Genomic DNA, 72,089 nt, shown 5'->3' with positions numbered 1-72,089 from the left:
CACTTCAGGATAGCCATACAGTAGTGAATTGTGTAGTACTTATTACTAATAATAAACTAAGACGTTTTTTAAATGACATGTTGTTTTACGTATTGGAATAGGTCACACATAAAATAATAATACTTTTTAAAAAAAATTCAGTATACTCTCTTTAGTAGGAGAAAGTTTTTCCTTGCATATAACCCAAACTTGTGTCTTAATTTCAGCAAAAGGACTCTATTAAATATGAAGATTTTACTGGTCATGTTCAGTATGTACAAGCAAAAAATATATTTCCCTATTTCTATCTATTTATTTATCTATCTATCTATCATCTATCACTTATCCATCTGTCTGTCCATCTATATAAAAAGATACATATAACCACCACACTCAAAAGAAAAAGTTTGAACAATTCAATCCTACATAAAATTACACCAATACATATACATAGAATTCCCTCATTATATTCAGATTCATTTGTGTATTCTGAATTTGAGAATTTCTTCAAATCCTGGCTACAACCATAAATGGAAGGATAAAAGAAAATTATAAGATGACAGTCAGTACTAATTCTTAGAACTTCATCGAGTACTTATAATGAGGGAAGCATTTTACACACAATGGTTCTCAAAGTGTGGTCTGTAGACCAGCTGCACCTGATCACCTGGGAACTTATTAGAAATGCAAAATTTGGGAGCCCCACTTTAAACCTAATGAATCAGAAGCTCTGAGGGTAAGGCCTTGAAATCAGCTCCATAACAAGCTGTTTAGGTGATTCTGGGGCAACCTGAATCTTGAGAACAACTGCATTAATAATTCTCAAAATTAGTCTGTAGGTTCCTTATTATTATTAATTTAATAGATGGGGACATGAAGCAGTGGTATGTAGCTATAACTGTCAGGGTCCAATGAGGGAAATAGGAATCTCTCCATGTATTTAAAAAGAGGGGATTTAATAAAGGAAATTGATTATGTAAATAATGGGAGAAGAAGCTACCTCCAACTCCAGAGTGATGCAGAGAGATGGTACCTTTATCTGGATCTGGGGCTGCCTTGCAGAACAAAAATAGGTCTGCACCTATGGGTGCCCAGTGAGTGACTGGCTGTCCAAATGGAGCCTTGAGGCATAAAATCTACCAGAGTCCACAAGAAGCAGAGAAATATCGGGCTCTTTCCTCTCAATTTGTCCTCTAGTCATCCATAGTTCCTCCCACTGGCTGCACTTGCCCAGAAATCAGAAAGTAGAGGAGCCTAGGAAAGGTAGTTTCCTGCTATAGAAAAGCAGAATAAGAGCAGAGCAGGAAATAGATCTGAGGGCCAATAGGCAAATGGCTCACACAAACGGTTATTTAATTCAGTTTTCCAAAGTGAGTTAGTAGATGGCCGAGCTGGAACTTGAAGCAGGGAGCCTACTCACCAGATTCTGGCTCTCTACCACGCTAAGTGAAAGCAGAAACTACTACCAATTCAGCAATAATGGAAAATACTCCAGAAGAATTCGTGGAAAGAACATGTTACACAGTTCAAATATTGAGATCCCTGTGGCATCGAGAAATACATAAATAGTTTTTACTAGTTAAAGCCTGTATTTTAGATTTCCTTTATGTTTGGTCCAGTCATTGTGGTGTGTTTACAAAGAGGCAAGTAAGACAGAACTCCTGTGGTGGCCATAACTAACAGGAAATGATGTGATCCTATGACACTGGATGGTATGTGAAGATAAATAGGGCATAGTTACCAAGATCTATATTTCTTCCACTTTGATTGATGCAATGTCTAGAGAAACATTTGTGGGTGTTAATTCTGATGAATGTGTGTGTGTGTGTGTGTGTGTGTGTGTGTTGCACTGTTAGCACACCTTTTAATTGTTAAGCTAAGTGTCCTTGCTCTTCCTGAATTACTTTGTAAGTGTGATTATCTGAGACCATGTTGAAACAGTTTGGGCCTGCAAGAGAATTGTTTTCTTGTACCACTTAAAATAAACCTGGCTTGTTGAGGTATTGTTTTACCTATCCCTCTTGCTCTTTTCAATTTAGAGAGAACTCTCAGAGGTAAACCACAGGAAGGCTCACACATGAAAATTCCCTGAGGTCAAAGCTAGTAGTTGTGCCAACTTGAAGACTCTAGACATATGACAGCTCTTTGGTAGTTAGTTTTCACATTGCCTGCCAAATGGGAATTTGAGATAAGCAAGGCAAACATTGGGCTTCTTGCAGCTTTACTTGTGAAGGTGAAAAATGAAGATGCTTCTAATTAGCAACAAATGGTTTGTAACAACAGTTTGAATTCCAAGTCCTGTGGTTGGTAAAGCATACATATGGAAATATAGTTAGGCTCAGTTGCCAACGTTTACAATCCATTTCCTTTCGGCAATATTGGAATCCATATGAGTATTAGGGAGATAAAATTATTGTCAAAGTGTCTTCCATATTTATAGGACAAGATAGTTAAGCTTGGGCACCTTTTTAAGATGTATTCAGGCTTAGTTTCAAAGTCCATAATCCACTTAGTTAAGGTAGAATATTAATAGGTGAATGCCTTGAGGTGATTTATTTTCTCTCTTAAAATATGATAAAATTTACATGTTAAAATATCATAAAGCAACTCAAGAATAAAAATTTTTGGTGTTCAAGGGAAGCAAATTTTAACATTAAAATAAAATTTGGGTAACAGTTTGACCAAAGGGAAAGAAATAATCCAGAGAAATGGAGACTTGCCTTTACGTCTCTATTACAATAAACACAGCACATGGATTTAAGTTAGCACATAGCAACAGTAATTAAATTTATGAGTGTCCTTAGAGGTGAAGGTTTAAACTGTGAAATTCAGTTCTAAAAATTATTATAATTATATATATATATATATATATATATATATATATATATATATATATATATATATATATAAAGTATGGGATGAACAGTAGTAACATTTTTGAAAAAAGCACTATAAACAGGCCTTAATTTTTTTAGGGTTTTTTGGTGATATATATTTTTTAAAATTTGTACTGTTTCATTACCCACTATAATTTTCAATACAACATATTATTTTCAAAAAGGCAAGATATTTCAAAATAGGTGGATATTATTGAAATAATCTATATGGTTCTGCATTCATATTAGTAAACGTAACAAATGAACATACCTGTATTTATTTATCTTTGCTTTTCAAAAATTTCAATCAGTACGAGTTTACAGTAGCCTCCATAATATGAATAGGCAAAAAAGTACATTTAGTGGTTTGCACATGTTTTACAATTCAATTAAAATTTTTAAGTTTAAATTATTGTATTTGCAGAGATTTGGATTTTCTAATACTACTCAACTGCTAATAATTGAGAACAAAGGAAGACATCATAAACAATTATAACTTTAGGGTTTTATTTGTTAAAATCTCATTTACTACTTTTGGTATATTACAATGACCATGAGCTATGTTATCCTCATCTCTGCAGTTAAATTTGGGGTAGAATATATAAAGACAACCTTTGATAACTATGACACTTTTATAATTGCTTCTTCTAGCCCATTGGGAATCATATTCTTTTGAGCCAATTCAGAGTTTTGTGAATTCATTGCCATATTTAAAGTATATATTGAAATTTTGAATGGTAAACTCACAATTGATAATTAAGGGAAAAAATGATGTGCCTATACCACAGGTAAGTTTCTCTGGGAAGTGTATTCTGAGTTAAATATTGATGTGCAGGAGGTTTATTAAGATATGTTCTTGGAGTCCCCATCTATGGAAGGAAAGGGAAGGAAGCAGGATTAGGCAGTAAGGAAGCTGGGTTGCAGTCTCAACAAAGGCCTCAGCTGAACCTATGCTGAGCTCTGAGATTAAGATAGTTGGGGGAGGGACTGAGCCTTCATCTCCTCATATTGATTAGTCACTGGATATGGGCTGCCTAGGAAAGAGGGCATCATCTTCTGTGAGGCAACTTTCTTTAGACAAGGCAATAACAAAATGTCTACAGTTGAGGGCTGTCTGCTCAAAGCACTACATACAACTCGGGGGAACCAGCTATCAGTCTTGAAGGGGAATTTGCCTGATGTATCATGCCGTCCACCACAGGCTTCTGTAAACTTTCTGTAGAGAAATTAAGGAAACAAGACCATTTACCATCACATCAAAAATAATAAAATAAGTAGGAATAAACCTACCTAAGGAAGCAAAAGACTTGTACTCCAAAAACTGTAAGATGCTGATGAAAGAAATTGAAGATGGCACAAACAGATGGAAAGATATACCATGTTCTTGGATCAGAAGAATCAACACTGTTAAAATGACCATACTATCCAAGGCAATCTACAGGTTCAATGCAATCCTTATCAAATTAACAATAGCATTTTTCACAGAACTAGACCAATTTTTTTTTTTAATTTGGTGGAAACACAAAAGATCCTGAATAGGCAAAACAATATTGAGAAAGAACAGAGCTGGAGGAATCACTCCCTAACTTCAGACTATACTACAAAGCTACAGTAATCAAAAGAGTATGGTACTGGCACAAAAACAGACATATAGATCAATGCATCAGGATAGAAATCCCACAAATCAACCTATGTACTTTTGGTCAATTAATCTATGACAAAGGAGGCAAGAATATATAATAAAGAAATTCTCTTCAACAAGTAGTGCTGGGAAAAATGGGAAGCTACATGTAAAATAATGAACTTAGAGCATTTTCTCATACCATATACAAAAATAAACTCAAAATGGATTACAGACTTAAATATAAGACTGTATACTATAAAATTCTTAGAGGAAAACATAGGCAGAACATGTTTTGACATAAATCACAGCAATATTTTTTTGAATACATCTCCTAGAGTAATGAAAATAAAAACAAAAATAAACAAATGGGACCTAATTAGACTTAAACGTTTTTGCACAACAAAGGAAACCATAACAAAACAAAAGACAGCTTACAGTCTTGGAGAAAATATTTACAACCAATGTTTCCAACAAGAGATTAATTTCCAAATTATAAAAATAGCTCATACAGCTTAATAAAAAAAAACTTATCAAAAAATCGGCAGAAGACTTAAACAGACATTTCTTCAAAGAAGACATGCAGATGACAAAGAGGCACATGAAAAGATGCTCAATTTCACTAATTATTAGAGGTTCCTTAAAAAATCAAAAATAGAGTTACTGTATGATCCTGCAATTGCATTCCTGGGCATATATCCAGAGAAAACTCTAATTTGAAAAGAAGCATGCACCTAGTATTCATAAAAGCATTACTTAGTATAATAGCCAAGACATGGAAGCAACCTAAATGTACATTGACAGATGAATGGATAAAGAAGGTGTGGTGCATATATACAATGGAATATTACTCAGCCACAAAAAAGAATGAAATAATACCATTTGCAGCAACATGGATGGAACTAGAGATTGTCATACTAAGTGAAGTGAATCAGACAGAGAAAGGCAAATGTAATATGATATCACTTATATGTGGAATCTAAAAAAATGATATGTATGAACTTATTTACAAAACAGAGATATACTCACAGACATAGAAAACAAACTTATGGTTATCAAAGGGGGTAGCAGGAGGGCAGGGGGGAGAGAGAATTTAGGAGTTTGGGATTAACATATACATACTACTATATATAAAGTAGATAAACAGCAAGGACCTACTGTACAGCACAGGGAAATATACTTAATACCTTGTAATAACCTATAATGGAAAATAATCTGAAAAAGAATATATATATATATATATATATATATATATATATATATAACTGAATCACTTTGCTGTACACTTGAATCTAATATAACACTGTAAATTAGCTATACTTCAATAAAAAAAACTTTCTGTAAGATTCATAAACGAAATGTAAAAGTATTGAAAGTCAACCTACAATTTTTTCACTACTATTTTTCATTCACCAAAAATTTATTGCTATATTTGCCAGTCCTTAACTCAATACTTGGCACAGTAATAACTCAATAAATATTTATTGACTGAATGCATGAATACGTAATGGTCACTTTGAAGGAGAGGAAGCACTTGTGCTGAGACTTGCTCAAAGAGGTATTAAGTGCTGTTTTCACTGCAACTAAAGTTTGTTTAAGAATTTATCTCGGGCTTCCCTGGTGGCGCAGTGGTTGAGAGTCTGCCTGCCAATGCAGGGGACACGGGTTTGAGTCCTGGTCCGGGAAGATCCCACATGCCGCGGAAAACTGGGCCCGTGAGCCACGGATACTGAGCCTGCGCGTCTGGAGCCTGTGCTCTGCAACAAGACAGGCCGCGACAGTGAGAGGCCCGCGCACCGCGATGAAGAGTGCCCCCCGCTTGCCACAACTAGAGAAAGCCCTCGTACAGAAGCGAAGACCCAACACAGCCATAAACAAATAAATAAATAAAAAAAAGCAAAACTGTCAAAAAAAAAAAAAGAAAATAAAAAAAAAAGAATTTATCTCAACCAATTTGCTTATTTCTACTCCTGTCTCCTCATTTGACTGTGTACTTTAAGAAGGAAATAACTGTCTTTCCATGTTCATAATCATAGAATTTAGCAAAATTTCTTGCTTACAGAAAACATGGAATAATATTTTTTGTATCAATGGAAGGTTTAGGATGGTCCATGAATGTTGTGGCAAGTGATGTGAATTTTCTGTTAAAGACAGTGAAGGTATTGCCATTTAAAAAATAAATAACATGAAGAGTTTGAAGTTTGAGGAAATAGTATGGAAAAAGACTGGAAAGAGCACTTGATTAAAAAATTTCTGTGTTCATTACTTGGAACTGAAATTGTTGTAACTTCTTGCCCCACTCTGCTCATCCACCACTTCTTCTCCAAACATAATTCGATAGGACACTTGCGGTCAAGCATTCTATTAGGCCAGAGTTTAAGAGCATTTTCAGTAAAGTTTAATGATCTAGCATTTTTGTTACTTTTTGATGAGAAGTAATTAACATTTATTTAATTATTCTTTTCTAAAATGTTAAAATACAAGAATCACCACTTTAATGCCTCTGCTTTATAAAGCAGGTTATTTCAGAGAATGATGTGATCAGCTTCCTACACAAACAAAATTGGGTTATTTTGCTCTTCTCCTACCCTCCCTGCCACCCTCTTTCATTCTCTCTTTCTTCTAACCCTTATTTCCTTCTATTCCTACTTTTCTACTCCTTTCACCAAACAAGGAATTTGGGATTTGATATTTTTCTTTCCCTTCTCATTTGATATACAAATAGCATCATATTTTAGAGTAGATAAGAAATGATGGTCCAGCAAGCAATGCTTGACAATGTATGTTCACTTAGACATAATATGAGAAAACAGTGTATGATAACCAATACTAATAATGAGGAAGAGGAGGAGAAATCAAAATTTAACTTTCCATTTAAATCAAGCCTACATTTATGTTATCCTAATTATTTGGTGCATTGCTATATATCCCCATTTTGGGTGTACTTTTTTTTTAAGACTTTCTTTCTACTAGTAAATATAAATATACTCATGGAAAATGGGTTTAGGGTAAATTCAATGTTCCCTGCTTTTGGCCCACTAATTCCTATATGAAAATATGGTTGTAAATAAAATATCTCACATTATATTAATTTGTATGTAACAAATGTATGTAAGTATGATGTTTCTGTGGTACAAATCATTGAGCTAAAAATGACCCCTCTCAAATATTCATGAACTATTAAGCTGGGACTGAAATTTTGGCTCACAGGACATTCCAGATGTGATGAAGTAGTCATGTAGTGGAGTAAAAAATTTAAAAAAAAATACAAAGTGGTATGTCAGGCTGGTTTGCTTGTTTGTTTAACCATCAAACTTTGAATACCCTTGAGTTGTTAAAATTATTTCACATGTCCTAAAAATAAGACTTTAAATTCCCTCACTGTGTGTGTGTGTGTGTGTGTGTGTGTGTGTGTGTGATACCAAGGGTATGCAACAGCTCAGTGGTCTCAGTTACAGGCACTGAATGGCACTGGGGTAGCCCAGAGGAGATAGCAAATGGACGCCGAATTGAAATTACATGTTATCTGGATCTGAAATACAGTTTCACACTCACTGCTATAAATGCTAAAAATATGTTCTTTTTTTAAACTAAGCGACTTTTTAGTTTGTTTCTTCACCCATGGTTATATGGCTATACTTGAGCAAGGTATGACAAGCTGTAGACCTTCTTATTTTTATTTTGTTTATTTTAAGCAAGATATTTTCTGAAGTAACAGTTTGTAGAAAACAAAATGTTATTTGCATGTACTTCTCATCTCTTTAAAGTCAAGTTATCAGAAGGCATTTCATGAAAGGGAAAGTTATACCATATTCAATCTGTCCATTTTCATATATGTCTTCTCTCTGATTTAGGATCAAAGAATCAGAAGCATAAGAATTCACACCACTGCAATCAATCATCTCTACCCACTTTAATTTAAAAAGTGAAAGAATTCTAAAACTTACCTATATTTGGTGTTTTAAATATAAATTTGATACATCCTGCCTACCATTTAATTTTAAATATTGTTCAAATTATAAAAGTTAATATGAAAAATTAAACTATTATTCAAATGTTCTTATAACAGTCATCTATAAATGGCTTGGCACACCTTTTGATTTTTATTATTACAGAAATGTTTTAGTAATAGTTTTCTAAAATAACATTTTAGCCAATAAGTGTAATATTCAATATACTTATTGAATATTTTTATTAAACTAAACTTTTTGTAAATTCAGACATCGACAATCCTGATATCCATCTCTAAGAGTATTTAAAGGCAGGATAGCAATCTATATGTACATATACCCTGAACATTTCAATATTTGTTTTTTTAAATTTTATTGAAGTAGAGTTGATTTACAATGTTGTGTTAATTGCTGCTGTACTGCAAAGTGATTCAGTTATACATATGTATATACTTTTTCATATTCTTTTCCATTATGGTTTATCACAGGATATTAAATATAGTTCCCTGTGCTATAGAGTAGGACCTTCTTGTTTATCCATACTATATATAATAGTCTGCATCTGCTAATCCCAAACTCCCAATCCTTCCCTCCCCCCACTCCCTTGGCAACCACAAATCTGTTCTCTATGTCTGTGACTCTGTTTCTGTTTTGTAGATATGTGCATTTGTGTAGTGTTTTAGATTCCACATATAAGTGATAACATATGGTATTTGTCTTTTTTGTTCTGATTTACATCACTTGGTATGATAATCTCTAGGTCCATCCATGTTACTGCAAATGGCATTATTTCATTCTTTTTTATGGCTGATATTCCATAGTGTGTATATACCACATTTTCTTTACCATTTCAACTGTTGATGGACATTTAGATTGTTTCCATGTCTTAGCTATTGTATATAGTGCTGCTATGAGCATAGGGGTGCATGTATCTTTTTGATTTGTAGTTTTGTCTGGATATATGCCCAGGAGGGGGATTGCTGGATCATATGGCAACTCTATTTAGTTCTTTGAGGAACCTCCATACTGTTTTCCATAGTGGCTATACCAATTTACAATCCTGTCAACAGTGTGGGAGGGCTCCCTTTTCTCCACACCCCCTCCAGCATTTGTTATTTGTCGACGTTTTAATAATGGTCATTCTGAGTGGTGTGAGGTGGTACCTCACTGTAGTTTTGATTTGCGTTTCTCTAATAATTAGCGATGATAAACCTATTTTCATGTGCCTATTGGCCATCTATATGTTTTCTTTGGAGAAATATGTATTTAGGTCTTCTGCCCATTTTATGATTGGGTTGTTTGTTTTTTTGTTATTGAGTTGTATGAGCTGTTTGTATATTTTGGACGTTAATCTGTTGTTGATCACATCATTTGCAAATATTTTCTCCCAGATCATAGGTTGTCTTTTTGTTTTGTTTTTGGCTTCCTTTGCTGTGCAAAACTTATAAGTTTGATTAGGTTCCTTTTTTTTTTTTTTTTTTGCTCTTATTTCTATTGCCTTGGGAGACTGACCTAAGAAAACATTGCTACAATTTACCTCAGAGAATGTTTTGCCTATGTTTTCTTCTAGGAGTTTTGTGGCGTTGTGACTTATATTTCAGTCTTTAAGCCATTTTGAGTTTATTTTTGTGTATGGTGTGAACGTGTACTCTTACTTCATTGATTTGGGTGAATATTTGTTTCTTTGTTCAAGTTGCTCCACTTATTCTCCTAACAGCTCATATTTACTTCCGATTTAAAATCTACTCTGTTCTCGCTGCTCCACTTTTCCATCCAAACACTACCAATAATTTAAAAGTCAGCTCAAGTGTCACCTGAGCTTCCTTCCCCATTGTTTAAGGTTACATTTTATTTCCCATATCTAATTTTCAATGCAGTTAGTATGCATAACTTATTTTGGTGCTTAAAATTTATTACCTTAAGGTGCAATGATAATAATAATAGCTATAGCATACTCAGGTGCTACTATGGGTCACGAATTGAACTAATTGCTCTCAAAAATTAATTCTAACAGCCCTGCAAAAGTAAGAATTATTATTCTCTGTTTTACGGATGAGAAAACTGAGTTTCAGAGAGTTAAGTGATTTGCCAAAACTCACATAATTAGTGAGTGTTAGAGCTGGTACTCACCACTGGCTCCAAAACCCATGTTCTTTCTATTAAAAGCCTAAAAAATAACACATTTATCAACTTAAATAGACTGTAAGATACTGAGTCCAGAAATCAGATTTTAATTTAAAAAGTCTTTTAACTTATGGGTACACAGCTATATTTATTTACTTTACACCTAGAAAGAGTTGACTTTAAAAGAACACAGTTAATTCTACCATTTTGCACAATTCAATTCATTATTAGTAGAAGAGTACTCAGAATGAAGTAGATGTAGTTTTATGGTTTCCCTTCATTAGCCCAATGATAACAATTTGGTGGTAGATTTTAAGATTCATGTTTCAAATTTTCCTTTGTGCTTTCAAGTGCTTTTTGATGTCTAATGAATTCTTAATTATCTGCACCTATGGGGAAAAGTTCAGGTGAAAATAGTGGTGGACACATAAAATAATTTATACTTATACTCTATTTTAATGGTATACATATGAATAAATACATTTAATATTCTGGTGATTTGCACTAGAACATAAGGCTGAATAAAACAACAAAATTAAAATGATAGGAAGCCTTCTTAGTTTTCTGTTTTTGATCTCAGGCTATGATGAAAATTAAAGATTCTCTTTGTTATATGCCTGCAGCACCAGTGTGGAGGCTCCATCTCAGTTCTTCTTGTAGCAGAGAATGGTTACATGTTTGGGAAAGACTTGCCCCCCAGTATCTGTGTCTACCTCTTCTTCCTTGGCACTTTGCTCAATTACACTTCATGCAGGTGAGGCCAAAGGCTTACTTTTGGCCACTTCTAGTTCTGGTTTTTAAAACCTCCTACAAATTCTCACACTTTCTTTTCCTTGTCTTTAGGACTTAATAAATGGCCAATACACTAGATAGAAAAGAATAGACCCCTGAATGACTGTGTGAAGCAGAACACTCCCCAGCCCTCCAACCTGCATTCACTGTCCACTAACAAGTGAGCAACTCAAAACTCAAAACCAAAACCCTTGTTATTAAGGGTTAGTTAGTCTTGTTATTAAGACTAATAACTATTAAGACTAATAACCCTTGTTATTAAGTCTTAGGTTAATGAAACTTAAGGGATATTTGTTATTATAGTTAGTATACCTTGACTAATGAAAACTGAATGCAAAGTCACAGTAAGCTGCATCTATGGATTAACAACAAATGTGTAAATAACATAGTTTAGATACTAATTTTCAGTGAACAAAACATGATATTTATTACAAGTAGGTCAATGTTTACTGTCTGGAAATAATTATTATAGATTTTACTAGCTAAGGGAAACTAAATAAAACATTTGATTTTTACTTAATCCAAAAAGAAATTGGACTAAGTACTAATGTAGGTACTGTCCAGTTTATCATTTCCATTTATCTATTTAAGAAATATTTCTTGAGAATCTACTATGTGCTACACACAGTTCTAAACTACAGAGGGATGTCAGTGAGCCACATGGGTGACCATCCTTATCCTCATGGTGTTTACCTTTTACTGGAGAGAGACAGGCCATAAACAACATAAAAACCAGTCAGTTCCTATTATAAGTGATTAAGTGCTATAGGGAAAAATGGATCCTTCTATAGGATTAAGAGTGTGGAGTGTGGTGGTGTGGAGGGGATGCACTTTTAATGGAGGTGGTTAGGGGCAGCTACAGTGAGAAGAAAACATTTTGAGTAAGACTTCAAGGAACTAAGGGAGTGAGCACAGAACATTTAAGGAAACAATCAGAGCAAAGAACCTAAGGGGGGAACATGTCTATTTGTTCAAGGCAAGCAAAAGAGTGTTACTTTTTAGAAGATAAATTTAAGGAGTGCTTTAGTTTGCTCGGGCTGCCATAACAAAATGCCACAGGCTGGGTGGCTTTAAAAGCACACATTTATTTTCTCATATTTTGGACTCCAGAAGTCCAAAATCAAGGTGTGGGCTGGTTTAGATTCTTCTGAGAACTCTCTCCTTGGCTTGCACATGGCCCCCTTCTCACTGTGCCCTCCTGTGGTCATCTCTCAGTCTGAATTGTCTGTGTGCTAATCTCCTCTTCTTACAAGGATACCAGTCATATTGGATTAGGGCCACCCTATGAACCCCCGTTTAAGTTAATTACCTCTTTAAAGGTCCTATCTCCAAATGCAGTCACATTCTGAAGATACAGGAGTTAGGGCTTCAACATATGAATTTGAGGGGGACACAGTTCAGACCATAACAGAAGTATTGTGTCCTGACTCATGTAGGTCTCTAAAAAGTTGGGCTTTTACTCACTGGAGTAAAATGAAGAGGCATTGGAGGCTTTGAGCAGAGGAGTGACATAACCTGATTTATGTCTTAACTCTCGCATGTGTTCAGGGTAGGGATAGAGAGAGGGACATGACTTAGGAAGCTATGGATGTAGTCTGAGCAAGAGATTAAGCAGTTTTGACTCACCTATAAACTGCTCAGTATTGGTATATCTGAGCTAGGTACTAGGAAATAATTTTTTCAAATTAAAAATCTTAATATTTGGCAAAAAAACAGAAAATATATTTTACAAATGGGGAAACTGAGGCCTAGATTAAAATAGTTTTCTAAGTTTTCACAACTTCTTAATGGTAAAGTGACTCTTAGGTCAGTGATCTTTTCATTATCCTTCATATCAGTCTCAAATTCAAACTTTTTACAGAAAATTTTATATTCAAGAATATTTGTCTCTTCTCCCAGATTCATGCGTGACTCATTCATTCCCTTCAGGTATCAATTCAAAGGCACCTTTAGAGAAAAATTACCCGACCACTCCACATAAAACAGTAAACAATTCCCTCATCCCTGCCGGTCCTCATCCCCTTACCCTGCTATATTTTTCTCTGTACTACTGAGATCATACATAATTTTAATTTTATTTACTTGTTTATTGCCTGAATATCTCCCCTAGCATATAAGCTCTACAAAGTCAAGGACATTTTTAGGGATATATATGTGTGTATGCATATATATAACAGTATATATGTGTATATACATATATATATATATATGTAAACATGCAATATACACATTTATACCTACATACATACATATTTTGTATATAATATATATTTATATATATGTATGTGTATATATAAATGTATATATATATATACTATGTATATAAAATAATAACCAACATAAATATTTTATTTCAGTAGTACCCTCCAAGTTTAATTGTTCTCTTATTGAAGATGTAGATTTTTAGAGATAAAGTGCAGTATACTTGAGTTTTGGAATAGTGTTTTAACTTTCAAGTAATGTTTCGAGTGAAATTTTTAACACAATTATTTGACCAGCAGCTCTTTCTCTTCTTTTGGAAACAGACTCTTCTCATCCTTTTCTCCTTCCTACCCCAACTCCTCTGGGGAACTGCTATCACTCCCACCCTCCAGTCTAACCATTTTGTTCAAGGGTATCAGCCATATTCATACAATTTCCTCATCCCCTAGCTTCTTGTTTAAGAGACGACAGATCCAAGTTGGACTAATCAGAGTCTTTCCAGTTTTTAAAACTGGAAATGAGAATTATTTCTTTTCCTAGGATGAAAATAAAGGACACTACTTGGAAGAAGTTGGTTTGCAGTAAGAAAAATGAGGCAGACCCTTAAAGATTCTGATATGAGAGTATCCTGGTGAGATTCAACTCCGTGACTCCAGTTGTATCCATATCTATGTCTTTTCTGCAGTTTGGTTGTTCTGTCCTTGTATTCTGGAGCTAATAAAGTTTCCTCTTGCACTTTAGTTTGCTTTAGGTTTTTATTATTAGCAAATACATGATTTCAGATTAATACACTATGGTAAATATCTATCAAAGTCCTAACAAAGTTGTTATAATTCCTTGTTAATACAATCTGTAACATTTCCCATCATATCTAGTAAGGAGATGTGGAAATACACATGAAAAAAATCATCCACAGTTTTACTTTTTTTTCTTACTCTTAACACTTCTAGAAACAACGTTGCTAATACCTTCTTCAAAGGACAGGGAAACAACTTATCCTTTTGGCATGAACCATCACACCTGTGTGCTCCTGGTAAGGATCAGGCATTTGTCACCATGGCTCACAACACATATTTGAACGAGAGTCCTAAAGAAGGGCTCAATTGGTAGAGATAGAACCTTTTCATGAATCTGACCTTTAAACTAGTGTAGTGGGCAATAACCATTAACAGATCAAATATGAGAAATGTCAGGTGTGGAATAAGCCCTGACAGAAAATATTTCATCAACCTAACCCCTTGAATAATCACGGACAGACCTCGGAGGCCATTCTGTAGACACCCTTCTCCTTACACACTGTGATAAGGATGATGGGTTGCTTCTTTTACCACCGCCCTCTTTAGCTCAATGTTCAGCCAAAAGGAGATGAAGTTGACTCAAGTGTACCATAATTCTGAGAAAATTACCGTTGCGAGGTGACCCAGTTTCTTCATTATTGCTGTAGAGAAGGAGTCCTGATAGAGAAATAAACTTAATATCTTTAAGTACTCAGTCCTATATCTTTCTAGGCTCTGTGTAGTGCTGTAATGGCATTGCATATTCTTTTAGCCAGAGGCATCTTCAGCCAGGTTCCCCAAACCTATTTTTCCACTTGTTAAGTACATCTCATAGCTTCATGTTTAAGGTCACTGTAGAGCTGGCAACCGGAAGGCAGATAAAAATAGTTATTGGTGTGGTATGCACAGTTACTATTTTAATCCTATTCACTGACCACTTTTTGACTTACAACTCTGTGGCTTTCTTTTGATGCAGCTGCCAATTAACCAGTCTGGTTATGAAAGAATAGTAGTATGCCTACTAATATAACTTAACAAATGACACACTACATATGCAAAGACCCTTACTATTGGCAAAGTAATTCCTCCAAATGCGTTTATTTCCTGACTCGTGACTGTAGCAGCTATAGATCTAGTTGTTGCTGAAATTAGAGATCCCATTATTGACACGTTCGGGAATGCCTTTAATATGGACCTTGTTTCTGAATTGTGGGAGGAAAATCATTGGATATTGCTCTGGCAATGATCCCTGAGCTCTTTTAGTGAACAACCCATCAGCATCCATGGTTCGGAGAGAAACATAAATTGCGTGCATCATCTAGCACCCAATAAACGCTAACAAGTAATGATAAGAAACGTTGAAGTGCAGGTTTGTAACTACAGGGAAATAAGGCTGGGTACTAAAAGTGAAGAAAACATTTGAGTTTTCTTCGTAACAACTACTTCTGTCTTCTTACTTGAGAAGTTTTATTTCCTTTGCACTCTTGTACTTTCATCCTGATGACATGGCTATTATTTTATAGCAGTTTCAAGCAGTTAATTAATGAACTGCACACAAGTGACATGACACCACCTTGCCCAATTATCTCTAGCATCTATTTTTACAGTACAAAGCACTGCAGCTTTGTGAATTGTCTCCATTAATAAGTTGGCTCAGGAGGCAGTTACTTTAATAGCCAAAACAATGCAACAGTAGCGCCACACTGGTGACATAGAGTACTTGTAAATCACTATGTGAGCTCTCATAAAGCTCACCAGAAAAGCCTGGTGATATCATGTAATAAAAGGGCTCTTTTCTACTTAGTTACGCAGCTATTGCTCAATTTACTGTGTAATCTCAGGGGCCCCAGGCTCATTAGCTCATCTCATCTAGGATGGGATGTGGCATGAGGGTATGATGACCACCTAGAACCAATGAATCACCAAGGATTGCTTTTTTAAATTTCCTTGGTGTGCTTGATTTAAAAAAAAAGAAAAAAAAAAGAAAAAAAAAAGAAAAAATATGTTGCCAGGTTGTTTTATTTCAAACTCGTTCAATCAGCTTTATCTTCACACTGTTTTTTCTCTCTAATTCACCCTCTTCATTCTGGTCACCAGTGTTCTTGGACTTCTAACACACTCACACCCACCATCCGTCTGTTAAATTTGAATGTCCACGTGACTACTTTGGTTTTCTTTGAGTTTGTCACAGTGGTCTTTGTTTAATTAAAACTCATCTTAAGTGTAAAATACTACCAATCTTGTGCCCAGAAGCAAAAATGTTAGTTTTGAGAAAACCACGGGTAAATTTTACAATTTATTTTTTGCATAAGCAAAACTCACCATGGTGACAATATACTTTCCTGACATAAATAATGAAAAAGAACAGGTATGCTCTGTCGTTGATATATTTAATAGAATAGGTTAGAGTGTTCTTCAGGATGCTCATTCTGTCATTGGTAGTGCTAAGATTCCCAAATTTTGTCACCAAAAAGTATACAACCAGTAGTATTTAGTACATTCTTTGTCATTTTTAACACAATTTTCAACTGCATTTATATTTCTCCAACAAAGTCATTTGTATAGGACTAAAATATTTCATATAAATCATTAAGATTATTCTCTATGAAGCAAAATTGCTTACAAAATAGGAAGTCTGGGATAAAATTTCCTGTTATCTACCAGACTACTGATAAAAAAAAAAAAATGCTACACATGTCCCATTGAGTTCAAAATGTGTATGCTCTCTATTATTTACTCTTTTCTTATCATTTGTGAATATTTCTGCCTATTCTCCAGTAAGATCCTTTGAAGCCCTTTATTTACTTTTTTGAACTCTACCTATCTACCATACTCTATCACAGTTTTAAAAAATTTTGTTTATAATAGTTATTTGATGGATACTTATTAAGTGAGGGTCTTTTTCAAGAAAAAGTACCAACATTTGCTTTTTTAAATACTATTTGCATTTACAAGCAGTCACTTTAGGAAACCATATATTCCAAAAATATTGCTGTGAATTTTTGAAACTCCTCTCTTGAACTTATCTTTAGAACAATTTATAAGACATGTAGGAAAGCCATGCCTCACTTTTATTTTAATTTTAAATCAAAACAAATATTAACACTTAAATCCTTCAGATATTCATTAACTCCCAAGGGATTCTGGCTAATTCTAAAATCTAATCTATGGGCAAAAAACATCTGAAGATATATGTGTAATGAGCCAAGGATTCTGATGGTCAATAAAAAATGACATTAAAATGACAACCACATTGGGATCAACTGATGGCTTTGTAAGATAAGGTCTTTGAGGGATATAACAATTTTCTATTTCACTTATAATACTTCAGTTAAAGTTACTCAAAACCATTACTTTATGGCAATATCTTTAATAATGATTCCACCATGATCACTGTTATATTTAAATTACTTGATTAAAGGAAACAAGTAAATGTGATACTACATTTGTATACATTATATGCAAAATACCAAATACACCAGATATAAAAAATATTCACACTTAAAATGTTATGGAATGTGTTTCATTTTCTGATATGACTTTAGGAACAAAAAGGCAAAACATGCACTACATGCTACATAATTTAACACATAATTCTGAATTGATTGTATAGCACAAAAATATGATATTTTCTTACATACTAAATATGAAGTACCAAAAATTTGTTCTTATGGTATGTTATTTAATTATAACATAAGTGGATATAGATGTGTGTATTTTAACTTGGTTGACCTTTAGTATCTAAACTTTTACATTAGATATACTAGAATGAACTGCTAGTGTTTTATGTGTTTCCCAGGAAATTTCTGGTGGCAGCAGATTCTAGCTTAAATTGCAATAATTTGCCAATTTATTATGCCAAAGCCACATTTAGTATTAATCTACTTGGCCAATACAAATGTCAGGAAAGATAAACACCTAATTTGATTAAACAAGTTGACAACTGACTATTTATTGAAGGAGGATAGAATGAAGAAATAGGATCCATAAACACAGACATCATGTTCTGAATCTGATATAGATAAAATTCTGTGCCATGGTGCAGTTTTATATTGCTCTTGGAAAATATATTACAATGATTTGGCCATGGAACGTTGAGTGGAAGTCTTATAACTATCAAGGATGGTGCAAATTATCTGTGATTTACACACTACTTGAGTCAGGAGTAATAGATTTGCTACTATCAGTCATACAAACAAAAGTGGGGTCACAAAGTAGGTCCTTATATCAGAATATCCATGTGAGTATGTAGTTGTCAGAGTCTGAGACATTATTGGAGGTTTCAGCATATAGTGGGTGATGAGCCCAGGCAGATTACAATTTTTAACACATGTAGTCGAGATCTCCCATTTGCAGCAACATGGTTGGACCTAGAGATTATCATACTAAGTGAAGTAAGTCAGACAGAGAAAGACAAATATATGATATCACTTATATGTGGAATCTTAAAAAATGGTACAAATGAACTTATTTACAAAACAGAAATAGACTCACAGACATAGAAAATAAACTTATAGTTACCATAGGGGAACAGGCAGGAGGGATAAATTAGGAATTTGGGATTAACAGATACACACTACTATATATAAAATAGATAAACAACAAAGATCTACTGTATAGCACAGGGAACTATATGTAATATCTTATAATAATCTATAACGGAAAAAAATCTGAAAACGAATATATATATACTTTTTTATATATATACACACTATATATATATACATACTATATATATATATATATATATATATATATATATATATATATATATATATATTACTGAATCACTTTGCTGTACACCTCAAACTAAAACAACATTGTAAATCAACTATACTTCAGTTAAAAAAAAAAAGACATCTCCACTAAGAATGCAGGATGAGAATACAGTAGAGGGAGCAAACTCACACTTATACAGCCCTGCTAGGTGGTTTATGTGCCTATCCTGTTGACTCCTCTCAATAGCCCTCTGATTAGGTTCATTCAACAGATATTTTCAAGAGGCTACTTTATGCCAGGCAATGTTCTAGCTCTTGGGGATTTAACAAGAACTTAAGCAGTCATTGTTCTCATGAGTTTATGTAAGAGTTTCTCAATCTTGGCAGTATTGACATTTTGGGCCCAATAATTCTTTGTTACAGGAGCTATCTTATGCATCTGTAGGTTATTGAACAGCATCATTGACCTCTACCCACTAGATGAAAGTAACGCCCCTGCAAGTTGGGACAACCAAAAGTGCCTTTGGATATCACCAAACGTCTCCTAGGAGACCAGATTGCCCCCAAATTGAGAACCACTGATTTACATAATAGTGGAAGGAAGACAAGCAGTGAATCGTTCAACAAATAAGTAATGCACTTTCAAATAGTGAGAAACACAAAATGGGACAGAGAGTCGCTGAGGATAGTGGTGGAGAGGATAAGAGGATTTGTACAGAATATGCAAGTTACTGGAAAGGTCTCTCAACGTGGGAAGTCTTAAGAAAATACTGAATGATGTAAATATCTAAGAAAAGAAGTTAGAGCAAAAGAACTGCAAATGCAACAGCATATGCAAAACATTGGCCTAGAGACGTTTCTTCATTTGCCCAAGGTCATGTAAAACCAGGATATAAGGCAGATATGTCTGTCTCCTGACCCTGTGCTCTTTGCATGACCTTCTATCACCTCACTTAAAATCAAGACAACTGCAATTCAAATATCCTAGAGTAGAAATGTGGTGAGTTCTTCAGGTGGAGGAATGATCTGAATGCATAGCCAAAACACACTACTGGCTGCGTATGGTTAGAGGGTCTGGGGATGGGAAAACGTCGTTGATATTAACAGAGGAATACAGTCAGAAAACATAACTTTTTCACAATAATAATAAGAACATTAATAGGCAAAATATTAATATGATTATCCATGTCCCTCCCGCCCCTTCCTTCCTTCCTTCCACAAAATGTAAGCTATCAGAGACATAGTTTTTCCAAAGAATACGTTTTACAAGAAACCACATTGGGTGGCATACCAATGCAAAATTAGAAAGAACGTCTTTTTATCTGATAATAATTCATCCTAAAATATAGTGTATCTCTGATACCATGAATTATAATATATGTTGCCAAAGAGACATTGCCTTTTATATTAGGTAATACTTGTTATGGATTTATGGTTTGTACATAATATTAAGTGGCCCGGACAGAGAGATTTCACTGAACTCTTGGGAAAGTCTGTAACTTATATTTCCTGCTGACTTCTGTTTTCCATGGTTCCTTATTAAGATTTATGGAATATTTAGTCTTTGATTTTTTAATTATAATTGGCAGGTGTCCCTGAAGTTGTAAAGCAATTAGGAAGCCTGTAGTTATTTTCTTATAACAGCAGTGCTGGTGAACCTGATTTTTCTAGGGGTTTATCATGCCCTATCTCTTCTTATTTATCATTCCAGATTGAATCCCTCAAGGATAGCATCCTAGCTGTGACCAATACCTCAGGGCACAGATGAAGATAAGGAGACTGAAGAATATACAGATAAGTTTATTGCACCTGAAATTTGACCATCAGTGGTAATGTCTAACACCTTACAATATGAGCTTGTCTACATATTGTCACTAAAAGTAGAGGCCCCCTTGTTTTTAAAAGCATGACAAATTTCAACTCTGTTAATACTTGAGGCCTTTATTTACAGAGACCATAAAATGTTCCACAATTTAAAAGACTTTAAATTGTTTTTCCCAATTTATAGAGTAGAAATTTTCCTAATTTATAGAAGTTTTAGACATCTGAAAGACAAAAAAAAAAATGTATTTCCATAACTAACTTTACAAAGTCCCTTTAAATCTTATTTTAATTCAGGAAGGACTTTTATATTTCTCAGGAAGATTATGTACTTTTCTTTCTAGGAGGGAAAAAGAGCTCAATTCGTCTTTTACAGTATTTGTTATTTATATCAATATTTTAAACTGGGTAATAATATAATACATGCTAAGTATTCTTAATGATGCATTCATTTATTTTGTAAAAATATTTACTTCTCTGCTTCTGTATACCAGATACTGGATATATACTGGTGAAAAAAAAAAAAAAAAAAAAAAGGTCCCTTCTCTCATTCAGTTTATAGTCTAGGAGGGAACACTTTATTTATTTATTTATTGAATACATATTTGTTGTATCAGGCTAGCTTCTGTGTACAATGATAAAGAAGACAGTCAAAGTCCTGAATTCAAAAAGTATATATTTAGTTGAGAGGCATTAAAAAGTAAACAAATATATATGTAATATAATGAAGACAGATAAATCAAAGTAAGCAGATTACGGCATGTGTCTTGAATTCTTGACTTCTACAGTTAGTATCTTTTTGTAAGCTTAAATATTATAGAATAACTTTCATTCTAAAGAATAAAAGGGAAGTATGGGAGTTAAAATAATTAGTCATGAATATTTTTTACTGCTAGACTGTGAAGAAATCAAAGTGATAGAGAAAATACAGGAGGCAGATATATGGGGTGAGGTGAAACATTTTAAAGATGGAAGCTTCTCAAACATGTTTGAATATGAATGAGACAGGAGGGAGAGGAAAGCTGAAAATAAAACAGACAGAGGGTATTCCTAGAGGAGTCAGCCCTTGAGAACGCAAGAACTGACAGAGAGCTCACACATGGGAAATTTTTTTCATCTATTTATTCATTCATTTATTCATTTATTTAATTATTATACATTTTACTCAACTATGTGTTTGAAAGATATGAAAAAAAACACGGTCTCTACCAATGAAGAATTTATAATCTAAGATATATGACTAGAAAATAACTAACAATACATGAAAATATAAATTGGAATCACTATAGGAATTCAGAAGAAAAATCTCCATAGGCTGAAGTTTAATCCATATAAAGTGTTCCATATCTAAAGTCCCTGGTTTTTCACAGGCACTTGATAAATGAGGAATATAGTCGTTTTTCTTGGAAGAAGCTGTACTTGATTTAGTCCTTGAAGAAGGAGAAGTTATAGAAATAAAAGGAAAGGGCAAAGTGTTTGCAGCATAGGAGGAATTGCATGAGCACGTGCAGAAGCAGCAATGGCATTTTCTATATTACATGTTACATGTTAAGTGTGTCCCTAAAAAAGATATGGTGGAATCCTAACCCCTACATCAGACTGTGATCTGTTTGGAAACAGAGTCATTGCAGATGCAATTAGTTAAGAGCAAGTCATACTAGAGTGGACCCTTAATCAAATATGACTGGTGTCCTTAAAATAAAAGGAGAACAAGATACATAGGGAGATGATATAGGCAGAGATTAGAGTTATGCATCTCTAAGGCAAGAAACACCAAAGATTGCCAGCAAACACCAGAATCTACAAAGGGGAAGAAAGGTTTCTTTTCTACAGGTTTCAGAGGGTTCATGAATGATCCTGCCATCACTTTCATTTCAGACTTTTAGCTTCCAGAACTCCGAGACAGTAATTTTTTGTTGCTTCCGCTACCCGGTTTGTGGTACTTTGCTATGGCGGCCATAGGAAAATAATATACATGACAATTACTATAAATATAAGTATTACTTTAGTTGCATTTAAATTATGGTAGCTTTGTCTTTTAATATTTTTTGCATTTTATATTTCATATGGAAATATATTCTATTTAAATAACAGGAAGACATTTTTGAAACTCTGTTAATTATGTCACATTTTATCCTAATTTTAAAAAGTATCCTTAAATTCAGTAATATTATTATGATAGGCTATATGATAGACTTTTAAAGCTATATTTATAATAATTATATTAAAATATTAAGAACCACTTACAACATAATAGTAAATGATAAGGACATATATAAAAGTGTACATATCAATAGTATTTAATATATACACCCATACCTACATATACATACATAATAGAAATGAGTGAATAGGGGGAAAATGACTAGAAGAATCTATAGCAAAATAATGATAGCAATTATAGGTAGGTTTGTCTTTTATTCTTGAAAATAAATCTAGAATGATTTACACATTCCTGGGAATAAAAATCTTCTCATCCATTTAAAAACAAAAAGTTAGCTCTTACTTGTTTACTACCATGATTGATGTTTGTATGCTAAAACTGAACTGATTTAGTAAAGATTGTTAAATGTGCTTATTGCTTTTGACCTCGTGTATATCACACTCAGTAATACCCCACTTAGTATTAGTCTTCTGAGAAAAAGCAACAAAACTCCCTTTTACCAAGTTAGTCTGAGTTCAGAAGTGTGGAGAGTATGGTGGGGCTTCTGGTATCCTCAGATGGATTCTGAGTCACCCAGCTATAGGGAGAGATGCAAGACAAGGCCATGGTCTGCTGAGATACCCAGGAGACAGCAATTTGCTATCTTATCCCTAGACATAGGGCTGTAGCTATATGCTAGTTGAGAAAGGTATGGGTGGTAGAACCCAACTCACATTGCGATGACTATGAAAGACTCTTGCTTCCTATATATATGGTGCTTTTCTATGTTATTTTTCCTACTTTTCTATGTTATCTCTTTTTCTATTAATGAAGTTTCTGAGAATAGCATTGAACTGAAATATGTGGTAAAACTCTAGATACAGCAAGGATAGACATTAAACAGTGAATTCCAGAATAAACAACATATTATTCCAGAATAAACAACATTTTAGCAAATTTCAGGTGAGGCCTCTCGATACCTAGATGGCTTAGTAACAGATTTTGGCTTAAATAATTAGTTACTACAACTTTAAAAGCAAACCAGAGTTAAAATGATTACAGCTCTGTGTTAAATTTAAAATGCATTCAAAGAATAATTGGGTTTTAGAACATGAAGGGACTGGCACTTTGAATTATCTAGTGAACTCTATTTTATATATAATATACTGGAGGCACAGGGAGGTAAAATAACTCCTTAAATTTCCTTAGAAAGTTTGTGTCAGATCCAGGATGGAACAAAGGCCTTCTGACTCTCAGATGACGGGCTCTTTCCATTATATCATGCTCTGCTGTGATGAACTGTCAGAGATATTCAAGCACAGGCACAATGACTGTCAGTCAACCTGAACATAATCCACTAAGTTATGCTAATTCCCATAAAAACTAAGATGACACAGAGCTGAAGGAATCCCCACTAGGATTTTGTTCATATAAATTTGCCCATTTATGGCAAATTTATCCTACTCTTTGGAATCATTTTGTCCTCTTATGCAATTCCTATTGTCATGAACCCAGAAATCTCTAGGATTAGAGGAAGACAAAATGAGGAAAAATGAAACAGAAATGAAAGGACTGTTCTTTCCCACATAAGCTAATATTTCTGTGATGAGTACCTATAAAAAATGAAACGGGAAGACAGGCGATGACATGCTCTGGCATCCAGTTAAGTTTCATCAATACTGGGTGCTGAATGGAGAAAGGGCCTATTCGTTAACAGGTCAGAGGAGGAGGAAATTTGCATGTAGTGCTACAATTCTGGCAACAAGAGTTTTAGTATTCTCAAATAATTTAGCAAATGCAAGAAGATCATGGACTCAATGAGGCTTTAAATGTAATCAAAACGTGAAAAAAATCCACTGTTTTGAATATTCAATAACTGTTACTACTATTAATTTCAGTTTCAATTTGTTAAAAATGCTCTAAAATACTCAAAGAAGACAAAAATACTTGGTTCCTTTAGAAAAATGGGTTTTTTGCTTAATGAATGAAATACCAAGGAAAACTATTCGAAGGGGAGAAGCAGCTATCAAATTGCTGGCTGGAATGCCTGGATCTGTAAGGACTTTTGTTTAATAATCAGAAGGCCAAATTTAGGAGTGAAAGAAGAGAAGCAATTTGGGTAATCCCTTGCAAAAAACGTTTTTTAGAGTTTTTTTTCCCCCTTGGACAGGAGACTAAACAGGTTGTAGGAACATATACTTCAAAGCCATCCTCCAAATTTCTGCCAGGGTTATTTTTTTCCTGGATATGTAAATTTCATTATCTCATGTCACCATTAAAATTCTTCTGTGACTCTCCATTCAAATTCAAAATAAAATTTAAAATAAGCAAGTCAAAAGGTACAAACTTCCAGTTATAGGATAAGTAAGTACTAGGGATATGATGTACAACATGATTAATATAATTAATATTTGTAATGTACATGTGTTATATATGAAAGTTGTTAACAGAGTAAATCCTAAAAGTTCTCATCACAAGGGAAACATTTATTTTTCATTTTCTTTTCTTTTGGTATCTCTATGAGATGATGGGTGTTCAGTAAACTTATTGTGCTAATCATTTCATGATGTATGTTAAGTCAAATCATTATACTGCACTCAAACTTATACAGTGCTGTATGTCAATTAGATCTCAATAAAACTGGAAGGAAAAAATTAAATTAAAAGCATTTAAAATTTTAGAGCTGCCTGACTCTATCCACCAACCAAGATTTCTCTCCCATGACTAGAAGACATTTGGATTTTATACACATTAGACCTTCTGTCACCCTTATAGGCAAAACACTCTCATACTTCAGTGCCTGGACTCACACAATTTTACTCTGCCAGGCATCTCCAGCTGTCTTTTTCTGCCTAGTGGCCTTTCTTTCTTTCTTTCTTTGGCCACACCACTCAGCTTGCAGGATTTTAGTTCCTAGACCAGGGATTGAACCCAGGCCCCGGCAGTGAAAGCGCTAAGTCCTGGCCACTGGACAACCAGGGAATTCCCCCTTGTGACCCTTCTTTAAAGCCCAATTCAGTTGTCTACTGTGGAACCTTCCCTAAGTTGCTCTGAAAAGTCTTGCTTACTCTGTGCATATGTAGCATTTATACATGACACTATGGATAGATCCTATGACAAGGGACTTCAGTTATATGCATGTGAGCATAGAATTTATGTGTTAGTCATCTTTCTATCTCCAGCACCAACTCAGTGCTTGACACATAATATGTGATCAATGGATGCTTTAAGAATGTATAGGTTAAAGAATGCACACACTTGTTGAAGCCCAACCCAAACAGAGAAAAATATGTGTTTGGGGTGGACTTCAACACATCTTTGTGTTGTGTGTTTATCTCACAGACCTTTGTAGATAGATGAGTGCTATTAATCTAAAAGCAACACCAAAGGGAACTTTAAAAGCAAAAAGAAGTCACACCTGAAGGGAATATGATAAAAATAGAAACAGCTTCTTAACATCTTTGTCTTAAGCATTATTCCATGTATAGAGTAGGATTATGGGCTGACAGTATGCATTTGAGCCTCAGGACTTTAAAAAATAAGGATATTTCCAAAGGCAATTGTCATTGCCATCTTCTTTTGGCCCTTATGCTTCTTTTTCACCCCAACAGGGCTCTGATCTTCCCTAGATTAATTGGTCCCCATCACTGTTTTCTAAAGATGCTCTACTTGTGGAGAAAAGTAGGTGACTCAAGTGAAGTGATCCTTCAGAAATGGATAGCATGATTCGATCCAATATCCAAATGTCTTTCTACTACACAGCAAATAGAATTGTTTTGCTCTGGTGAGTACCTAAATGCTGCAATTAACTGAAATGCAGTCATTTATATACATTTTGCTTCAAGTAACAGAATATCCATCTAAAATCTCTATAAGAAATAGGAATTTATGGGCTTCCCTGGTGGCGCAGTGGTGGCCTGCTGATGCAGGGGACACGGGTTCGTGTCCCAGTCCAGGAAGATCCCACATGCCGCGGAGTGGCTGGGCCCGTGAGTCATGGCCACTGAGCCTGCATGTCCGGAGCCTGTGCTCTGCAACGAGAGAGACCACAACAGTGAGAGACCCGCTTACCGCAAAAAAAAAAAAAAAAAAAAAAAAAGGAATTTATTTATCTCATATATGAAAGAGCTCAAAAGTAGGAAAGCATTGGTTTAGCTATTCAAAGATGCTAAAGGCCAAGGCTGTCCTCTACTTTCTCTTTTCTGTCTCCTGAACGTTGGCTTTTCACCTTGGTCTATTTGCTTTATTATCTTAAGAAGCTCTTTCAGGTATTATGACTTTGAAAAGCAGAAAACTGGAATCATCATTTGTTTATGATGGAAATAAAGTCCAATTATTGTTCCCAGCCACATTAACAAACAGCAGTACCCTCGTCAACTGGCAGCTTCCACTATTACAGACATAAACTTTGACAGACATATGGAATATTTTACAAATTTAATTAATTTCCATTATGGCTGTTGAAGCAAAACAAGACACAGAAATCTGAACTTTTCATACACCATCTAATATGGGGCCTTATAAAAATGATGATAAATAATTTTTCATAAGTTAATTTTGCAAACATGAAAGACAATGGTGATAATTATATGGACTGGAGAGGATTTAAATTTTTAAAAGAAGCTGAAATTATTGTATGGACAGACATTTACAAAACAAAAGCTAGGTCTCAACTGCTTCTGTTATTATGATAAAATTAAAAGTAACTTTGCCTTAATAAGATTTTCTAAAAATTAATTTATCACTTTGTTTAAAATTTTCCAAAATATTCTCAAGATGAAAATCTAAAGCCACGAATTATAGTGAATTAAAATAAATCAACAAAAGATATTCAATGAATTGTCCTTAAATTTTTAAAATTTGTTTTTTTTTTGCCTAATTTTAAGGGAAGTGTCTGGGATGACTAACCCAGACTGGAGAAAAGATCTTTTAAGCACCCCCAGTGTAATTATAAGACCTCACTTTTCTCCTTCCTCTTTAAGAAGGCATGTTTGTTTTTTTCTTCCTACAGATACATGACTTAAAGTAATTGCTGTTCATAGCTTGAAAGAACAAGACCTTTACTACTTAATTCTTTCCTCCCTCGAGGTGGCCTCTTGCTTTAATAAATTGAGGGTTTAACCCTAATATTTTTTTTTAACTATTTTTTTTTATTTGGTTCAAGGGTAAAGGGTAGAAAGGCAAAACACAACAGTCTATATTATTTCATTGTTATGTACTAAATTTACCATCATAGACATATAATACACTAATAAGTTATTCTATTTCTCATAAGCAAAATCATAAAAAAGAGATAATAGTAAATATCTTGGAGTATATGTTAGTTCTAAAAATTTTTAACATTACTCATTAAGAAAGTGAAAAAGTATATTTTTATAGTGGTAAATTCTCAGGCATTTTAAAATCAAAACATGAAGTCTATGACCCTTCACTTGCATCTGGAATGGGCTTAGTAATTTGTTTGTAACTCTAGGAATGCTACAGAAATGATGCTGGATGGCTTTCAGGGCAAGATTGGGGAAAAGTCATGCAACTTCTGCTTGGTCCTCTTTGGTTGCTCACTCTGGGTAAAGCCTGCTACCATATAAGAAGTTCAACTACCTAGAAACTACCATGCTGGAGTGGTCTCATGGGGGCACTGTGGCCAGCATCAACTGTAGCCATGTGAGTCTGCCATCTCTACCTCCAGCACAGTCAAGCCTTCAGATGACTGTAGCCCCAACCAAGGGCTGACTTGTCAATGCATAAAGGACTTGAAGCAAGAACTATCTGGCCAATTCCTTCATGAATTTCTGACTCATATCTCATGAACCCATTCAAGTACCTGCCATAAGCCACTACTTTTAGAGTAATTCAGCAACAATGCTATTAGGAATTTTAGTTAAAATTATTTGAAATCAGTTTTATAAGAAGGAAAAATTGTAGAGCAAATTTCTTCAAAATACATGCCTTTCAGGAAACAGAGACAGTTCACACAGGCTCTAATTTAGTCTTTACTTTTACTTTGGCTTATGTTATTTTGGGGAAGAAGTATCTACACCTGATTTGTTCTTTTTTATGTACGGGGGGATTTAAGTTATCAAAGTCATTGTAATCTAGTCATAAGAAAGGATATTTTCTGCTTTCTTGACTATTTTCTATGTGAGATAAGACAGGGCCAAACATTAATATGAACTCTCATTAAGAGATTCTTCTGTTATTTTAAAGTAAATTTATATAACTTATTTTTGAAATTTCTAATATTTTTTCTAACTTCAGATGCAGTTAGACAAAACACAAAATTGAGCCTAAGTATCAGCAAACAAATGAAAGTGATGAAACTTCTTCTCAGAACTTAAAAGATTATGAAAAGCTTTAGTCACTGGTCATAGGAAGAAAGGAAAGGAAAGATTTGTAGGTAGTTGGAAAGGGAGAGATCAGAATTAAGGATCTCCAGTTAGAGCCATCATATTCTACAAGAAGTAAATAGGAATATATAGAGAAAAGTATATTATGATCAATAAACATATATTCATGTAGGCATTCAATAAATATTAGTTTAAGTTGTCAATGATTGAAGAGATCTCTGAAAAGGAGAGAAACATTTGGAAATATATATATATATATATATATATATTTGCTTCTAAGCATCACTCTTTTCTTGTTTTCTCTTTGCCTCTCTGAACCCCCATGTGAATCTTTGTGAATTCTTTTTTCTACCTGCTCCTTCCTGCTTTTTCCTCCCTCTTCTCCCTTCGTGTTTTTGTTTAATTCTTTTTCTCTCATATAACAAAAAGTCTGGGTCTTAAGACTGCAGCAACATTTCTGTATTGTCTCCAGAAATGACTCAGGCTCCTTCCATCTTCCTGTTCTACCATCCTTAGCATTTGGCTTTCAGCCTCATGGTCATAAGATGGCACTTCACTTAGAGACTTGATTGTATCACTGTTCCTATTAGGAGGAAGGTGGAAGGTGAAATGTGTGAAGAAAGCTGTCTGCTCAGTTAAATCTCTTTCAAAAGCATTCTTAAATCCCATCCAGAAGACTCTTGTTTATAGAATTTGGCCATAAGGATAACCACAGCTACAAGAGAGTCTTAGCAAGTAAGTAATAGCATCTGGACACAAAATCATCCTGTCCAAATTAGAGCTGTAGAGGTTAAGAAAAAGATGAAAAAAGATATGGGCAGGAAAAGAACAGCTTCTCCTTTATCCTCCAAGGTGGAAATCTGAGTCATCCGCAAAATTTCAATCTCCTTTAAGTTACTCTTTGGGACTCTTCTTCAGAACACCAATTACTCAACAGTTTTTATCAATCCCCCATCAAATCTGCCATTCTCTATTTTTTTTTTCTTTTCATTGTGTTGCTAGAGTAGACTGAATGGTAGCCTCCCAAAAGATATGTCCACATTCTAATTACTGAAACCTATTAATGTTGCCATATTTGAAAAAGAGTCTTTGCAGATGTAATTAAGTTAAGGATGCTGAGATGAAGAGATCATCCTGGATTATCTGGGTAAGTCCTAAATCCAACAATCCAGGTATCTTTATAAAAGATGCACAGGGGAAATTTGAAAGATGGAAAAGTAGAAGGTCATGTGAAGGTGAAGGCAGAGACTGGAGTGATGTGGCCACAGCCAAGGAAAACCAGCAGCTACAAGAAGGTAGAAGAGGCAAGGAACAAAATCTCCTACAGAATCTCTAGAGGGAGCAGCTCTGCCAATACCTCTGGCCTTTAACTTCTGGCCTCCAGAATTGTGAGATAATAAATTTCTGTTGTTTTAAGCCACCAAGTCGATGGTAATTTATTACAGAAGCTTCAGGAAATTAATATAACTATCCTAATTTGTATAATTTTTTTTGGCCTAGCTTGTAGCAACATTGTGAAATTGTCTCCCTCCCCCCATTCTTGCCCTAGTTCCATCATTGCAGTCACTAGGTTAGTCTTCTTATAATACACATGTGATTATTACTTTGTGTTAAAACCTTTAAATTGCTTCCTATTGACTGTAGGCTAACATTTAAATTCCTTTATATGTCATACAAGTACCTTTACAATGGAGTCCCCTCTATCCATACAAATTTAGTTCCTTACACTGTTAACTTGAAACATGCATAGTTTCCTGCAGTACTATGAATTCCCCTGCTATATAACATGATTTAATTTCTCTGCATGCATCATGTCGTCTGCCCAGAACACTATCTTTCCCTATTCAGTAAGATTCATCTTTTTGTGTGCCAATAAGTGCTTATTCTATGATCCCATGGTACATAATATCATAGTTTTTTAAGCTCGATTTAAATGTGAACAGTCTTTGTAATTTTCACTTTAGGGAGTAGCAGCTGCATAATAAGTACTTAACAAAAATTTTGTGAAATAATAAAGAAGTGATGTAAATTGTGGTCGTTAGAATTGGGTGTTACCGAGAATGCAAATCCATGGAAAAGCGAGGAAAGGTCATTGGCTTCAGCTAAAAGGAAATGACTAGACACCTTAGGGATAGCGATTTTGGTAAAGATTTAAGTGCTGATGGCTGATTGCTGGAAATTAAAAAAAATAGCCAGTGTTTAGGAAGTAAATAGAGTAACTATGGATTCTGAGTTCCAGAAATCTGGCCACAGAAAAAAGGAAAGTTATATGTGTCTACCATTTTAATTAGCCTCTGATTTTATATTCATTTTTAAAAAGAGTTTGCATTATGATTTATGGTTCTGGACATGTGTTGTTACTGCTGCTCTTTTTTCTGCCTGATTACCTATTCCTTCTACCTTTGCTAAGAGTATCCAGCTTTTGTTTAGAAGAATTGCCTCTCCCTCATTTTATACAGTCTTAATGAGACTGGAAATCAAGCTCTCTTGACTTATACTAATTGAGGTATGGTACGTGGCCCAATCTTGGCCAATAGATTCTCATTGTTGGTACTTTCACTCCTGAAACAATCAATAGAGAAAATGGCCTAAGTATATTCATTTCAATGGAGAGCCTAGATGAGATAGCTGAGTGGTTCCTGACACTTACACCCTCACAGTTGACCTTTTTCCTGTCTTTTTTTCACAACCTGGTTTATCTTTCCATTGATTCTTGGAACTACCTGTTATTCTTCCAACAAGTTTTCCTGATTATGCCAGCCATAGTCAATTTCTATAACTTGCATCTAAAGAACCAAACTGCCCCAACTTATTTAGCTGAAATTTTTATTGAGATTAATGAATGGGAAACAACCTTAGAGAAGGAAAAAAGGAAAATTCTTTAGTGGAGAGAAAAGCTAACATTTGAATGATGGCTACTATTCTTATCATACTACTCAATGGCTCATATTAAGAAAGAAAAAAAGTTTCCCTTTTCTTGGAGAAATTGAAAGAGTGAGTTTAAAAAATCATTTCAGACGTCTTTGTAAAAAGTTAAAATGTCACAGATCCAAGATTAATCAAATTTACACAGAGAAGTACTTAGAGGAGATCAACTAGATAAAAACTGTGATGTTTGTCATTTCTAATTCCAGTAATTAAGTGCTGCTCTTGTTCTACTTGAAAAGGCCTCTGTGGAATTATATTAATGGCATAATGGAGAGTCAAAGAAAAAAAATCAAAACTATTATGAAAAAGAATGGTATTAAAAATTCATGAGCTGGAACCTTCAGAAAAGGAGAGTGTTTATGGTGATAGGTGATCAGGATTACTGGAATGATATGTGGTCTTTTGTCCATAAGGACATGCCACCTCCTATATTCCTAAAACCTATCAAATGCATTAGAAACATTCTCATCAGGAAGATGAGAGTCGAGTGCTTTAATTTAAGTTCTTCCAGTACAATCCCACCATTTAATTCTTATTTCTTCCCCAAAAGATGATTGCTTAATCTAAGTTATAAGATGATTATTTTTGAGACAGTTAATGTGAGCATTATGGCTAAATAGTGTTAATACTTTATCATTTTTTGAAATGAGAAAAGTATCCTGCTTAGGCCTTAGAGATGTGAACCTAAGAATGGCAGTTATTTGTCTGTATTACCCTGATTTGTCTGTCTTCTGCTCAGATATCAACATTCTGACTAGCAGCTCTGTTCAGTCCTTTGTGACAGGGACATGTAGAAATGGAAGGCAGGAAAGTCTAGAGGGATTCAAAGAAAGACAATTTGGAAAAACTGAATTAGAGCCCTAGGAAATCAAGTAATTGTATGACCTTAATCAAAATACTTACCTTTGTTATTTCTCAGTTTCTTTATCTCTGAAATGGAGATTATTTTGCCTAATCTTTTTATCTCATAGAATTGCTGGGAGGAAAAGAAATAAAGTATGAGAAAAATTTTACCTAAAAAAAATAATTCTGTGTAAACGCAAAATACAGTATTAATTGAGTCACATATCACATTATTATAATAACTTAGGTTAGTGTGCCCCTCCACAAATAATAAAGCACGTGAATTTGTTAGAAATCATAAATTAGATAAAAATTAAAAACAAAAATATATTCAAAAGCAATAAATGTGATACTTATAGAACTTAAAAAGCTATTATATACACATACTCTCAAAGAAAAGTGAAACGCATCCATCTTGCACATCCTGGGTAATTCTTTTTTAAAAGAAATTTAAAATTTTAAAAACAAAATTAAAGAAAGAGAATTTCTAGAAATATTCGTAACAATATGTAATAAGATGTTTATCCTTTTTAGATTTTACTATGAAATTTTCCTTGTGTCTATAGCCCATGTTACCACTGGTTTTTACTCCTTCTACATACGATCCATTTCTAATAGTCATAGTGCAGATGCTCTCATGTGAAACCCAGAGTCATCCAACCCAGCTATGTGGTATTTTCTGTTCCTGTTCTATAACAAGTTGTAATACAGAAGGTGCCATATGATCTTTTTTTAAGTGTATATTTATTAAGATATACCAATGCATTGAAAAAATTCGTGTGGTAGGTTAAGTTGGCTGATACTGACTGTTTACAAAATATGGTCTGTTTTTTAATAATTAAATTCTAATGGAGCCATGTAGAGCATAAAAGATAACTGCATATATGTTGTCTACTTGAATAATATTTCAAGGTACATCTTTTCATTTTAATGCTTTTATTGATACTGTTACAGTTTGTGATTTCCCCACAGCTGTTTTTATTCCGTGAAAATCATTCATCCCATGAGCATGACTATAGCTCTAAGCATTTTATAATAAATTGTTATGATCATTAAACACATGTAGTTAAGGACTTCTTTGCATCTATTTTCTTGTTCTTCGTTTTAATTTTTCATCATCTTTATTAATTTTATATATCAAATATAATTTTTAAATCCCCCAATTAACAAGTTACATATGCTCTGTGCACTGAGAACTATCTTCCCACATTGTTTCCACACACTGTGCACATCCCCTCCCTGGTACAGATTTCCCAGCAGCACACTGGCTCGCTTTCTGCTCATGTTGCTGATTGCCTCCCATTCCTGCCATATACTGTGGTCCGTGGTGATTTCTCATCCTCCTGCTACATCTTCTTTTCTGGTCTCCCAAACAGTGTTCCAATTACTTCTCCTCCTCTGTAGCTCCCCTGATCATCTCTTCACCTTGCTTCTGCTGTCTTTTTGATGTAATGCCTGTGATTGTCATAAGATGCTCACTTTCACAGTTGGCCCAGGTTATTATTCATTCATTCATTATTCACTCAATCCACAAGCATCTCTTTAGGGCCTACTCACTATCAACATGGTACTAGGGACTGAGGTTACAAAGATGAACATGACACAGTCACTTCCTTCAAGGAATTTCCAGTTGTGTTCTAGAGGGGAAACATCAGAATTTTAAAGCCTGAAACAATTGTTTTCATTTAAAAAATTCTGAACCCCAAGCAAAATTTGCTTTGGAAAATATCTCTTATGAGATTCATCTTAGTTTCATGAATTCCTAAGTGACATATGGCTTGCTCTGGTGAGAGACAAAATTTCATGAAACTTCAGTTCAAGGCTATTGACTGCTTATATGTAACAATCTGTGAGTACACACTAACTTCTTTCACTTTTGCATTGTATGTTGAACCTCTGGAAAAATCAGTTCTTCATAAATAATGCAAATGAAAATCAAAGTTTTACAGGAAATAAACCACTATAGTGTATATTATATTTGTGTCAGTAATTTGCAAAATTAATTCTTGGCTTTATCTGACACAAGATTGTGAAGCTGCATAAGATTCAGATTTGTTTTTTAAAAAAAGCTTACACAATTTCTTGGGCCAGGTGTCCCACAGGACAGCATTTCTGAGGTAGTTACAGAAGAAGCTAGACCCCAGGAATTATAAAGGTGGGTAGACTCAGCCCAATATAAACAAAGTATAAAATCTAGACTAAACAACAAAATCCACAAACAATAACAATAGCAACCTTGCTGTGAATTTTCAGAAGGTTTTGGGGGAATTTTCCCTTTTTCTGAATCAATTTACCTTTATAAAAATAAAATTTTAACAGAAAAAATAAAAATTCTATTTCATAGATTGTATTTTACATGCAGTGATCCCAGAGACCCTATAAAGTATACACATAGAGCCAGTATTCAGTAAGTGGAACAATGTCACTCAAAGTCTGAGTAAGATTCCTACTTATAATGGTTTCTTAAAAAAGGCCAGATGGGAAACATTTTCCATGCTATTAATGAGGAAATTCTATCCTTGTTGGGACAAGAGGGTGGAAGGGTGAGGGGAGAGGAATTCTGTATATTGTAAATGGCTAATTAAGCTGGAGAGAAGTCAAATTATAAAGACCTGACAGAAATGCCACTGCAATGGACCTCATAATATAACAAGGAACTAAAAAATTACTGCAAATGTAGAAAACAGTAATAGAAACAAAGTGTCCAAAACAAGGAGACTAAGAATACCCATGAACTGTGCTGTATGATATTAAGTTTTGGCTGCCACAATTTTCTGATAGACTTTGACTAACTAAATGCACCCAGGGAAAGAAAGCCAGAATGGCAAATAGTCTGAGAAACTCCTCTCTTAAAGGAACAAAGAATTGTTAGCTTGGTAAAGAAAACATCCTAAGAGGATTTCAAGAGCTGTCTTAAAATATTTGAAGGAGTGTAATCTATAAGAGGGCAGACCTATGATTTTTTTTCTCCAAAGGGTAAAAAAAAATGAAGCCCATTGAAAGTTTTACTGAGGCAGATTTCAGTTCACTGTTTTTTTTCAATTAAAAAAAGAGAAAGAAAATAAAGGGATATTTATTGTGCGAATATCTTTCTCTCTCATGAAAGTCAGAAGTCTTTTTAAAAATTGTTGATCACATATACACAAATCTGGTTTCCTATAAATGCGTCGATGTGATCATACTAGAGTTGTTTCTAGTGCAGTGTTTTCAAGTTTTCTTTCTCTATATTGCTTGGTTTTTTCCTTTTCCCTCCTTCTCTCATTGTTATCCATGTTAAACACCTAGAATGTTTATCTTCCTTCATTTATCTTCATGCTTATACAATTATATGTAAACATCTCTCCATATATAAACATGTGGCAGGGAATGCATTTTTGTTTTATAAGGATAAGATCATATTTTACAAACTTTTCTGAACCTTCCTTTACTCATGCAACAATAACTCATGGAAATCCCTTTCTTTTTTGTTTAATGGAAACATTATATTACATGGGATGAATGTTCCATAATTTATTCACCATTGCCCTATTGACACACATTCATTTTCTTCCAGGTTTTACCCAGTTACTGGTGTTAGAAATATCCTTGAGCATATAATCTTAAATCCTGATGCTTTTCCTTAGAACAGTCTCAGAAGTAACATTTGTTAAGTCAAGGGATATATGTATTTTTAATTTTTAACAGCTATTTCTAGTTTCTTTTCAAAAAAAACCTATAACAATTCACATTTCCATCAGCAAAGTATGAGAATATTCTTTTCCCCTCATGCCTGGCAGGAGTGGATGTCACTCATAAAGTTCTGACATTGTTACTTATAAGGCTATCTATCACCTTGTTGTTTTCTTTAATTTGCATTTCCTCAGGCTCTAGTGAGTTTGAGCATCTCCATTTTTTCACAAATTGCCTCTGAATATCCTTTGTCCATTTTTCTATGGAGTGTTTATCTCCTTGTCAATCTGTAAGAGTTGTTTTTTTGTTTGTTTGTTTTGTTTGTTTTTTTTTGCGTTACGCGGGACTCTCACTGCTGTGGCCTCTCCAGTTGTGGAGCACAGGCTCCGGACGCACAGGCTCAGCAGCCATGGATCACGGGCCCAGCCGCTCCGTGGCATGTGGGATCTTCCCGGACCGGGGCACGAACCCATGTCCCCTGCATCAGCAGGCGGACTCTCAACCACTGCGCCACCAGGGAAGCCCAAGAGTTCTTTTTGTGTTAACCCTTTGTTCATCCTTTACATTACATGTAGTTTTCCAAATCTGTTTTTATTTATTGACTTTTTTTTTGAACATTTTTATTGGAGTATAATTTATTTTTTATTTTTTTTATATTGGAGTATAATTGATTTATAATGGTGTGTTAGTTTCTCCTTTATAACAAAGTGAATCAGCTATACATATACATATATCACCATATCTCCTCCCTCTTGCCTCTCCCTCCCATCCTCCTTTTCCCACCCCTCCAGGTGGACACAAAGCACCTAGCTGATCTCCCCGTGTCATGCAGCTGCTTCCCACTAGCTATCTATTTTACAGTTGTAGTATATATATCCATGCCACTCTCTCATTTCGTCCCAGCTTACCCTTCTCTCTCCTTGTGTCCTTAACTCCACTCTCTATGTCTGTGTCTTTACTCCTGTCCTGGCCCTAGGTTCTTCTGAACGATTTTTCTTTTTTTTTTTTTTCTTTTTCTTTAGATTCCATATATATGTGTTAGCATACAGTATTTGTTTTTCTCTTTCTGACTTACTTCACTCTGTTTGACAGACTCTAGGTCCATCCACTTCACTACAAATAACTCAATTTCGTTTCTCTTTAAGGCTGGGTAATATTCCATTGTATATATGTGCCACATCTTCTTTATCCATTCATCTGTCGATGGACACTTAGGTTGCTTCCGTGTCCTGGCTATTGTAAATAGAGATGCAATGAACATTGTGATACATGACTCTTTTTGAGTTACGGTTTTCTCAGGGTCTATGCCTGTAGTGGGATTGCTGGGTCATATGGTAGTTCTATTTTTAGTTTTTTAAGGAACCTCTATATTGTTCTCCATAGGGGCTGTATCAATTTACATACCCACCAACAGTGCAAGAGGGTATCCTTTACTCCACACCCTCTCCAGCATTTATTGTTTATAGATATTTTGATGATGGCCATTCTGACTGGTGTGAGGTGATACCTCATTGTAGTTTTGATTTGCATTTCTCTAATGATTAGTGATGTGGAGCATCCTTTCATGTGTTTGTTGGCCATCTGTATATCTTCTTTGGAGAAATGTCGATTTAGGTCTTCTGCCCAATTTTGGATTGGGTTGTTTGTTTTTTTGATAGCAAAAAAAGCTGTAGCTTCCCCCCAGCCATCCCCGTCTCCACCCGTGAAGGGGCTTCCTAGTGTGTGGAAACTTTTTCTCCTTCACAGCTCCCTCCCAGAGGTACAGGTCCCATCCCTATTCCTTTGTCTCTGTATTTTCTTTTTTCTTTTGCCCTACCCAGGTATGTGGGAAGTTTCTTGCCTTTTGGGAAGTCTGAGGTCTTCTGCCAGCATTTGGTAGGTGTTCTGTAGGAGTTGTTCCATGTATAGATGTATTTCTGGTGTATCTGTGGGGAGGAAGGTGATCTCCATGTCTTATTCCTCGACCATCTTGAAGGTCTCCTCAGTTCACTATTAAGAAGATTCAACTGTTAGAGCCATCAACAGAATCTCTGGAAGCAGATCCTGTTACAGCAGGCTCCACTGGTTCCTGGGGGCATTGCCAGGTTGGGCCTGAATGCTCAAAGCCGAGACAAACACTGACATATGAGGCTGTATTAAGTAGATTATTATCTGTCTGGCTATGATGGAGAAGGCCAAAGAATTTGGGCAAGGTAGTAAATAACTGCTAAAAGCTTTGGTTAATAGACATGTGACAGTTTATTTTTTAAACTTAGGAAATCTTTTCCTGTTTCTTTCCTTTTTGCAATTAGGATAAATTCTGCACATTTGAAGTTTTCTACTTGGGGTACCTATATTAAGCAGTTAGAAATAAACCTATGTGCTAACTTTTTTGTATACTGCTAATGTATTTAACATAAAAAGTTTCCATGAGACTATCAATTAATCGATCAACCAACAATGGAGTCAAGTAAGTAGGTATTAAGCCTCTCCATCTATGTAAGCAAGTTCCTGCCTTTGAGACATTTATAATCTTATTGCAGAAAAATCTTAAATTCATAAATCAATGAGAGGTCACTATAAGATGTTAAACTGTTTAGACTAGACTAGTGGTTTCTCCTGTTTGTTGTTTGCTTTTAAGAATCTCATGCACATTTAAGTTGTTTCCATGTCCTGGCTATTGCAAATAGTGCTGCAATGACCATTGGGGTACATGCGTGTTTTTGAATTATGGTTTTCTCAGGGTCTATGCCCAGTAGTGGAATTGCTGGGTCATGTGGTAGTTCTATTTTTAGCTTTTTAAGGACCCTCAATACTGTTCTCCATAGTGGCTGAATCAATTGACATTCCCATCAACAGTGCAAGAGAGTTCCCTTTTCTCCACACCCTCTCCAGCTTTTATTGCTTGTAGATTTTTTGGAGCTTAGGATTGACATATATACACGACCGTGTGTAAAATAGATAGCTAGTGGGAACCAGCTGTAATGCACAGGATGCTTAGCTCAGTGCCCTGTGATGACCTAGATGGGAGGGATGGCGGTGGGGCAGGGGATGGGAGGGAGGTCCAAGAGGGAGGGGATATATGTATACATATAGCTGATTCACTTTGTTGTACAGCAGAAACTAACACAACATTGTAAAGTAACTATACTCCAATTAAATAAATAAATAGGTAAATGAATAAAAATAAAATAAAATAAATTAAAAAAAAAAAGAATCTCATGCAGAAGTGCTTTCAAGATTGGGTTTTCCAGAAGCAGACACTGAGTGCTGAGCGGAAGTTTTGTGGGCAGTGTATACATGAAGGGCTAATGACCCCAATGAAAGAGAGAGTGAGGAAGAAAGCCTTGGCAAAAGAAGGAAGTCCGCATTGCAGGCTAGACCAAGCCTTCCCTCTATCCACCAGGGGCTGTAGTAGATAAGGTCTACCAAAATTATCCAGCAGTGGGTGACGTGGTGAGGCTTTTATACCTCTGCCTTGAATAGCCATCAGATATACTCCTAGGAGGGATATATCTTTAGCCAAGGTAGCTCTTTACAACTGAGGCAAACCTTGAAACCTTGATATAGACCTGTGTCCCACAAAGAAGTCAATAAATAAACTGATAAAATTGAAGCTTCTTTCCTGAAAGCTGGGGTAAAACATCTAGAACCTCACCCTGACAACTATGAAGATCATTCAAAAAAAACCCAGAGTCCCATAGAGCATAGTGGCAGAATAATAATAGCTAATTGTTTTATAGTGGATAAGCACCGCACACTCTTCTAAGTATTTTACATGCATAACTCTTTCAATCCTCCCATTAACTGTGCAACATACATACTACTCACTCCATTTTAAGATAAAGAAACAGGCACAGAGAGGTTAAGTAATCTGCCCAAGGTCATCCAGACCTTTTGGCTCCAGAGTCTATACTTGAAACCACTACACTCTACTCTGCATATATGTCTTTATTTAACGTTTCATGGATGAGGCTTCAGATAAGAAAGAAGGTATGCTAAAGTGTGTGCCTTGATGACTTATAGTATTAGACTTGGCATAATTTTCATTATACAGTGGTGGGCCCAGAGGCACAGCAGCTGGGGACCATAGTCAATTATACGTTCTGCTGCAGGAGACCTGAACTGTGAATGTTCATAGACACCACAATCTGTTTCTTCTTAATGAACTTTCAGCTGGACCATATTCCTTTGTCTTCTTTGCTGTTAGGTACAGCAACTGAGTTCTTACCAATTGAATGTGAGCAGAATTGAGTTACAATTTCCAAGTATGACCAATAAGAATATATCCCTCACAGTCATGCATTTCTTCTTCCAAATGATTAGAATGGAGACTTCCCCCCAAACAACCTTGAAAGTCATGTATAGAAGAACATGGTTCAGAGCAGTTAGACCAAAAGAACTAAAACTGAGTGAGAAATATGTTTCTCTTATATTTAGGTCATTATATATGTTTTATTTTCTTGATTCTGCCATCTAGCCTACCCTTAGATATTCTTCCCACTCAGAGAGTTTCAAAATATCTCCAATATGATTTTTATATGCAGAAAATGCTCCTCACTTACAGGTCAGGACAGAGGTTCTTCCTTTGCCACACTGACTTATCATTAACACTTACTCTTTGGTGAGGAAATACTCCAAATTAGCATTGGTGAATATATGTATTATTGTAGTTCATGTGGCTAAGCATGTGTTTGGTTGATACAGCACATCAGACTCTGTGAAGAGGATCAGACTCAAATCTGGCATAAATTTGGGGGTGGGGGTTGGAGGGGATGTGTGAGGCGGTAGGGTGCAGAGATAAAATGAAATATGCCCAGCAGCTCTGACGATGTTTCAAACTGTCCCAGACAGCTGACCACCAGATTCATGCTGGTTACCCTGAGGGCTGTGGTGAGAGAGGTATAAACGTATCACTGTGGTGAGCTCTACCAAGCTCAGCCTACCAGCTGAGCTTTGGGTTTGGAAAGTTTCAAGACTGTTTAACAAATGGCAGGGCCTTTCTGTTGGCTAGAGGTCCAGTTGAACAACTCAAAATTAAAATGAAAAGACCTGATACTTTTTATGGAGTACTTGTCACAAATTAATAAAATGATAATTTTTCTTAATATTGTACCACAATTAATGATTATGTATTTGCTCAAAAATATTTTTTTTTGAGTTCCCACTCTGTGCCAGGACTGTTCTGGGCACTGGGGATATGGCAATGAATGAAGCAGAATAAAATCCCTGACTTTCAGTTCTGCTCGGAACTGAAATCTGGGTGGGTTGTATAATGGTGAGAACTGTTATTCTTAGACCACTAAATAAGGTGGAATTTTCCTGACCTAAGATGTAGAAGTTCAGAGTAGGTAAAAACAAGAATGAAGCAAATGATTAAATGCATCTTTGGGGAATACTGTGCATTACAGCAGTTTTAGTTATCCACCCTGGAGCTAAGTGGCAATCTGGAACTACTGAGAAGCATACTTACAGATTCAAAGGTTTATTATGTTTCACAAGGCAGATTTGAAAGAAATGTGATAAATAAAATTTAAGAAAGAGCTGAGATATACAAAGAGAAAAGTACATACAGGTATTTAAAAATAATAATGCCTTTACTACTTGGCTTGAAACAGAAAACAGGCAAAACATGTTAAGGAGAGAAATAGCATTTAAAGAAGAGATTGTTATGTATGTTACAAATGACTTGTAGAAATTCTAATGAAAACATCGTAAAACAGATGACTACATAATTTATAATAGGATTATATTTTCAAATATACAGAGATACACAGATTAAACTTCAAATATGTGGCACAATTCACCAATTTGTTTTTTTTGTAATATAACAATTAGCATGACTTGTAAATTTTATCTGTAAATATTACTTGTGTTGAGTATCATTGTAAGATCAAACTCCTCACAAGTGGAAATCATGCCAACCCAATGGAGTAGTTAAAGATACACATGGCCCATGTATGTTTCTGATTCACTTCACACATTCACAAACCTGATTCCTCACACTTTGCTATATGAATAAACCTAATTCAAAGGGAAATGAGTAGATGAATTTTTATGCCTTCTCCTTAGGCATGCTGTAACTGACAACAAGGGAAGGCAAATGGCTTTTTTTTTAAGAAGGGTTCATTTCTATTCTGAGCTATTGTACTCCAACCTGATTGCACTTGTTTAATTTAGTTTTACCTAAATTTGAAATTAATAATTAGTTCCTGCCTCATTCCTCCTGCACCAATAAAACAACTCTCCATGAAACCTCTTGTTAAAACATGAAAACTACTGATCAAATGGAATGCTTTGTTCCTTGCTACTTTTGCTGGCCTACAAATAACTCCTAATAAAACTGGAAGTAGTGAGTGTTTGTGCAACATTTCTCACTCAAATTGAATATACTCTTCTTTTATTTGGTCTGGAGAAAACAATAGTGATGGAAATTCTACAGAGACAGATTAATTCAGAGGTCGAACAATAACAAAATAGGGAAGAGAAGTTAATGAAGCTTTACCATGTGAGGCAATGCACAGAAGGTCCTGGAGAATCCATAAATTTAGTGAGAAAATCATGAGTAGTTTGTTAATGACACAAGGGCTTTGAAATTGAATTTATCTTGTATATTCAGCTGTTTGGGAAGTATATCATTTATAAGACATTCTTGTTATTAATATTTTCCATTCCATGGACTCTCTTGACAAACTACATACTTTTTCACCACATTAATTTTAAATTTAACATGAACATCTGGTTACTGCATTTATTCATCTGATTCTTAACCATCCTACTCTCTCTGATTTTCTTCTTTTGCCTTTCCAAGTAGCCAAAGGGGACTTGAATTTGGGTACTGTAGATTTAAAGTCATCAAATGCCTATTGTTCAGATTAGAAAGATGATAGCTCCTTTCTTTAATCACTCAATCAATCAATCATTCAATCAACATGTGTTCTGCTGAACATAATGTTAGTCCAAAGACAACTTACTTATCTTATTCCAGTCTCAAGTGGCCTTCCTTTGTGCTCCCAGACCATTGCTCATTGTTTTTTTTTTTGTTTGTTTGTTTTTTTGCGGTACATGGGCCTCTCACTGTTGTGGCCTCTCCCGTTGCGGAGCACAGGCTCCGGACGCTCAGGCTCAGCGGCCATGGCTCACGGGCCCAGCCGCTCCGTGGCATGTGGGATCCTCCCAGACTGGGGCACGAACCAGTGTCCCCTGCATCGGCAGGCGGACTCTCAACCACTGCGCCACCAGGGAAGCCCTCATTGTTTTGTTTTGAGTTCACCCAAAAGCAGAGGCTGAGACAAAGCTTGATGCAGGTAGTTTGTTTTTGAAGAGAGAAGGAAAAAGAGAGTGGGACCTGGAAGAAAGAAAATTTTATGTAAGTGTGCATGATTGAGAGTGCCACAGAAAGCACCAGGTACTTAATTCTCTTGGAATATCTGAGAAACATGAAGAATGTTTCCCAGAATTGTCCATTTGAAGGATGGAAGCTGGCTTCCATTATTCACTGCCTGCCTTCCTTCATTGGTTGAGAGTTGCCCCTGGGAGAATTAACTCCCCTAAATGTTCAAGCAGAGGCTTCCATTGTGATGGAGACGTTCCTAAGGTAAAAAGCAGAAAGATGGAGGCCAGGAGCTTAAGGCAGGTCCCTGCCAAGGCAATGTGAGTCTGAGCTCACGTGGAAACTTCTGCATAAATGAGGCTGAATTTAGAAGTAGGCTCAAGTGATGTGAAGATGAGGTATCAGGGGAGTCAGCTACATTCTTCAATGGAGCACATCATTTATTTCTTAAGTGCAATTGTCCATCTCTTTCACTAGACTGAGACTTATTAAGGGTGAGGTCCCTAGTTTCTTCCTCAGTGCCAAGAAGTGTGCCTGGTTTATAGCAGAGTTCCCCAATTCTTCTTAAATAAAAAGTGAAATAATACTTCCCCACAATGGAAGTACAATAGAACTTATTGTGTATATAGTATTACTTCTTTGAGAACTAAAATGAAATTCATGTTTACTTAATTACAGTATGTTATTCATATATACACATTCATTTATTTATGTATTATGGTATAAGAGACCAGTCTCAAAGAAAAATCTAAGCTACACACCTACTTAAATTATCTATTGATTCATGACAAACCACCCTAAACTTAGTGGATTAAACCACAATAATGTATGATTTTCATAATTCTATGGGTTGCCTGCACAGTTATTTTGGTTCATGTGGTGTATTCTGGGATGCTGGGCTGACTGGAAGATCCAAAAATGCTCCCATCCACATGGTCAACAGTTGGGGTGAGCTTCTGAGGGCGAGCTCAGTTGGGTCTGTTAGCTGGAAGCTTCAGTTTTCTCCACTTGGGCCTCTGCACTTAGCTTTCGGGTTTCCTGACAGAATGGTGACTGGTTTCTGAGAAAGGGTGTTCCAAAGAGACACTTAAGGTCTGGCTTTGAACACTATGCAGCATCACTTTCTTCACATACTGTTGGTGAAAACAGTTCACAGGGCAAGTCTGAATTCAAACAAAGGGGAAATCAACTATACATCTTTATAGAAGAATGGCAAAATCTCACTGCAAAAGAACACACAGGATGAGAGATAATGTTGTGACCATCTTTGGAAACATAATCACTATAACCAGTGTGTACCTGGATGTATTCAGTCATATTTATATTAAATGGAAAGACACTTGAGAGCAGAGCACATATCCAATTCATCATTATATCCCTAGAAATGAGCACAAGGTATGACAGGTACTGGTACATAATATATGCTTATTGAATACATATTTGGAAGTTAAGAAATAAAAACCTGCCAAAAAATGATTCTTTGACTGTGAAGACATCGGGATGGAAAATAGCCCTCCCATTAGGTATCGATTTCTAGACCTGCAATCCTCTGGTAGGGATCAGTTTTCAAGGACCAGGTCTGACCCTACCAGGGAATACACTAGAGAAGAAAGGAAATCACCTTGTCAGAAAAGAATTTAAAAAGGAAAACTTGAACCAGGAATGTGGGTTGGGGATGAGAAGAGAAGACCATTCATAATTCCTCCTCAGATCTTCCTCCTTTGGTTTATGTGGAGGGGAGGGGAAAGGGAACTATGGACAGGAGTCAGGAAGAGAGGTCAGGAACCAGGAAACAAGAAAGAAAGACTGATGTGTTTAGTTTGATAAATTAAGGGCTCTACAGTGGTGTTCCTCTAGAACATAGCATTCCCAAGCCCATCATAAGTTTCTCATTTGGGAATAGGGAGAAAGTGTCAAAGCTGGAGGGAGAGTGAGAGCTCTACATCTGAGACTCCCAGAACCAGTAAAATGAGCACACAAACTCCACAGAGAAGCCTGCTTCTCAATGATGTAAGAAGACGTTTTGGGTTCTCAGGGAAAAAAAATGTTATGACACTTTAGAAGGGTCCACAAAATATACCCCAGATGAACCACAATGCTTACTACTGTGGTGGCTAACTTTCCACTTCTTTCTTTCCTTTCTGCCATTGAACATTTCTGAGGGACAAAAATATCTTGTGACTTAATGTGGATTTATTTATTTAAGGCATGAATATTACTTTAAAGACTGCCTTTCTGGAGCTCATCTATTTTACATCTATAAAGATCTCTACTACACTTAGTAGAGAGTATCAACAACTTAGTAGAGAGTATCACAGTAAGCACATAGGTGGCTCTAAGCAAAATCTATGCAATTTTTGGAAAACTTGATTTATCTCCAAATTTTTAATCATATTGGAAGATATAACAGTGCCAAAGTGATAATAAAAGTGTTAACCATTTGAAAAATTGCAAGTGACAGAAAGTCTTGAGATATGTTGCTTTTTAAAGTGTACTGACCTCTTTTGAAGAAACAATATATTTATTAATACACCTAAAACAGATATTGCTCTCTGCACGTTAGTCATTTGCAAGTTTTTCGGTTGCTTGTTTTTAGTACCTTAAACTTGTTCTTTCTCTATTTTGTCACAAAGCTTAAATCACAGCTTTATTGCTTTGCTGTGGTTGAATTGTTCTTTTAGGGTAAGATTTTCCCTTACCAACAGCCCTCTGTGTTTCTTCATTAGTCCCCTCTCTGGATGATCCAGGGTGGCCTTAGATATGTCATGGATTAGGTAATAACAACTTAATAGGTAAATCACCTGTCATTTGCCTTTAAACAATAACTTAACCCAAAGGCTCTAGATGTGAATCAGTTTATGGGCAAACTATGGCATCTTTCAATCTACACTATATCGATACCTATCTAATCTGCATAAGGAAGGCATCTTGTAGAGTGATACAATAAGTTAGGGTTTGATGGGCAAAACTTAGTGACTTTTCAGTACATTTGCCAACCGCTCCAAGATTCAGATTTTATGAAGATATGAAGATAATAAAAGCACTGAAATCATAGGGTTTTTGTACCGATTTAAAAAACCATATAGATAAAGGATTTGATAGAACTCTAGGCATAGTGAAAGTTTTAAAATATGAGCTATCAATATTGTTTTCATTATGTCAAACAGTGGCTCAGAGCATGGTTCTTTCTAGATAATCTTTGAAAAATTGAAATACTTCACTTCAAATGTAAGTTTTAATTTGATCAATTTCTGGATAGCTTCCTCTGACAAGAGATTTACTTCAACTTAGTTTCAGTTTCCTCATCTTTAAAGTGTTAAAATAATATCTCATAAGCCTATTTTAAGAAATAATGAAGACAATATAATAAAATAGTTAATCTAGCACTTGAGCACACAAACAATGGAAATAATTACTCGTTGTTATGTAGATGTTGCCATTATCAGTCAGTAATATAGGATTCAGACAAATTTAGGACTTTTGGATTATTACTGTTGAAGAATTCTAGTATTTTCTTAAAAGTGTTCAGGTGCATGAAAGAAATTATTAAATTTTAAAATAAAAATTACAAATTAGATAGTAATAACTCACTTATGTTGTTTCCTTCAATGAAAAGAAAGATACACTTACAATTATTAATAGTAGACAAAAAGAACAATTAAAGCAAAATCTAGTTCGTCAATTGTCATTTCCTTCACCACCAGCAAAATTTTGAGCCTCATCCCCTTTCTGTCACTATAGGAAAAAAATAAAAAAATAAAGATAGTGTGTGTGTGTGTGTGTGTGTGTGTGTGTGTGTGTGATATTTTAAGTCAGACAATTTGTTTTCAAGCCCTTGAGAGTAGGATACAGTATTGATTTCTTTATTGGAATATCTGAAGTGTGACCTTAAAAAGGCCCCCCTCGGGCCTCCCTGGTGGCGCAGTGGTTGAGAGTCCGCCTGCCGATGCAGGGGATACGGGTTCGTGCCCCGGTCTGGGAGGATCCCATATGCCGCGGAGCGGCTGGGCCCGTGAGCCATGGCTGCTGGGCCTGCGCATCCGGAGCCTGTGCTCCGCAACGGGAGAGGCCACAACAGTGAGAGGCCCGCATACAGCAAAAAAAAAAAAAGAAAAAAAAAAAAAAGAAAAAAAAATAAAAAGGCCCCCTAACAAAACAAAGGATATGGAAGGCATGGTTGATTTTCTTGCTTAGTACACTAAAAGTCATCTATAAAACAGAGGAGGCACTCTACACTGAAAATAATCTTGCTTTGTTCTCATCCTCTTTCTTAAACACCTCCCCCCCTCTCCCCCACACTAACTCATCAGTGTTAGCAGATATTGTACTTTATTTCTATTTGATGTATTTTCAATATGGTGCTAGGCTTTCTTCTTAGCTCCTTTAAGAATTTTTCCCCAGAATTTTGGGACCAGCATTTTAGCAGCAAGTTAACTTCAATTAATTTCAAAAATAAAAAGTTGAAAGGGAGCTTCAAGATGACTTTAATTATTTTATAATGGCCAGTGTTAAAATGTTTTCACCTGGGATCGTATTTAACCCTCACCACAGGATGAGAACTTAGGCTCCATACAAGATTCATTTTAAAGGTGAATTTAGTGAGGCTCAGAGAGTTGAAACCACTTGCCAATGGTCTTTCATCTAAGAAGGGGTAATGCTGGCATACAAATATAGGTTTGGTTATCTTCAGAGTTTTTGGAATTTTGCACTGTGTGTTCATGATTTTAGGGAATTCTGTTTCAAAGATTGTTTATTTAAAAAGAAGAAAACGAAAATTAATTTTTTATTAAAAAATAAAAATATTGCCCAAGACTTATTAGCGACTGAAATTCTCTTGTTCAAGAATATTAAAGAAAACCTTCTCAGGTACACCTTTATAAATTGGATTTAATCCCAAAGCATGTTGCTTCAGAACAGGCTGTTAAATTCGAAAAACCTGAAACAATGGAGATAATTCATTCAAATACCATAGCCAGCAGTAACCCAGAAATGATGAAAGGCCTTTAATTAAAAAGCAAAAAAAACAGAACCTGAATTCCTATTTTTTTAAATGGGATTTTTATTTTGTCCAAATAGTGTAATATTCGGATTGAAACATTTTTTTACCTAATTGTAAATCTATCTTCAGACAAATCCTCTCCAAATCCAAATGGCTCTTAAATCCATCTCCCCTTCACTAAGAGCGCCAGAGAGCCAGTTACGGGAAAGGGTAGGGAAGCCATCCTGTTAATGTGTCCCAAGGTTTTGCTGAGAATGTTCCATCCCTACAAAGGGATTGGCTTCTTCAGATAATTTTCTTAAGTGGCATGTTGTTGTCTTAATTTTCACATGTCCTGCATTAGGACGTTTGCTTTATTTATGTGAGTCATCTGTGTGTTTGCACTGGCTCCTAGTTAGCGCCTAAGTGCCAGCTGGTTGCATTGAAATATTGATTTTAACCCATAAAGTCCTGTATGGTTTGGGTATTGTCTGCCTTCACTAATATTATTTCCTAGAAGCTGACATGAACTAGAGAGAGCTGTTTACTTTTTCTAGATTATCTATCTATCTATCTATCTGTCTATCCATCTATCTATCTAATCTATATACCCTATGGGCAGGGGCAGATCCAGGTCTTGTGGGACCTGAAGCTTATGTAATCTGTGGGGACCTCTTTAAAAAATATATAATTACAATAAAAATTATACATAAAATTGTAAATGAAATCGTGAAAAACTATACATTTTTAAAAACCTAACCATAAACATAAAAAAATCCAGAGAAATAGAAATTTTTTTATTCATAAACTACTGGAATCATTTCTGTTTTACATTTTACTACATTTTTTCCTGATATTTGGCTGCCTATTCTTTGATTACCCCTTCACGTGACTACATTTTATATTATTATTTACCTTAGAAATAATAGTAAGATAATTCAATCTTTTCTCAGATAATCCAGTCTTTTGTTGATTGAAATGTTTTATTATTGATAGTTTTAGAAAAGTTTATTTCAGCTTCATACCTTATTACTGTATTTTAAATACATTATTTTAAAATACATTATTAGATTTTAAATTTTAAATACATTTTAATACATTATTAGAATTATTATCAAATTTAGAAAAAATATCCCTCAAGATTCTCTTATATATGAGCTGTAAGATATCAGAGCATTTCAAAGGTTCTTATTCAGTAACTAATGTTAAATAGTTTTAGAAGCAAACTCATTGTTAGCTACTTCCTGCTGATATCAGGTGCCATAGGATACTTTCACACAGCTCTCCAAACCTCTGACCTTGCACTATCAGTCACAATCCCAGGGGGGCAGCAGTGGGTGTTCTGAAGCCATTCCTGCGACTGGGTGGATAGTTAGCAATCCCTGAACTATATACAGAAGTGACTGCAAACCACCAAACCAAACTAAACAGATTCATACCTCTACCTCACTTTAGTTATGCCTGTGCCACACCAAAGCCACCAGGCAATAGAGGAAACATGACTAAGAGGATATTGGAGTGTAAGAGTATAGCAAATATATTAAATTGTGGTTAAATAGCACTTTTGTCACTTTCTAAAACTATGTATAACAATGTGAACACACTGTTAGATCCCATGCAAGGGCCTTGGAAGTATATGACTCAAATGAGCGTCCATCTCTGTCTAGGGAACCCAGGATCAGAAAGCCACTTCAAAAATACTATTCCCCCTATTAATGTAATCAACTCTACATTCAGACATAGATTTAGGCTACTTTGGACTTAGATAAATCTTGAGATTTTACTTAAATTTTGAGTGTAATAGCTGTTTCCACTTACATTTTTACAGTAGATTGTATCTAAGGAAAAAAAAAAAGTGACCTGGAAGAGGCAAAGGACTGTGGAAAAATCAACTGGCTCTACAAACTTTGCAGTGATATTTTCTATACCTTTGGTCGTATCTGGCTACTTGTGTGAACAAATTTGATTGATTTCAGTAGAGTCCATACTAGAATAATTTAGAAGGATTGAGTGGTAGAATTTATAATGGATCAGCCAATACCCTCTGCTACTAGACATTTAAAATAGAAAATTAAGAGCCCATTCTCATCTATTGGTATGGTCCTAGATAGTAGTGTCATCTACACATATTTGTTGCTAAGTTAAAAACGTGAATTGATCTTATCTGTTTGTTTTGTTTTTAGTGACTCTTTGAATGCAAGCTAGAAATTTTGTGTATTAAATATGAATTTTCCATCCCTTGCCTTATCGTTGTTGGGGAAGGAAAAAATCTGTAAAGGAAAAACAGAACAAAACAAAACTGAATAATCAATGTGCTGTCCTAAAATAACAATTGAAGCCTAAATCCTATCCATTTCTACCTGAAGTTAGAATTCTTGAGAGCAGGATAAATAAGGATTCCCAGAATATTTCAGACGACAGCTGGCAAGAGTCAAGAAAGATGTGAAAAATCATGACCCCTGGTTGGTAGTAGTGCAGAGAAATATGACAGCAGTAAGACACCAGGCTGGCTGGATGGCTAAGGGTTCAGGTAGCCAAGGTGCAAAGCAAGGCCAGAAAGACTGTGTAAAAATTGAGATCACCAACCCGTTATCCTGTTCCAAGTGGGGCTTGTTTCAGGATGAGGGGGCTCCCTGAGGAGGCCTGGTTGTCCCAACTTGGTGGTCTTAGAAGAAAAGCACTCTTGAGGCAGTAATGCTAAAAAATCATAACAAACAGTGTTTGGAAGCACAGGACTTTGGTTAATGAAGAAATGGAAAATTGAGTCTTGTGGAGATGAATGCTGGCAGCACCAATCACAAAATACAGCAGAGTGAAAAGAAGAGTCTTCTGTTTTTCTGATTAGGCTAAGATGAATGTCTCCTGGTACCATCATCCTGCACAAACAAATATGTAAATCCACACAGAATAGACAAATGATAAATAAAGAACAGTAGAGATAGATACTTCAGAGGCCTGCTAAGTTAGAAATTGACCTTAAGTGTGTAGAGGGGGAAAATGTTAAATAAATAAATATTTAAGTAATAGGCTGTTCAATATGCTTTTCCCATTTAAAGCACTGAGGCATTTCCCTTCCCCTCTCTTTGCAGGTGGGAATGGAGGTGTTCCTACACAAATCAAACCAGGGAGAAAGCTACGAACCACTTGAAAGACAGTAAACTGCTTACCAGAAAGGAATATTGACATTTACTCCAGTGGGATGCTTTTTCTGCTTCAGAAACTCATGGGCCCTTCTCATGCTGCTATCAGAGGAAAGCATGGTGAAGGAGATCTTGCAAAAGCTGATCTTTGTCTAAGTTAGGGGTCTATAGGGACAGTCCTTGACTCTTTCTTTAACAGGTTAAAGGGAAAGCCCTGTCTGACATTGCCTCTGAAGACAGTGGGCCCCAGGATTTCGTGGGTCAGGGTTCCTATGGGTCAGAATGGTCAGTTCAGAAAGCAATCAAGCCTAGCCTTCTTGAGAGGACCACATTCAAGAGTAGAGCTACAAAGTGGACTCATCCTAGAAAAAAAGGGGTTATTATCATAGGAGCAGAAATTAAGGGCTTGGTCTGTAGAAGTCAGCTGAATAGGAATTGGTTCTGTTGGAGAATTGCTGAGCTAAGTTCTCCCAGAAGTAGAATAATCTACAAGGCTGCCTTGTCAGAGAAGTAACTGATATTTTAGTACCTGCCACACATTTGGGAGCAAACTCAGATCACAGCAGCACCAGTCAAAAAGATCTTGCCATTTCCCTCACTTTCAGTTTCCCCATCTTCCTTTCCATCCTTGGAGGATGCAGGAATTCACCCTTTGCCCCTTATCCAATGCTGATATATGGAATCTGAGATCCAGGTCTAAACTCAGGGAAAAGGAAAAGCTTTAAACTAGATGTGAAAGAAAAACTCTGATTCAATCTGATTAGACTTCTGATATCTAAAATTGCTGCTCATCCAATACCTGAAAGCTAGGAGATTTACCCAAGATTCATCCAGTGGGTAAGAAAGAAGATGTAGTAGGAAAGCAGTTGTAGGAGAAAAACAAAGAGGAGGGAGTCTATTTTATCTTCTCCAAATAAATCAGATGATATAAATAATTCAAATAGATGATAACCTAATTTTTCTCTTGAATCAACTGCCCACTAATCTCTACTACCTCCTCTGGTGGAAGGTGAGACCATATACAGAAGACAGGAACACAAAGCACTCTAAGATATGAAAAGAAATGTTGGTGGGATAGTTGGAAACAATAGAAAGGAATGAGAAGATGAGTAGAAATTAGTATTTGCAGGAATAGAGAACACTTTGGTGTCACTCTTTTGATGGGGGGTGAAAATATTTTGCATGCAGGAGGAATATGAATAATCTGTGACTAGAGGACAAATTGTTACTGCACACAAGTCCCTTTGCAATATGACATTCCTGAACCTCCATTAAGGAACAGGATTTAGCAGGTAAATTTTGGCTAATACAATATTTACAAATGTAAAGAAAGCAAAGTTTAAAACACTTGCACTTTGGGGTTTGTCCTGCTTTGGCTCTTTTGAGACTGCCCTGTGAAGAAGCCTGGACATGTTTATTGGAATAGGAGAAAACAAATCGCCCTATTGTGCCTACAGCTCCAGGCTGTAGCCAACACCAACCACTAGACATGTGAGTGAGGGGATCTTAGTTCATTCAATTCCAATTGAGCTGCCAGATCATGGCAGCTACATGAGTGATCTCAGGTGACACCAACAGAAGAATTTTTCAGTTGAGCCCAGCCCAAATTGCTGACTTGTGCAATTGTTAGCAAATAAAATTGTTGCTTTGTCATGAGGGGTTTTTTTTTTCCACAGCAAATGATATCTGAAAGAATGAGCATATATTTATCTCATAGAACTGTTTACTGTTCTGTTTAATTTCTGTCTTTCAGCAAGTTGTAAGTCAAAAAACCTCAATGCTTTGAGATCAGTGTATATGCAACCAATCATTTCAGTTATAATACTTACCCACAGATTTTACTGGGTTGACTCTTCCACTGAGTTGAGTCCTCTCAATTCCACTGAGTCTTCCAACAGAGGCATACAATGGACACGGGAAATTTTCCTTCTTTATGAATAGAGTCCACTGGTATACAAATTGTGCATATATAGAAACTCTGCTGAGGTGAGCCAGAGATACAAGAGTATTTCAGAAGTTACCTATGATAAACTAAAAAAAAACCAACAAATAAAGATAAAAGTTAATTTGTAGGGGGGTTGATGACAATTCTTACATGTTTTATAAATAACAATCCTTGAAAGAACACAGTTAAAAAAAATGAAGAAATTCTTTCCAGACGCAACAGTAAAACATTTTCTGAGGTCATTGATTTGTGCACATATAATGATTCAGGAGGATGGTGGGAACTAAAATTTTGAAACATACCCAGGTGGTGTAGTTGTCTGCATTTTGTCCTCTCTCGAGGAAATCGCCATTCTGATCACAATCTTTTCTTTAAGTTAAACATTTCATTCTCTTGGGTGTTTGTTGCTAATGGAGACAGAATTACCAGTCTCATCTGGATTCAATACATTCTCCACACATACTCAAGTACACTATTTTCTCAGCAGAAGTTAAATTTTAACAGATTTTTGGTGACTTTTGACACATTGTCACTTACAAGGGACCTTCCTTCAGGAGACTGTACAGAGAGACATTGTACAAAATTTGGCTGTGTCTGGTTCACAAATAGATAAACAGATGTCATCTATAGACTTTTTGCCAACAACAACCAAATGACATCATGCACATCATGTGTTTGTCACAACAAAGTTTCTCTTGTTTTCTTCTCTTTTCTAACCAAGTTGTATTTGACATGACCACATATCAGAATGCTCCTGCTGCCTCCTCACTTTCTGTCCATAAATATATATGTTTAAATACTTTGGGACAAATGTGCCCTTCACAAAGCAAAGCAACATTTAGAGAGGATTAGTAAGCCTTTGAGATGCTATGCTTCCCCTACATCTCTACCCTACAATTTGTGTTTTTGAGCTTTAATACATTAACTCTCTTGACAGGAATGATGAGTACAGTAAGAGTTGACAGATTAAAGCAGGATAATTGGGAGGTGGTGTAGACTTCATTGTTGAAAGTTAAAATGATATAGTAAAAAGAAAATGGGCTTTGGAACCAAACTTGGATTTGAATCTGTACGTGGGTTTCCTTTCTACATTGAGTTCAATAGATGATTCAAGCAAATGACTTAGTCTCTTTGATCCCTCTTTTTTCACCTAGATAATAAAGGGGGGGGCACCTACGTTGAAAGTTTGATCATAAGGATTAAATTCTATAACAAAGAAGAAGCACCTCTGGCATTTAGTATATGATCAGGAAATGTGAATTACCTTTACTACTTTGAAAGCATACAGTATCGCTTCTTGGCCTTTTGGCTAAGATCAAGTGAAGGCAAACAGTTGCTTAATATTAAAAAAATAACAATATGAGAAATTATTTTCATTCTATCTATAAGCACAAATGATACAACTCTAAGAAAATATTCACCAATGATTACTGTTAATTTACAATGTCACATCTCCATTTGTCTTTTTGCACAACCTGCATGTTCTGCCAATATTTAAGCCATAAACCATCCTGAATATTTCACAGTGGCCTGAATGTGTTTGGGTCAGAGTTAGGCCTACTGTGCAGCATACTTTTTCTACACTGTGCAAAAAACGAGGGAATAAGCCAACAGACATGCAGAAAGTTTGCTACATGGCAAGGGCTAAACTAGGAACATCCACATTTCTAACCTCATTTAAGCCTCATAACAACAGTGGGAGGCCCATGTTAACCCCCATTTACAGTTGAGGACAATAAAGTTTTGAGAGGTTCAACAACTTGCTCATTATCACACAGATCCTGTTTCAAAATCCCAATAGTGTGTAAATTTTTCTTTTGTTCACAGAAGCATGGTATGATTAACAAAGCTTCCAATAAACACATTATTCTTGGAGAGTAACACTTTCTATCTCCCAGTGCCATGATATGTTAGATTTTGAAATAATTTTAGAAATTGTCTATATGACTTTATCATTTTGAGTTGTAATAAATGAGACAGTTGATAGGTACTAGCTCAGGATTATATCAGGGCTAGAGCTCAAGTGCCAAAAATCCCAGAAAAAAATAGAAGGAAAACAAAGCACATGGTATAATTTTTCACCTACTTTAATTTTAGTCTCTGTTTTACAGAGAAGAACCTCTGTAATACCTTGAGCCCTTTTGAATTATAGAATCACAGAATGCTAATTATGGTATGGTGGAATTTGAGTGGTCATTTAATCTAAACGCTCACATCTTTCAGATCTGGAAAAAGGAGTTCCAGTAAGGAAAATTCACTTGTTTATATCACCAGCTAGAAGTAATAGTGTCATGAATATAAATAATACCTTTTAATTTCTAGTCCTTTGCTACTTAAATTACACTCTCCTATCCCTTTCATTAAGCCCTGATATTTGGCCTATAAGACAAGACTTCATGGTAACTGAAGTCTAGTACATCAAAGGATTTTTTTCAACTAAACAAACTCTGACAGTCCTTGAAGGAAAAATTCAAAGTTGATAAAAAACTGGAAGGTGTCCTTTATGTTTATATCTTTCACTGTATTAAGCATGCTAGGCCAAAGTAATAGATCAAGATGTATAATGACTCAAATACCATATTTTTTTCATTTAACATTCCAGGATGTTCATATCTTTCCAATTGTCCAAGGTAGATGACAAAGTGGTGGATAATGGACCTCAAGGAAGGACTCACTTCCACATCAAGGATCTGAGTTAACAGCATCTCTGCCATTTTTAACACAGAGCTACCATGGTCACCACAGAGCTTATGTCCACCCAATTCAGCCAGGGCAGAAAGCACGTAAGATGTCATTATGGGAAAAGCATGGCAGTGGAATTCATTACCTTCTTGCTTTCCATCATCTAGAATTGTCACATGACCACATCTGCAAACAAGGCTGGAAAACATCATCTAACTGTGTTCCCGAACATGAGAAAACAGAGTTGGGTGAACATTTATTAGACTTCTGTAGGGCATTCCGATCCATTTTTTGGATCCAAGTATGTTTCTTTTTTTCTGAATATATTTTTCTGAATCTTTGTGGGTCTCTGTAAGTATGTGACTTGCTCTGCTTAAGGATGTCTTTCTCAATATATGTTTAAATCTTTTTCAGGATATTGTACTTCTCTCAGCATAAATATGTTCTGTTTTTTCTCCGTGACTATCGTAATATGTGAACATGGCTCCTTCTGATATATATACTTTCTGCAATTCGGAAAATAGGCTTTGTTAAATACAGGAAGCTGTAGGGATTAAATGATTGTCAAACAGTAACTAAATCTCTAATAAGACCTAACCACCATTCGTGGACTGTTGAAGCATATCACAGATTGCTTTCTTACATTTGTTGAATTTTAAGCATTACAAAACCTGTCTTTTGCTAATAAGAACTTATCAGTGCAGCTTATTTGCATAATGAAGCTAAATATGCAGTTAATTTGCACATATAAAAATGTATTAAAAAAACATTTTCCCTTGCACACTGGGGGAGCTGTTAAGTTGCACAAATAAGAAACGTTAACTCAAAGACAACCAGAAAAGCCCATGGATATACAACTAGGACTAATTGGTATTTGGTTTATAGCTACATGCTGACAACGATTAAGCTAATTATAATACGCATGGTGCTAAATTGCTATCTTTTTCATACATTTTCTGAAACAGCAAGAACTCCAGAGAGGTTCTGGTTCAAAGTCTAGTTATTCTAAACAAGAATAGAGTTGAGATCATTTTTACAGTTAACCGATTAACACGCTTCAGCACAATTAATGTAATATTCAGAAAAACATTACATTTTATAATAAGGAAATCAAGTAAAGGCATATTTAATTGGGTAAACACCAATAAAGTGTCCAAATGTTTTTGTCATATTTTGGACTTGAAAAATTGAGGTGTCAGTAATGAATTGTAAGGTAACATTTTGAGAGAAGACAAGAGAAAAAAATGTTCTGGAAGGAATAGGGTCAGTATGTATTGGCCATATAACAGAAAGGTAGGAATCGATGCCAAGGACCTTTCATTCTTTCAAAGAGAGTTGGACCAAAATAGAGATAGTGGTAGAAGAAGATTGCAAATTAAAACATTGTGTTTCAATGCAGATAATAATTGTCCTTTGAGCTCCAGAGAGTAAAGCTAAACACCACCAAGACCCTTGTAAACTTTCAAACTGTAAGTAGTTCATTCCAAAGTCATTAATGAATCCATTCCATAATGTTCTATAATTTAGATTTATTGAAACCATATGTGAGTTCTAATCCATTCAAACTACTGAAATGTACCAGAAACAGAAAAGGAAGAATTGTCTCTATAATCCTTTTTGGGATGAAATGTTTTTCAGTAATTGAGTTGCTAGCTTTACCATATAGTAACTTCCCTCTAATAAATATCCAGAACTGGGTGTTTTCTCTTTTGTATAAATGTCTGAGCATAAAAACTTTAGTTATGCAAATGATTATTGTGAATAAATGACATTATTGATATCGGGGTTACAGAGTACAAATGAAAGGGGCTGGGACCTCCCTGGCAGTCCAGTGGTTAGGGCTTCGCCTTCTAACGCGGGTGGTGTGGGTTCGATCCCTGTCAGGGAGCTAAGTTCTTGCATGCCTCTCAGCCAAAAACCAAAACATAAAACAGAAGCAATATGGTAACAAATTCAATAAAGACTCTAAAAATGGTCCACATCAAAAAAAAAACTTCTTTAAAAAAATAAATAAAGTAATTGAAAGGGGCTATAAAATTCAATTGTGGAGAAAGATTCAAAGAATTTATAAATTGCATAGCCTTTCACTGAGTCCTGACATGTTTTTTCAGACCCCAAGTGATATTTATATGATGAGAAAGAAATTCAGAATTTTAGGAAAGATGTGTAAAAGGATTAAATTAGACATGATAGAGTTCCCCATTTCCCTCACCTTCTACCCTTACTTTCTTCCATTTTTCCCCTTCCTACTCTGCCCTCTGTCCTCCCCCTCTCCCCCTTTTTTAGTTTTTGCTACTTCTGTCTCCTGAAGATTGACCACCCAACAAAACACAAGGCTTACAAAGGATGGCTCTCAGAAGAAGTATGCTGGCAGTTATTGGGATGGAATTGTACCAGTGTTACTAAGAAAGGGGCAGGAAAAAACAGAATTATCTCCAGCTGCTGTAACCACAATTTTTGGAGTAGTTGAAGACAAAAAGTGTAACCTGAGCCAAGCCACAAGGACACGTACTGCTCTCTTCCCCAGACCCTATAAAACTCCACTTTTACTTCAACTTGGAGAGTTACCTAGTCTTCATGTGTTCCCTCATGCACATTAACTGAATAAAGTCTTTATCTTCTCTTTGATGCCCCTAAATTATTTTCTTTAGACAGATGTTTGGGCCAGTAGGAGATGGCATTTTTTTTTTCATTTTTGTTTTTTGTTTTTTCCTTTCCTTTGACCCTTGCCCTACTTTATATAAGCCTTGGGGCCCTGCAAACTTGTTTGTTTAGCGTGTTTGACTTAAGAGTTAGTTTTAAGTTTATATGTGCTTACAATTATCAAATTATGAATGTTGAAACTATTGAACGGTAATTTACCTATGGCATAGTATCAATGAGGTTATGAGAATTAGCTTATTGTTTCTCTAATGTTACTTGAGTAGTAATTATTTATTAAAAATTCAAAACTGCAATAATATCAACAGAAAGAAAAATCTAGAATAAAGAAAACACATAAATGACATATCATGAGTAAAACAACAAACAAAAGTAACCCAGTTCATTTATAAATGAATCTGTGTAAAATCTGTGGAAAAATATAGAACTAAGTTTAGGAAGCAGTAACATTTTAGCACCACCTGTACTGCTGGGAAAAGTAAAGAGAAGCAAGAGTTAAGGAAAATGACTTGAGAAAATTTTATTTTGCACACAAAGTTCCATACAGTTTAGGAATGTTTAGAGAGCATCATTATCAGTGGTTACCAGGTGAAACATATTTAGTGATACTTAGTGTCTCTTTCATCCTACAAGTTATGGACAAATCAAAACCCAAAAATCACAAGAGCACACTCTGTATAGATAATGACATAATCATTAATATTTAATATGCTTAAGTTTGTCCACAGATAGGCATTGCACTTTGGAACACACTAGAAATGATAAATTGTATAATCCCCATTTGAGGGATGATATAATTGAAAGAAAGGGGATAGTAAGTGGCTTGCACAAGTTCTGCAATTAGTCTGCAGGGGAATTAGTACTAGAAGTCAGATTTTGGGACAATTACAGACATAAGATTCAGCTCTTGTAGATAAATATAGTATGAAACCAGATAGCCTCAACAACCAAGACATTTTTTTAAAAATTATGTAACTTCCTGACTATCATAGTTTTGATATTTAAATCTATTAGAAGCATCAGGACATAAAGGATTTATGGTCTGCAAAGAAAACAACCAGGCTGGATATATGCTCAGTGAAATTTACTACATTTGGCAAATTGTCGGGAGGAAATAGTTCCTCTACTTAACATAAGCTTTGTGTGCTATCTGCTGGTATTACTGAGAATATGGTCTGACAAAATATACCACTATTATTATAGATGAAAATCATGTGAGTATAGTCTATTTTCTTTTTCTATTCAACCACTTGTATTATGTTGCAGAGCACCATGGAGAGCTACTAATAGAAGAGCCCTATTTGGCCGTGTGTTTAGATGACATGCTAGTCAAGGGTATACCTGAGTTGGAACACCTGGCAAACTAGAGGAGATTCTAAAGCATCCTTCTAAGGCATATTTACATCTCAGAACAAAAATTGTGAGCTTCAGTTCCCAAGAATGTATTCCTTGGGTGGCTGAATCATTTCTATTGCAATTTGCTTGAGCAAAATTAAATTAAACCTCAAAATTTTAATGGTGGTAGAGGTGAAAAAACGAGATGAAGAAAGAATTACAATTAATTTTTTAAATTTACTTAGACAAACATTTTTACTTGATCTCTTAGCAACACATATTAGTACAACTTAGGCATCTTGTAGAAATATTCTACTGGAAGAGGCTACAGTGAATTGAATAAGGTCCTCAAATTCCCTATATTCATGGCAAAATCTTTTCATTTATATTACTCTGTTCCAAGTTATAGGTATACTCGAAGCAGAAAATTAAAATTGGCCTTAGACAATTAGACAAATTGAACGCAATGTTTTTGTGTTCTTAATAATGAACTAAAGCACTTATTTTAAGGATATAAAAAAATCTTGTAAATAATTCTGAACAGACAGCATTTAGGAAAACTAGGTTCTAGTTTAAACTAGATTGGAAGTTTGCAGGTGACCTCATTCAAGTGTAAAATTTATTGACAGGACTTACATGACTAGTAGTAAAAAGGCAAAGTAGCCCTGGAAGTTTCAAATATCTGAGATTTCTCATTGTTTATGTATTTTCTAGAATTGGTAGGAGCGATTGATAATCCTTCCATACTTTTTCCATCAGTGAGGACAATTGGGTATAAAGTATTGAATTCCCTGCCCTTCTATATTACGCAGTAGAGCGCACACTAAAAGCTAACATATCTCTTTTATGATTCATGTAGGCCCATTGGGGTGGGGCAGGATTCAAGTGCTTCTCCACTCACTAATTGGGAGCCATTGACTTGAAGAGCAGACAGGCCTCTTACCAAGTGGAAAAAAAAAATGTTGTCCTTTTCTCAGTATAGATTTAGAATGTAGTTGGAAGGTAAGTTAATATCTATCCTGGCAGATGTGCTTACTTTAATAGTCCCATTTGTTAAAGCAAGTAGAAGACCAGAGTTGCACTGGTGAGAATTTTAATCAGGAAATGCTAATTGTAAGCCTTAGTTCCTTCATCCATGGGGCTGATGTCCATAGTCAAACTTCAGCATTGGGTAGTGATGGATATCATTATCATTTGAGCAAACTTGAGCCTACAGGACATTGACATGGCATAATGTATGTGGGTACTACTATTACTACTACTAAAAATAATAACAAACATTGTGCTTATTTCATGACAGACACTCTTCAGGCATTTGTATATAACAGTCTGTTTAATCTTCACAACCATCTAATGATAGAGGTACTATTACTATACTCATTTCAAAGATAAAGAAATGTGAGCATAGAGAGGTTAAATTAACTTGCCAATGGACTCAGAGTGGTAAAGCCAGGAAATTCAGGTAAGCAGTTAGGAGCCTGAGTCTATGCTGTTAACACTCTGCTATGTAAAAATATAATAATGGTGATGAATAAGAGTGAGGTTTGGAGGGAAAGATCTGAAGCAAGAGGTTCTTTGAGAAGTTACATGCACATAAAAAGGTGAAGAAAGTGAAGATTAGAGGAGGTGTCCATGGAAGGCTTCCTTTTTTATGGAAGTCCTCAGTATTTAGACTCCTTCCATATTTAGACTCACAAAAAGTCAAGATTTTATGAATTTTTGGTAGAATTTCAAGATTTTCCAGCTTATATGGAAACTCCCTTTTGAAATTATCTTAGCCTTCAGTAAATAAATGCACATGCACATCAAAATCTTGTATGGTGGCCTTGGGGAAACTAAAAGGACAGTACATTGTACTCTATATCCTTCCCAAATCAGGCCAGTGGGATAGCACCCTGTCATGTGGACCATGACATGAGTTTCTGCTGGTCATGGAGAGTAGCAAACGACAGCTCACTGCAAAGCTAGATCTAGAATAGAACAACAACATTAGTGAAAAAGCAACAGGAAACGACAACATCAAATCTTTCCTTTTTTCCCAAAGATTAGGGAAACTGAGGGAGCTCTGGGCTATGCATATTAAGGAAATGTGTTACATAATATTTTTGTTAATTAAACCACAAGTGCTAGGCACTAGTAAGTGAGCTCATCCTGAATTTTTGGTATTTTTAGGGGTTCTGGTAAATAAGGGGAATAGACATGCTCTCTAAAATTCATTAACTATATACATTTATTAAAATTTTCCAGATACATTTTTATAGAATTCATTAATTTTTTTACTGTAAGTTAAATATAGATAATCCTGTATATACCCTACCTACTTCACAGAGTTGAATTTAGTTTAGTTTCATTCAGTTTTGCTTTGTTCAGAATAAAATGAGATGCTATAAATGCTAGGGCACATAAGTGTAAGTATACTATAAATGACAATGAACTGGCAATACTTCAGAGATCATTTTATTGTTCTTCATTGGTAAGCTTTGATATACTGAACTCAAACATAAACACAAGAAGAATTTTTACTTTGAACCAAAGTTATTTTTGATGTAAGAAACAGAATATTACTTTAGCTTGTCCACAAAAAGATCCATGCATAGGAAGGGAACTAGGTTATCTCATAGAGCACAAGAAGGGATAGTCTTCATAAGAGACAGAACTAGGAACAAAAAAACTCCAGGAACAAAGTCAGGTCTCTTCTCTCTTCAAAGTTTCTTTGCTGTCTGCTTCACCTCTTTTTTTGAAGCAAACTTTGTAATACATGGCTAGCCCTAGTGTGTACCATGTCCTTCCATCAGATGACCGATGTAAGCTGAACAATGAATTTTACATTTAATTATAAATGTACAGGAAAGATTATTTGGTTAGCCCAAATTGATGGAGGTATTATCCCTTGGTCAATCAAATGTGATGGGTGGGAAGGTGGGATTTGGGCATTATATGAGGTCATATTGGATAAACTTGATGTAGAAGGACCATCCCTGAGTGGCAGCATTCAAAAATACATGGGGTACGCCACAGACTGAGCAAGCATTCTGAACAATAACAATGAAACCTAGAAATTATTTCTGAAAAAAAATCTTTCTCTCTTTACACACACACACACACACACACACACACACACTCACTCATAAACACATATGGTGTTGGTGAGCAGGGGTGGGGTCAATTACATTAGACTAGGTAAATTTTTCTTTTTGCTACCTGACTATATATGCTCCCTTGGAACCAGGAATTAGACATCTATTAATGTAGCCTCAGTTTATAGCTGCATTTAAAATAATAATAACAGTTGCCTATGGTAGATTAAAATTTTGTTCAGCAAATATTCACTCTGTTCCTCTTCATTTCCATGATAGGAACATATATCCTATCCCACTGATGTTGGGCTTGTCTATGTGACTTGTTTTACAGTGCGATATCAGCAGACAACATATGAGCGGGGGCTTGGTATATGCTTATGGAGGTGGGCTTGTGTTCCTGCTTTTGACAGTGAAGAGTTTCTACTTTGGTACCTATGATTCAAGGTGATGAGAGACATAGAGTAAAGATTTGGACTCATCCCACAGCTTGAAATCAAGCCCAGAGCAAAGATTGGCCAAACCCAGCTATGCTACAAGCATGTGAGGAAGAAAAAAATGTTTGTTATTGAATGCTACTGAAATTGTGTGATGTTTGTTAGTCAGTGAAAAAATGACTGATACACAGCCTACTTACCGTATACTAGGTATATTATTTCACTGACTACCCACCTTACACTGTGGGCTCATATTAAGTTTGTTCTAAGTTAAAAGACTAGTGAGTACTTTAAACTTGTCTGCTTTAAATGTGTTATTATGTGCATTGTCACTATGCCTCTTTTTTTTTCTCTCTTTTTAGGTTGACTAAAAGTCATTCTGAGTTCAAATTCTTGTTATGTCCAAGAAAGGGTTTACTATATTTGTAGCTGAAATGCATTCAATCCTAATTCAGAATTAATTACCTATTAATTATATATACATATCTCTATTTCAAACACTGAAAATTTTAAACACTTATGGGTAAGGTTTGTAAATAATAGAAAAATGTCAGGTAGAGGGAACTTTTAAACACTTTTTTTGTGGCTCTTTCTCTACTTACTGCTTCCTGGCTCACGACTTTCTTTGATGGTTAACCTAGATTTGTCTGGTAGTCAAAGATGTACTGACCTTCAGAGGTAGAGCAACTGATTCACCACTTTTATGTTTTACAAGTAATTTTTAAAATGCCTTTCTAAGGAAAATAACTTCAAAATCAGCTGTATCAAAGAAAATAATTTCACGGGGAGATTTTACAAATACTACATCTCAAATTGGTGCAGCATAACTAAATAAATTTAGGTTATACTGGATTTTTGCTTAGTGGAGAGATAATTTAAAGCACTATCTAGGGTAATTTTAATAATATTTTATTTTAGGAAGTTTTGTATTTAAACAAGGAGAGTAAGAATAAGGATTAGTGGTTTTTCACAAAGACATGCTTCTCTAATAAGCATCAAGTGCCCACAATGAATTTTCTCTACACTTACGTGTAATCCTCTTGAACTAGATGTTTAGAAATCCTTGAAGAAAATCACTTGTGTTGGGCATTCAGAAAATAATATGGATTTCCTTATTAAAGAAGATATGACCTATTTTTTAAATTTAAGGGTGAGCCTAAAGGTAGAAGTCAGTATAGGGAGAAAAAAAAGTAAAAGTGATTTGCAATTAAGTATTGTTGATAGTGCACACATTCTTTTCTAAATGCATTCAAGAGAAACAATGGTATTTTCATTTATTCATTTACATGTTCACCCAACCACACATAAAACCATACAGATATATGTGTCTGAAAGATCAATTCTTAACATCTATGTCTTTCCAACAGTATTTGACCATTAGAGAACTACAACTTCCTTGTAGTTGCTGGGGAAACAATGACAGAACTCAAGGCAGGAATCAATTAAACTAAGGAGACTCTTCCATATCTTTGTTTTCTGGGAAGAGAACAGGTGTTTAATAATTTACATAAATTACGCAAAATCTAAAGCATTTACAGTAACTGGACACTTAGCAACAGACATGAATGAAGAGGTAACTTGGCTCATGATGTTCTATTATATCAGCGCCTGCTAGCACTGCTATTGCTATGGGTCTGTCAGCATTTCCATTATAAACACTATTTTTCAAGGTTTATATTTCAGTCCTAAAACCTACCTTAATGTTTTGTGTGTGTGTGTGTGTGTGTGTGTTTAGGACCATAGTAGACATGGCCCTGGCCTGATAATATATTTTATTTGTAAACTAAATATTTTGTATGTGTGAAAAATTATTTGAATTATATTTAAATTTTGGAAACCAGCTAGTAACCGAACTTAAACTCTTTTGTTTTACTAATACTCAGAAATGACTCCAATGGAAGAATATGCTTTAAAGATGATTTAAATTCTGCAGCATAAATTTGAATCTTTGGATAATGTTGCATGAACTGCACTGGAGACTTTATCTTCCTAAAACAATAGAGTTGATAATTTCAATCAATAAATAGTTTTGTTTTGTTTTGTTTTTAGAATTTTCTATGTGCTTTGTCATATGCTAAATTCAGTAAGGAATACAAAGAATAAAACCACAGTATCTGCCTAAAATAAGCAGTCACCTTAGTTGGGAAATAAAACATAGTCCATTCTAACAATAAATGAAAATGATAGCTGTTTATATAACTACATTTTATGCTGATACAACAATAGAATGTTGAATTATTTGTTGTAGTAGAATGAACTGCTTCAGTATAGGTTTTTTTCCCCCTTGTAAATAACTTTCAGTAAGTTGGCCAATACAAGAACTTTTAAAGCTCAAATTCACAACTAATATGCTGTTGAATTCTTGCCAGATATGCGGGAGCCTTAAAAATCCCTGGATAAATAAACCTTTAGGAATAAGACACTTTTTGTTCCCTGATATGGTACTGAAGCGTTTTAAAATTCCCTTAACTTTACATGTTTTAGACAAGTAAAACCTATCCCATGTGTCCTGGGAATTTTAAACTCATTTAACAAAGATAAAACCCTAGTGAAATTCAACTCTTCAGCTGCTCTCTACCTGTCCCTGTGCAGCCAACCAGAGCTAGAGGAAAACACACAACCCTCACGACTAGTCTCGGCCAGGCATCACAAAATGCATCCCGAGTCTCTTAATTTTCCCACTCAGGACTGTTTCCCGGTTCTTTTCTCCAGCCTCAACACCTCCTCCCTCATCCACACTCTCAAGAAGAAGCTTGTTTCCTTCCCAATTCCGTGAGAGAATTCAAGCATTCAGATGATAATGACTGCTACCCACAGCTAACCTCCTACAAAGCCTCTGCACTCACAACACACTCTGCTTTCCTACTTGGTTCTGGAAATGAATAACATTATATCTACATAAACCAATCCCTCCCTGTGTACACTAGCTTCAGCCCCCTCACACCTTCTCAAAGAAATAGCTCCAGCAAGTCTCCCTTCTAGCTCCTGCATCATCCTATTTTTCGTACTCTGCTGGAAATCACCATTACAGTATACACATAAAGTTATTTCCGCCATAAAAAAAATCAAAGCCTTTTTCTTCATCTCTTATCTACCACCAGCTACTTTTACAGGAACACTCAAGGACTGTCTCAAGTTACTGCTATGCAGTCCCCTTTTCCTGTTCTCTACATTATCTATTAAATGTGACTGAATATGTCTTTAGCATACACGACTCCAACAAAATTGCCCTCAGTCCTGCCACTATCGCCTTTTATCTGCCAAGTCCAATAGCCAAATGTTAATCCTAACTGGAACTCTCAGGGGCCTTTGATCCAGCTGATCACTCCCTCCTTATTCTTTTTTCTTTTTTCATGAAAAGGCATTTTATTTTAAATACAGCAGTGTCCCTCCTTCTTGATACACTTTCTCCATTTGATTTTCAGTATACCACACTCTCTTGGAGTTCCTCCTACTTCAATTTTTGTCATCATTTTTAATTCTTCTTTTTCTTAACCTCTCTTGCCCAGTCTTACCCAGTCTTCAGATAAGATCTATATGTGAATGATGCATACATTATATCTCCAGCCCAGACTTCTGTTTTAAACCCCAGACTCATGTATCCAACTGCCTACTTGATTTCTCCATCTAGTTGTCTAAGACAATGCATATTCATCATGTGCAGAATGAAATTCCTGACCATCTTCTAATATTTAGAATTCTCACAGCCTTTCCCATTTCAGTTGATGGTAATTCTTTCCTCTACTTGTCTAGAGAGAAAGTTGTGAAATCATATTTGATTCCTTGTTTCTCTCATACCACACACACACACACAAATCCATTTCACTCTATTTTCAAAATGTATTCATAATCTGACAACTTTTAACCACTACTACATTTCAACTGCTATCACTGTGGGTAGAGCCATCACTAATTCTTACCTGGATTACTGCAATAGCCTCTGACCTGGCTTCTGTGTTTGCTCACTTAAATCAATTCCCAACACACAGCCAGACAGATTTTTTTTTTTTATATGTAAGTCAGATGATGCCATCCTTCTGCTTGTGACACTGAATATATTCTCACTTGATATAAAGCAGGGCCAAAGTCCTTAAAATGGCCTGTGAGATCCCACATGTCTGCCCCTCTCAGTCATCTCCTTTCACTCTCCCTCTTTTTCACTCTTCTCCAGCCATGCCCGCCTTCTTCTGGTTCTTGGAAAATGCTAGCCGTTCACCTGCAGTGGGCCCTTTGCACTAACTATTCTACATTTTGGAACGCTCTCCCACTGAGTTATTTTCATTGCTCACATCCTCATCTCCTTTGAACTTTTGTTGATATCTCACTCTTTTAATGGGGCCTATCTGACCCCTAATTAATACTACAACCTGGCGCCTACCTCCTAGCATTCTTGATCCCCTACTCTACTTTTTCTCTGAACATAGAACTTATCATCTTTTAATATATTTATTATAACATTTATTTTGGTTATTAGGGCTCTGTCTCCCCCAACAGAATGTAAGCTCTGTGAGGATGAAGGTCTTTATAGTATTTACTGATGCATTCCGAATTCCAGATATAGTATTAAGTCATGTTATAAATAGCAAATAGATATTTGTTTCAATAAATTATGGAATTAAAAATGACATTGGGACAGAGAGTGTCTGTGTTTGGAATCACACATCGTGAGAATCAAGTAGCATAGTGATGCTGAAAAACACCTTCCTTATTGCAGAGAAAGCTTGCCTAAGAGTAGTGCCCACGTGGGAGAAAGTTAAAACAGGAGACATACTTCCAAGAGCATCAGGTGAGCACAGCCACGTAGCTGTATCCAAAGCCAGCAATCTCCTGGGTAACCTGAGAGAAGTGAAACTAACAACTTGTCTTTGTCTTCTTTTTCTGAATCCAAAGAACAAACACATTTATAGATCAGGAATATTGAAATGAATGTGTAAATTGAGGCAAAATTAGCTTCTTCCACAGTACATGAGGGAAGTGAGTTGAACCTGTGAGACAGAGTTTGCCTGTGCACAGCCAAGAATTATTTTGCATTTCTATCATTTAACTACAATTTAGAGTTTTAAATAGCTCTCATATAGTCCGATAATCCAGTGGAGTGTTTTGCAGAGAATGTAATTTTCCATGGACACCCAAATTTTCCCTATACTTCTAAAAATACCTTGGAATGTCTGTCACACTGATAAAATAGATTAATTTTACATTAAAAACATGGATTAACACTTGTATAAGTTTCCTGTTGCTGCTGTAACAAATCAGCACAAATTTAGTGACTTAACACAAATTTGGTATTGTACAGCTCCAGAGGTCACAATTCCAAAGTGAGTCTCACTGGACTAAAATCAAGACTTGCCAGAGTGGTGTTCTGTTCTGGAGGTACTAGGGGAACATGACCTTACCAGATTATAGAAACTGCCTGCACTCCTTGGCTTGTGGCAACCTCATCTGTCCTCAAAACTAGCACGATAGCATCTGCAAATCTCTCTGACTCTGGCCTCCTCTCCAGCCTTTTCCACTTTAAAGCACCTTTGTAATTACACTGGGCACAGACAGTTAACTCTGGACTTTATTTTAAGGTCATGTGATTAGCAATATTAAGTCCATATGCTACCTTAATTCTTCTTTGCTGTGCAATATATCACAAATTCTGGGGATTAGAGAATGAACATCTTTGAGGGCCATTATTCTGCCTACCATAATACTGAATTAGAAATATTGAATCTTTAGAGATTTTATCTAGTTATGATCAGAAATACTATGGTTCATTATAATCATATATAACTTTATGCTTTTCAAAATTAATCCCTAAATGAGAAAAGAAATGCACAGATTATGCTATTTATTTACAAACAAATTTTAAGGCATCTCCAGTGCCCTCATATTTGTGTTCATAAAATGCAGATATGCAATTTTGCTTCTGCTTTAAGGAAAAACTCCCTTCACTTGCACCCTTGAAACATGAACATAAAAGTTCATTGCAGGGCTTCCCTGGTGGTGCAGTGGTTGAGACTCCGCCTGCCAATGCAGGGGACATGGGTCCGTGTCCCCTGCATTGACAGTCCCCTGCATCGGCAGGCGGACTTTCAACCACTGCGCCACCAGGGAAGCCCTGCAATGAACTTTTATGTGCATGTTTCAAGGCCCAATTTAAATTTAAAAGCCCAATTGCATTTTTTTCTTCAAGGGCCAATTCAAATTCTGCCTCCTCTCTAAAGTCTCCCCAACTGTGCGAGTTTGGGTTTCCTTTGAAGCCGAACCTGGGATACGAACTGAATGTATGAGGCATATTTGGGAAGTCGTCCCACGAAGCATGAGTAGGCAAGTGAGAAAGGAAAGGGCATGAGTTCATGCAGGGTATGTTAATGATCAGGTACCTGTGTAAGCAACTGAAGCTCCATGTTTCTGGGTCACCTGGGAGATTGCAGAGAGCATGCCTCAGAGTTGCTCCACCTGGGGACGAGGAAGCTAAGCCATAACCCCTGACTCATACCTGCCATTAGCTGAGAGCTGCTAGGTGGTAGGGAGAAGGTCATTAATTCCCTAGCCCCACCTAGGGAAGAAGTTCCAATGGCCACAATGGCAGTCCAGCTGCATACAGTAGGGAGCTATGGGGGAGAGGGTGTGGGAGTGGAGGCGCAGCATGATTCCTGAGGAAATATGGGCAGCACTATGACTATGTGATATGCCAACAAATGTCCCTAATTATTTGCAACTATCTCTGGGATTTGCATAATAAAAAGGCATACACACAGCTACATGTACTCTACTAATCTCTCCCCCCTATTAAGGCCAAGAGAACATAGCAGTAATGTCCAGAGCATGGCTTTATGGTCAGGTTGTTTGGCTGCAAAAGCCTGTCCAAAATGCTGTGTTACTTCGAGCTGGTTGTTTAAACACTTTGAGTCTTGGATTACCCATCCTTTCTGTAAAACCTGAATGGTACTATTTTATTTCCAGGCATTGGGTTGATTATATGAAAATTATGCAAGAAACACTTGGTAAAAGGTATACATATCACAAAGGCAAATAGCTTTCCTTTGACCTCTTTCTTATTCTTCATAGCCTCTTGGTCTTCTCAAAAGTTTATTGTGTCATGCACAGCCACAGAAGAAAACATATATTTCAAGTCATTTAAGCAACGTATTTCTCCCTTTCTCTTCTCCAAATGACTCGCTTTTCTATCACTCTCTCTCAACACCTTGTTTGTAATTTTCTTCTCTCCAATCAAGTGGAAACATTTAGAAGAAGAATCTAACCTTAAAGATATAATGGAATAAGGTTTTTAAAAATTCCACTCCCTCTTTTTACTCCATTCCTAATTCCTCTACACGGCACAAGTTGAATATCACCCTCAAAGGGGACCAGAGAGTAAAAGGATTGAAAAAAATAAACTCTCTTGGCCCTGGGTTTGGAAATCTTTCTAGGTCTTTCTCTGGGAATGGCTTCTTTGAACTCCCACTGTATCAATGTGGTAGGATAGCTTGGGGGTTTTCTTAGAGGCCCTAATGTACTTAGCAAGTAGGATCCTCATGAAAGACTCCAGGGACCTCACTGTTTGTTGTCCTGGCAGTCTGTTAATTCTGTGAAAGCAGGAGCATGTTGGTTCAGTCGACTATGGTTTCTCTAGAACATTTTGCTTAGCATGTGATTTTTGAATTAATGAATTAGGGATCTAAGTATATATCCTATGACTTGTCAAAGCTGTGAGATGTTGAGAAAGTTTCCAAAATCTTCAC

The 72,089-nt window shown here is 35.6% G+C and overlaps 1 long non-coding RNA gene across 1 annotated transcript; it reads right to left on the bottom strand.

Annotated features, from left to right (window-relative positions):
• Positions 1-34,359: 34,359 nt before the first annotated feature.
• Positions 34,360-43,939, bottom strand: LOC309797637. Its single transcript, XR_014292742.1, has 2 exons — positions 43,743-43,939; positions 34,360-34,575 (listed from the first exon to the last, which is right to left on the bottom strand). It is a non-coding gene; the product is annotated as an uncharacterized lncRNA (long non-coding RNA).
• Positions 43,940-72,089: the final 28,150 nt, after the last annotated feature.

The sequence above is a fragment of the Mesoplodon mirus genome (genome assembly GCF_964341445.2).
Source record: "Mesoplodon mirus genome assembly, contig: HAP1_SCAFFOLD_814, whole genome shotgun sequence".
Classification (NCBI taxonomy): Eukaryota; Metazoa; Chordata; class Mammalia; order Artiodactyla; family Ziphiidae; genus Mesoplodon; species Mesoplodon mirus.
The sequence above is the reverse complement of the archived record's forward strand: the minus strand, read 5'-3'. Positions and strand labels throughout refer to the sequence as shown.